Source organism: Odontesthes bonariensis, chromosome 24, assembly GCF_027942865.1.
Source record: "Odontesthes bonariensis isolate fOdoBon6 chromosome 24, fOdoBon6.hap1, whole genome shotgun sequence".
Taxonomy (NCBI): Eukaryota; Metazoa; Chordata; class Actinopteri; order Atheriniformes; family Atherinopsidae; genus Odontesthes; species Odontesthes bonariensis.
Genome location: NC_134529.1, coordinates 24005310 through 24077398, shown reverse-complemented (window position 1 = coordinate 24077398; position 72089 = coordinate 24005310). Strand labels below are relative to the sequence as shown.

Sequence of the window (72089 nt, the reverse complement as noted above, 5' to 3'; positions counted from 1 at the left end):
GCAGCATCAGACTATGAGTGAGGATGTCTACAAGGTCACTGTTAGTAAGCTAAGGGGAGAGTTCAATGTACCTGTAGCTGAACGGACAAGAGCTCAAAAAAATGCTTTAGTGAGGCTGTGGAGGAATAGAGATATATATTCGCTCAGCAAAGATGGTTACACATTATTGTGTGCCGGCAAACCAGTCACTAGAACATCTGAAGTTGGCAAAAGGGTTAAAAATGGTCTGGATGACACGAAGGGATCAGGTGCCAGGAAGTTAAATAAACGAACGAATGAGCAATATTCAGGCATCAGTGAACGAAAGATTCAAAAGGCCCTGGAACGATCCAAAAACTACCAACTTCATAAGGCTAGGTTTGCAAGCAAACCCATTCCTAGACCCATCAGGGCCAAAAAGGTACAGGATCGCCATCAGGTTGACCTCCTGGATATGGGGAAAATGAAAATTAGTCATGGTCGTTCTACATATCGATACATTCTGACGGTAATTGATGTGTTTAGCCGCTATGTATGGCTGAGACCACTAAAGGGCAAAGAGAATGCAGAGATTGCAAAACATCTTCATGATATTTACTTGGAACATGGCCCTCCCAAAGTTTTGCAACACGACCGAGGGGCAGAATTTAAAGGAGCAGTTCAAAGGCTGATGGAATCCATGCAAGTTAGAATAATAGAGAGTTCCCCATACCATCCCCAAAGCCAAGGCAAGATAGAGAGGTCACACAGAATACTAAGAAAAAGGATTATGTATGATCTGGTGAATTTTCAGAAAGGTGGGGTTAACTGGGTTAAGCATCTACCAGAATATTCAAGAGTGATGAATGAAGACCCTAAGGAAGTGTTAGGCTGGATGTCTCCATTTGATGTTTATTATGGGAGAAAAAGCAATAGAGTCGTGCATCCCTTAGCAGGGTCTCCATCCACTGTCAGAAAGGAATCTGCAAACAATCCACGACCAAATGTACCCTCCCTGAAACAGCGAGACAATTTTGAGGCTAAGCGGAGGATACTGAGAAAAAAGGCAAAGAGAGCCACTGAGCACTGTCATAATCAGATGATCAGAAATGCATCTAAACAAAATCCACCATCTATTTATTATGTTGGTGATGCTGTTTTGGTCAGGGTGAAAGATGGTGCCCATCGAGTTTCAAAAAGGTTTCGGGTATTGACTGGCACAGTTGTGAAACAAAATGTAAAGCTTTCAAAATACAAAGTTCAGTTTCAGATCCCTGGTGACCCAAAATGCAAGTGAAATGGTTCTTTGTGTCTGATGTGACAAGTACAACACCATTACAAGAAAGAAAACGCTCTAAATCTTTAAAGTCCGCAAAACCTTTACATCCATGTTTGCAGGGTGCGATTTGTCAAAAAACCAGAGGGGGGGATGTTTTTTATTTTTTATTTTTTTTTAATCATGAAACGTCACAAAATGAAGGTAACACAGCTAACAGCTCAATATTGGATGATATCAAATGAATAACACTTAGTGTTTTTGTTTTGTTTTTAAAATCATGAAACAGCTTAATAATATCCGACGATATCAAATAATGAAAAAGAACGCTTAACAAGAGAATGAACACAGAGAAAGTAGCCTAATTCATCTATCTCTCTAACTAAATATGAACACTGACACAAAAAGTTTGCATCGATTGCTTGTGATATTTCTCTCCCTTTGGACGGAAATCACTAAAATCCCTGAATCCTAAATAAACAGTTTGCTCTGATGGCGCAGTTCATGTGGCCTTCTCTGCTTTCCCGTCGGTGAGCTATCCGCCGCGTTTCGCCCTCCTTTAATCCACATTTCTGCGAATTTCTCAGCAGGAAAAGAACGCACATCTGGGCCATTGACAGCGAGGAAAAGAAGGCTGTTCAGTGTGGATACATTCATTCTATTGCGCGCATCAGTAAGGACAGGGGCGCCGCCAGGCGGGGAAAAGTGGTAACGATTCTAAGGGCCCAACCAGGGCCCAGGGGCCCTCGAAGGGCAGATGATAATATAATATTAATATTGTTGCCCATTCTTAGAATTTTCTAATAAATTACAAGGAAAAATTATCCTTGAAAATGACCTAATTAAATATGGTTGTCGATTTCCATAACTTTTTCTTTATTTCTTTATCATATTGTCATTTGTCCCTCCTCCTCTTGCCAAATGGTACGGTCCAGTTCTGCAACGCGCGATGCTTTGAACGAATGTGCACTGCTGCCCTGAACAAGAGTGGTAGGCTAACAAGTGGAATTCTTGGATTAATTCTAGCCTCCAAAAGAATGAGTTTAGAGAACTACAGTTAGCACCGAATTCAACCACCATCGCTCCATTGTGCAAATATTCAACAGCAGATGGGTGGCAAGTAGTTTGAAAACTGTGAAAGCAGTCTGAAATAACTAGCATCTGCAAGTTCACTGTTGCAACGACACAGGGAGAAAGAAATGTCTGAGGCTAGCCTAGAACTACACTGTAACCACCCTGGGATTTTAATGGAACTAGCTGGCATGAAAAACATACTCAGTCATTCTGCTTTAAGGTAAGATTCATTTAATTATTTGTATGCTGTGGGTAGCCAGATCATGTTCATGTTTGTGGTGCTTTTGTTGATGCTGGTTGATTTTGAAGATTGGTTATTTAGTTGCGCTGTGGACATGAATGGTTGGCCAATTCTTGTGTGTGTTATCAATGACGCAAGATTGTTTTTTGAGCCTGCAAAGCACATGACTTCCCCCAATGAGTTATGACTTTAGACGCAATGCGTCATGTGAGGTGTGTGGAGCCTGTGTGAGCAAGGTGGCGCACTCTCTGTTCTGTGCAGTCCCCTCCGAGTCCAGCGACTTTTAAAAGACTCACTTTTCCTAACTTTTGACTTTGATTTCCCACATCACGTTTAAAAGCCCTGTGCTCCGCCTCCCTCCCAGTCGCATAAAATAGGCTCTGTCTGCTTTATCTTTTCCACGCACTGCCCGCCCCCCTTTCATTCAAATTTAGGCCTAGTTTCTTTTCTAACTCTGTCATTTGCTGCTATCGACTGGTGACTTCTCAAAACGCGACTTCCCTCAGTTCAGACATCGCTTCACAATCTCTCTCTCACTCTCTCACTCTCTCACTCACTCACTCACTCACTCACTCGCACACGCACACATAGTTGAGCAAAAGTTGGAAATCCTTGTATTTAGTATTTTGCTGCTATCAGTACTTAATAGGCTTACTAACCAGTCTGGACATTTTTTTACTATTATTTCAAAACAAACATTTTAAAATGTGTGCAGGCAATACAACAACTGTCAAGTTTTCCATTAAAGAATTTGAACTGGATTTGTACTGATTTGGTACTGATGGTAGCCTATTGTTGGAAAATCAGGGTTCCTGCACTTATTTTTGGATTGTGTTGTCAGACAATGGTTCCTGCCCTTCTTGTTCTACACTTCAAGCACTGGGTACTTGGGTATTATAAAGTTTATAAATTAATTTAAAGTCACACAAAGTCACATGTTCAATGAATAGGCAACGGAAAGTCAGGTAGGCTAAGTGGGGGGGTAGGGGCCCAAAATTAAAATCTTTCATGGGGTCCAAACTTTCTGGCGGCGCCCCTGAATAAGGATGTGATTCATTGCGCTAAATCCACGTTCACACTCTGCTGTTGAGACGGGAAGCGTGGAGATGACAGAAAGCAAGTTGAGGAGATTTTCTCCTTGAACTCCGTTGAGCTTGTACTGTCGAAATTCTTTCAGCAGTAGAGCGGTGTCAGAGATCTCAGCTGCCAGGGTGTTTTGAATTTTGATAATTTTGTCTTCTCCAAACAGAATGCGCTCGCCTTCATCCTTCGGCCAGCTTGAGGGGCATAGCGCAGCACACGCAGCAAGCACACCGTTGTCGTCCATCCTGCGCTCCACGTTATCTGCCAGCGAGGTGAAGAAACGGTCTCGGAACGCAGTTGCCCTCTGCTGCTCTCGGTCGCTCAGCTGGCAGATGTCCACCCCCTTGAATGACTGCGTGTCGAGTTCCTGTCTCAGGCTTTTGGTGTTGGCGCCATCAACGAGCCTCATGGCGCGCAGGGCCCTCACTGCGATATCCACCTCTGCCGTGGCCTGGATTGCAGTGGCATCTCTCCTCTGCAGGAACAAAGACAGGGCTTTCAAAGTTTCCAGTGCATCTTTCACCAGCGCCAGTTCCATCAGAAAGATCCACCGAGTCATCTGGGAATGAATTCCTTGACACTTCGCCCTTTCTGTGGTGGATCTTGAGGTGTCCGCGGCCAGAGCAGAGAAGAGACGCACCAAAGCTGGATAACTTTCCCAGAGAGCTGTCACGGATGTGCATGATGAAGACAACCAGCGCACATCAAACACCCTGCCTATTCTGCGAGCATGCATTCCCAAATTGAAGGCGGCGTTCTCAAGCTCTCAGGTATGCTTGGGACTCTGAGAAAAAAATGCATACAGACAATCTGTAAACATTTGGAAATGACTTGCGTCTGTGGTGTGCTTCACTGCATTGTGTACTGCAAGTTCCAGTTTGTGGTTCATGCAATGGATTACTGTGAGGCCAGGGTTGATGTCATCACGCAGGAGAGTGGCAGCTCCTTTGTATCGACCCAGCATAGCAGCAGCCCGTCAGTCGCAAACCCAATCAGCCGGGAGCGCAGCATTTCCTTGCTGATGCCATCTCTCTCCAGGGTGTTCAGCAGCGTGTCTCGTATGGCAGAACCCGTGCATGACTCCATCTCGATTAATTGGTAGAAGAAGTTGCACACCTCTCCATCAAAAGGGATGCGGATGTAAACGATGAGACACGATTTTGAACGAGAGGTCGTTCTGGCAGATCATGTACGCAGTGCGCATACAGTACGCTGTGGCCCGTACCTTCTCCTCATTCTTCTTCCTCCACAGACTCGCGCTTACATTATTGGCCGTTTCAAATGCAGCATCCCGTCTCTTTTGGAGAATTTCGAGGCATTTGACGTGTGAATGGCATTTTCCATGCTTGTTAACTTTATCATTCAGCTTTTTAGCTGAGCTGATTTTAATGCCGTTCACAAATGCTGGATCAATGTGAAGACGCTCGTCTGTGTTGGGGCCTAAAGATTTCAATTCAGCGCAAGCTGCACATTTTACTGACCCATCAGTTGAAACGGTGAGCCACTCACGACCCTCTTGCCACTTCGCGAATCGCGCCAGGTCCAGGCAGCCACCAACCGCATGCTGCGAGATGTCAGATTCGCGATCAACATCGCCACCTTCTGTAGGCCTACGGGGCTCATCCTGGGCATTTCCCTCTTCATCAGGTGTGCTGCAGTTAAGTGCGGATGTTGGGGGGGTGGTCGATTGTTTTTTATTTGATGGTCCACCAAAAAAGGACGAAATACTGCTTTGGCGTTTAATTTTCGCAGGTTGTTTGATTTAGCAATGCATGCTAATTTCCGTATAGAACGCAAATTTGCCGCGGACCTTCGTGAACATCAAAGCTGCAGCCACGTCGGGCCATTTTGAAAGTGAGTAGCCTATGTAGACTATAGAAAACTGTCACAACTGCCTGTCATGTCAACATTTTTGTTTGTTTATTTTGTTGTTAGCAGGATCTTTTTTCCAGCAGAGATAAAAACCAGAGGGGGGGATAATCCCCCCCATCCCCCCGGCAAATCGCACCCTGCATGTTTGATACCGTACACACATGGAGACAGACCGGAGGAATTCATGTCATTGCAATTGAGGATACGGTTTGACCCAGCACCAGACGGAAATTGCCAGTTCTCAGCCATATCTGATCAGCTAGCCACACACAGAATATTCAGATCAGCAGAAACTTTAAGAGATGAAATAGTTCAAGATCTCAGAACTAATCCGATTTCTGCAAACGGAACACCTTTGTTAAATTTTGTTGATGGGAATGACTGGGATGGCTACTTGGATAGTATGTCACAATGTGGGACCTATGGCGACCATATAACTCTACAAAGGGCTGCTGAGATTTTCAATGTTCAGTTTCTCGTTGTCTCCTCACTAGGTGTTGATGCATCTTCCATTATATCTCAGTCTAATAGATATTGTGACAGTTGTCCTTTGTTAGTCCTTGGACACATTGCTGAGGGACCTGGAGAACATTACTTAAGTCTGGAAGGATCAGTCTCTTCATTTATTGAAAACATCTTAGAAGCAGAGAGAGAAAGGATAATTCAACATAAAAATGAATCAGACCAAGAGAGTGAAAATGAAGAACTCACACCAAACGACAACACAGACAATGAAACTCTTACTAATGGACCACACGATGATGCCACACTGAATGAACCTCACAATGATTCCCAACTAGATGAACCCCAAAATGATGTCCATCTAGATCAGGGGTGGGCAATTAATTCCTCAGGGGGCCGCATGAAAAATCTGAAATGTGTTGGAGGGCCGAACCAGCAATGACTCAAATTTAATATTGACTTATGTTTTCTCATTATATTTCTTTTTATAATAAAATATTTAAATCAGATTATTTTGGTAATAAATAAGAATATTTAAATATTTATAAACATGAACAAATTGTGGTTTAGGTTGAAGTGAGTTGAAGTGGCATGTGAGTGAGAATATTATCTCTGATTTGGCTCGACAGAAGCTGCAACTTCCTACTGAAGGCCTTGACTGCACTGTACATTTCATACACAAAAAGTCCCTTGCTTTGCAGTTTAACATTTAGTTCATCCATCTGAGCAGTCACATCAACAGTAAAAGCAAGATCTGCCAGCCAGTCTGCCTCTGAAAGCTGAGGGATGGCATGTCCCTTCCTCACACAGAACTCCTGAATCTCCTCGCTCAGGTCCCAGAAGCTTTTCAGCACTTTTCCCAGACTCAGCCACCTGACGGCTGTGTGGTAGCTTAGGTCACGGTGGTCAGTCTCAGTTTCTTCTAAAAGTGAAACAAACTGTCTATGATTCAGTGCCCTTGATCTGATAAAGTTAACAGTTTTAGTTACAACATCAACAACGTGATTCACTTGTAACACTGACTTGCATAACACTTCCTGATGTATAATACAATGAAAAAAAGTTCATTTCTGCCACTTTGTCCTGGATTCACTTTAACAGACCAACTTTTTTTCCTGTGAGATTTGGAAACCCATCTGTTTCACGCCCACCAGTTTGTCCCATTTCAGCCCCAAGCTTTCGAGACGTGCATTTACCTCAGCTAAGACATCACTCCCCGTTGTTGTCCCTTTCATTGACCGCATGTCTGCCAGCTCCTCCGTGATTCTGAAGTCTGCATTCATCCCGCGCATGAAGATGAGCAGCTGGGCAGTGCCCCGTATACCACAGCTCTCATCCAAAGCCAGGGAAAAGTACTCAAAGTCATTCACGCTGTCTTTCAGTTGTAGCACCAGGTTTTTCGCGATGTTCTCAATCCTCCTCGTTACGGTGCGGCGGGAGAGGGAGCCGTTCTCAAAAGCGTCTTTTTTCTCGGGACATATTAGCGCAGACGAGTCCACCAAACACTCCTTAATAAACTCTCCATCAGAGAAGGGTTTGCTCTTTCTAGCAATCTTGTGCGAAATAACAAAACTTGTCTTGACTGCAGCACCTCTGGATGGCAAACGTTTTGTAAAAAGTGTTTGTTGAGATTGCAGCTTGGCGAGCAACACAGACGCCTCAGCTGCGCGCTCTTTTTCTGAAAAGTTATTGTATTTCTCCCCGTGTTTAGTCACGTAGTGACGGTGGATATTATACTCCTTTAACACAGCCACTGACACACCACAAACTAAACACACAGCTTTACCTTTTACCTCTGTAAACAAATATTTCGCTGTCCATGCCTTGTTGAAAACGCGGCATTCTGAATCAACTTTTCTTTTTTTACCGTGAGACGACATTTTGTGTGGATCAGGGATTCGGATGCTAGCCACCTGTCACTTGTCACTGTCACTTATGCGTGCATTCATAAACAATGCGTCAGGCCCTTTCAAAATAAAAGACAGCTGCATCGCATGCACACCAAAATCCGTTTTTATTTTTGACTGGAGGGGGCGAGGGGGCAGGGGGGCGCGGGCCGGACAGGGACGGGCAAAGGGCCGTATCTGGCCCGCGGGCCGTAAAATGCCCAGGTCTGATCTAGATGATCAGTCCAACGATGATGCTCAACGAGACCAAGATGATGTCCAGTTGTGTGGACCTCCACATAATGATGCAGAAAACAGAATGCATGGTACACCCATCTTGCCTACAGAATTGCTGTCATTTATCATCCAGTTGACCCTTAATGCAGACTCCTCAATGCTCTGGGCATTTAATAGAGTTTCTAAAGTTTTTTGAGATCTTGCAGATCTGTTCCATCCGCAAATCTACATCAGAGAAACTTTAGCTGACACCCTAAACTTGGATTATGATCATGGCAATTCCATAAGCATAATGAGGCTCTATAAATCCGCTGGACGCAGTAGTGGTCTTGCTATTAGACTGAGGGAGCTATTCAGCCAAAATAGCAGGTGGATGATGGCCTGGCTTCTGATAAAGCACATTGGCCATGGTCATTTTAAAATCAAGGACATTTTTTGGAAACCTTAGGGCTATATTTTGTTTTGCATTGTAGGTAGATTTTCTTGAGTCTCCCTAGTTCAAATGTAGATTTTTAGATGGGTTAGTTGTGTGGTTATATGTGTGCCATGGCCTGTAATAGGTCTAGAACATTGTTAAATTTTACGTTTCCACTTTATTATCCACTACAGTTCCATTGTGTGTGTTAGGCTCTATGCTGTGGCTGGATTGTTTTTCATTTAGTTGATTGAGATATTAGGCCTATTATCAAAGATTGCCATAATATTTGCTGTTCATTACACATTGTTCATCCATGATGTCTGTACCACTACAGGATGGTATAGTATTGGGCTTTAGAGAATAAATAATTTGAAATAATTAATTGTTCGACATCAGTCATTTGTTCTGCAACTATTTTTTGTCTCTTACTCTGGGTTTGCATGATATAGGCTATCCTACATTTTTGTGTCAGAATAATATTTAGTATAATTTTGTGACACTGCCAGTGCTACATTAATGCAGGTACTATTACTGTAGGTGTTATTGGAAATATGCATTATGAAGGAAGGTTAAGGTTACATGGAACATGACCTTTATTGAATAGGCTAGACTACATGGTGCTGTTGTGCACAGCCCATGTTTAATTATTTGGTGTTGTATGTCTTTTCTTTACTGCTACTTGAGCATAGACAGAGATTTAGTTGACAAATTTCTAAATTGGTTAACTATCAGAAGCACTTACCTCCAAACTTGATCTCATGACTAATCTAACTGCAAATATGAATTGAAAATAACCCCTTGTACGTTTAAATGAGCACAACCAAAGTTAAAAGGTGGATTGTTACAATGTAAGCTGAGCAATAGTTGACATACTGTCCTCTTAATTATTATTTTTGAGTAAAATACACATTATCATGCTGTTTTTAATCAATGAAAATGTCAATTTCGGTTGGTTCTTACATAATGCACCAATTGTTACATTTTGCTAAAAAAAAATCGCAACACCGGCATTATGTAGTAACAACCGCAATATGTAATAACTTATTACATAATACGGCAAAATGTATTACATATTGCGTTCAAGAAGTTTATTACATAATGCGGCAGATTATTACAAAATGCGGCAGTTATTACATAATGGCGTGCAAATTTATTACATTATTACATAATGCGGTGTTACAGGGAGAAGTGCACTTGGCAGCAGCTTAAGATTTGTTCTTAAATCGTGCGTACGAGTGATTTAAGAGAATTTGCGTATTCACCAATCTTTTCGTATTTTACGTTTTCTTTCAGGTAGGAACAGAATTTACGAGTGATCCAGACCTGTCCTAGGAGTTTCGGAAAATAGTCCGCTGTTATTCAAATCAAGTTTGTTTGACTAATGGATTGTATATTTAATTACTTTGAAGCAAATATAAATATTGTTACATGCCAGGCATGTATGTGTGAGTGTGTGTGTTGTGTCTGTGTCTCTCCCCCCTCCCCTGTGTCTTTTAGGTGCTTACAGCAGAAATGCTGTTCACCTGTGCAAGCAGGCTCGGCTGCTCATTGGCTCTCTACCTCCCCAGCTGGCCTATGGTGACAAGGGAGAGGCCTTAAAATGGAGGACATCCCAGACCTTTGGCCCCTTTTTGGTTTTTGCTTGTGCTTGTTGCTGTCCTCGTCTGGCTAAGTAGTGTCTCTGACTCTTAATTTGGACTGTGTGTGGTGGGAGGTTTTGGGTCTAGGTAAGTTGGGGTACCCTTTACATTTGTTCATGCACGTAGGTGAAAATTGTTATCTCACTAGGTTTATTGGTTGTGCCACTCCTGTAATGTTTTGAAATGTTCTTTTGCTAGAGAAGCCAGTTAGCCATTTTGTTTGCACTTTATTTTCTTCAGAGGTAGTTTAGGTAGGCCTCCTTTTGTTATATTAATTTCATTTGTTTTGGCACAATCTCTTTATCCCATCCTCCCCCACTTCAGTGTGTCTTTTTGTTTTAATAAACCACATTGTTCACTTTCACTAAGACTTGTTTGATTTCATTGGTTGTCGTGTTATTGTCTGCTGACTGGGTCACCAAGTGGACGTAACAAGTGGGGGCTCGTCCGGGATACTTTTTCCCTGAGCTATGACAATCGAAATTGATGAGTTTATGTGGTTGTTACATCAAGAGTAAGCATGAGCTTTAATTTGCAGAACTTTATTGATGATCCCAGTTTTGAGAAACTTGACTCATGTCGAAAAGAGGATTGGTTGTGTGTTGCAGCACACTTTGACATTACTGTACAGAAGTATGCTGTTAAAAAGGATATCAGAAATAAGGTCCTAGAAAAGCTAATTGAGTTACAGATCCTTACAGATCCTGTTGACTCTGTTCAGTCGGGGGCTGAGGTTCCTCCAGAGAGGGTTTCTGCAGCAGGACCAAGTGTTTCTCCTGTTTTAGATCATGAAAGGGAACCGCAGGTAGCACAGGCCACACCCCTGGGGGCTAAGGCCGTTCATGAGGCTCCTCCTGCAACATTGCCTCGTTATGAGCCTTTCTCCCCAGAGAGTCATGGGCTTAGTGGTGATGCCAAGTTGAAGGTTCGTTTAGCACGCCTTCAGCTAGAGGCACAGGAAAAGGAGAGCAGGCGTAGAGCCGATTATGACCTTAAATTACAAGTTCGCAGGTTAGAGATAGAGGCTGAGAAGGAAGTCAAGTTGCGACAGCTTGATGTAGAGGCCATGAGAATCTCCTCTGCGCAGAGGATGGCACGTACATCTGAGAATCTGGCACCTTCACAAACAGTTTTCCACAAACCTTTTGATGTCAGTAAAAATATTGCCCTGGTGCCAACGTTTCGAGAGACAGAGGTTGATTCGTATTTCTGCGCATTTGAAAGAATTGCAACTGCACTAGAATGGCCGAAGGACATGTGGCCTATCCTCCTTCAATGCAAGTTGGTCGGTAAAGCACAGGAGGTTGTGTCTTCTCTTTCTTTAGAAAACAGCTTGAAATATGATGTGCTGAAGGAGTCAATTTTGCATGCCTATGAGCTGGTGCCAGAGGCTTACAGGCAAAAATTTAGAAATCATAAAAAGTCAAGTGGTCAAACCTTTGTGGAATTTGCACGAGAAAAGTGGATTCTTTTTGACAAATGGTGCAGTGCTAATGATGTCAACAACAGTTTTGAATCCCTTTGCGAGCTGATGTTGTTAGAAGACTTTAAGAATGCTTTGACTGAAAAGATGGTGATTTTCTTAAATGAACAAAAAGTGACTACTCTGTCTAAAGCATCCGTTTTGGCCGATGAGTTTGTTCTAACACATAAAAATGTGTTTATGTCATCTTACCGCCCTGACAGAGCCTCAATGTCTCGCCCCATGAGACCTGATTCTGGCTACACACCTTTTGAAAAGGCTAAGGCACCACAGTCCCCCCCACGTAATACTCGTGAATGCTTCTACTGTCATAGGAAGGGTCATGTTATTGCTGATTGTCTTTCTCTAAAGCGTAAACAACAGTTTCCCTCTAGCTCCTCCCAACCAAAAAGCATAGGTCTGATTAAGACCGTTTCCCTTCCAGGCACTGAAGTGTCACAAGACGATGCTGAAGATGATGAACCTGATCCCTGTTTTCTACCCTTTATTTCAGAAGGCTTCGTTTCACTAACTGGGGATCCAACAGATCAACACTTGGTAACCGTTCTTAGAGATTCAGGAGGCGCCCAGTCCATAATTCTCGAGGGCATCTTACCTTTAACATCCGAATCGTCGTGTCACTCAAGTGCAGTTGTTCGAGGTGTTGAGATGGGTTTCGTACTTGCTCCCCTCCACAAAGTTCATCTTAAGTCTCCCCTGATCAGTGGATTATTTAAAGTGGCTGTTCTTCCTGCCTTACCCATTAAAGGTGTTGATTTCATTCTTGGCAATGACCTAGCTGGAGACAAGGTTTTGCCGGCCCCCGAGGTACTAGACAGACCAGATCTGAACCTCGAGTCTGACAACACAACCCAGAAATCTGATATTTTTCCTGCTTGTGTGGTTACCAGAGCCCAGTCAAAAAAATATGATGTTGACTTGTCTGACTCTTTTATGGTTGTTGAGCAGGATCCTGATGCTGTGATACCTGAGTCCGAAAATAAGGTAAAGCTCAAACCTGCTGAGGCAACATCATCCTCTTCCAGTTTGGAACTTACGGACTTACCAGCCACCCGAGAGGAATTCATTGCAGCACAGCAAGGTGATAGCACACTTTCAACATGTTGTTCTTCTGTTCTCAGCCATGAGGAGGCCAAGATGAAGAAAGTGGCCTATGTGTATAATGATGGCCTGTTGATGCGTCGCTGGGTTGGTGATGCTTCAGAGGAAGAGGCAAACTGGAGTGCTACATACCAGGTCGTTGTGCCAATAGCCTATCGTTTGCAGGTGCTGTCCTTAGCTCATGACCATCCGTGGTCAGGACACATGGGGGTGACCAAAACCTACAACAGAGTCCTTAAACATTTCTTTTGGCCAGGACTCAAATCTGATGTTGTTCATCATTGTCGTACTTGTCATGTGTGCCAAGTTACGGGGAAACCAAACCAAGTTATTCCTCCTGCACCTCTTTGTCCCATTCCTGTAATTGGACAGCCATTTGAGAAAGGCATTGTTGATTGTGTGGGACCATTACCAAAGACTAAGTCTGGAAATCAGTTCCTTCTAACCGTAATGTGTGCTTCCACCAGGTTCCCAGAAGCCATCCCACTCCGGAAAATAACGGCTCCAGTTGTTACGAAGGCTTTGGTAAAGTTTTTCACAGTGTTTGGTCTGCCAAGGGTAGTCCAATCAGATCAGGGCACCAATTTCAAATCCAAGGTGTTTGCCCAGGCACTGAAAACTTTAGGAATTAACCATGTAACGTCTAGTCCATACCATCCTGAAAGTCAAGGAGCACTTGAAAGATTTCACCAGACCATGAAATCCATATTGCGCAAGCACTGTCATGAGTCTGAGAAGGATTGGGATGATGGCGTCCCATTTGTTTTGTTTGCCGCCCGTGAGGCTGTACAGGAGTCACTAGGTTTCAGTCCCGCTGAGCTAGTGTTTGGACATGAGGTCCGGGGTCCTTTAAAGGTCCTTAAGGAGCATCTGGTTACACCAGAAAAAGGAGTCACACATATTACAGAAAATGTTACCAAGCTCAAGGATCGCCTCCAGCTAGCCTGCTCTTTGACTAGAGAAGCCCTGACCTCTGCTCAAGTCAAGATGAAGAAACATTATGATCAGAGAGCGACTGCACACTCATTTCAACCAGGTGACAAAGTTCTGATTCTCTTGCCTGTTTCTGGTTCTACCCTCTCAACTAAATTTTCTGGTCCTTATGTTGTAGAGAAAAAACTCAGTGACACGAACTATGTCATCAAAACACCTGACCGCAGGCGGCGGTCCAGAATGTGTCATGTCAACATGATGAAACAGTACTGCTCCAGAGAGAATCAGAATGGGTCATCCACAGCTCAAGATGTGCAGACTGCCGTCTCACCTATGGCTTCCGTCTCGAAGGTGAGCTCTCATGAGGATGACGATGATGATGAGTTGGTGATGCATAGTGCTACACCACAGGGGGCGAGGCTCAGTAATACTGAGGTATTGTCTGATTTGTCCCACTACTTGTCTCATCTCTCTGACGACCAGTATTGTGATGTTGAGAAACTTCTCTGTGATTTCCCAAATCTGTTTAATGACATTCCCTCACAAACATCCGTCATCGCTCATGATATAGTTCTGACAAACCCAGCACCGATTAAACAGCATGCATACCGAGTTAATCCCACTAAGAGGGAAATCATGAAGAAAGAGGTCAACTATCTCCTACAAAATGGATTTGCAGTATCAAGTTCTAGTCCATGGAGTTCCCCTTGTCTTCTTGATACAAAGTCTGATGGAAGTCAGAGATTCTGTACGGACTTCCGCAAGGTAAATGCTGTAACAGTTCCGGATGCACATCCATTACCTCTTATTGATGACTGCATTGATGAAATCGGTCCAGCAAACTTTGTCAGTAAACTTGACATGTTAAAGGGATACTGGCAGGTTCCTTTAACTGCAAGTGCTTCTGAAATTTCAGCTTTTGTAACCCCTGACAGCTTCCTCCAGTACACTGTGATGCCCTTTGGTCTGTGCAATGCACCCGCTACTTTTCAGCGGCTAGTGAGTAAGGTACTGGGAGGTGTTTTGAACTGCATGGCATACTTGGATGAAATTGTTGTGTATTCAGATGACTGGCTTAGTCACATGACTACGTTGAGAGAAGTTTTCACCCGTCTGTCCAGTGCCTCTCTTACCCTCAACCTCGCCAAATGTGAATTTGGAAAAGGCACTGTGCTTTATCTTGGTCAGCAGGTTGGTCGAGGACAGGTGCGTCCCGTGGATGCAAAGATCTCTGCCATTGCTGCGTTTCCCGTACCTACCACCAGGAGAGAGTTGCGCCGTTTCCTTGGGATGGCCGGCTACTATCGACGTTTCTGTAAAAACTTCTCCTCAGTAGCTGCTCCGCTGACTGCCTTAACCAGTCCCTCAAAACCATTTAGTTGGTCCAGTGAGTGTCAACAGTCTATTGAGAGTCTCAAAAGTCTACTGTGTTGCACCCCTGTTTTGTCCGCACCAGATTTCTCACTGCCCTTCAAGCTTGAAGTTGATGCCAGTGGAGTTGGTGCTGGTGCTGTTCTTCTACAAGAGGACCACCAGGGCATCGTTCATCCTGTGAGTTACTTCTCACGAAAGTTCAATAAACACCAACTTAAGTATTCAACCATAGAAAAGGAAACTCTTGCACTGCTATTCGCTCTGCAACATTTTGAGGTTTATCTCGGATCCAGTGTGAAGCCTATTCAGGTGTTTACAGACCATAATCCTCTTGTGTTTCTCTCCAGGATGCAAAATCAAAACCAACGTCTCATGCGTTGGTCCCTGATCGTTCAGAGCTACAAGCTTGAAATTTATCATAAAAAGGGTTCTGAGAATGTTCTAGCCGATGCTTTATCGCGTGTTTTTAGTAGCATTGAGTGATGTAGTTCCAAACCTTACATGTTCGGACTTATATGGGTAGGGGTGTTACATGCCAGGCATGTATGTGTGAGTGTGTGTGTTGTGTCTGTGTCTCTCCCCCCTCCCCTGTGTCTTTTAGGTGCTTACAGCAGAAATGCTTTTCACCTGTGCAAGCAGGCTCGGCTGCTCATTGGCTCTCTACCTCCCCAGCTGGCCTATGGTGACAAGGGAGAGGCCTTAAAATGGAGGACATCCCAGACCTTTGGCCCCTTTTTGGTTTTTGCTTGTGCTTGTTGCTGTCCTCGTCTGGCTAAGTAGTGTCTCTGACTCTTAATTTGGACTGTGTGTGACATTTGTTCATGCACGTAGGTGAAAATTGTTATCTCACTAGGTTTATTGGTTGTGCCACTCCTGTAATGTTTTGAAATGTTCTTTTGCTAAAGAAGCCTGTTAGCCATTTTGTTTGCACTTTATTTTCTTCAGAGGTAGTTTAGGTAGGCCTCCTTTTGTTATATTAATTTCATTTGTTTTGGCACAATCTCTTTATCCCATCCTCCCCCACTTCAGTGTGTCTTTTTGTTTTAATAAACCACATTGTTCACTTTCACTAAGACTTGTTTGATTTCATTGGTTGTCGTGTTATTGTCTGCTGACTGGGTCACCAAGTGGACGTAACAATATATATATATATATACACATTATACACCATAATGATGCTGACATTATTCTTATTGATTGAAATTATGCACTAATTGAAGGTTAATTTGACTCTGTATATAACAAGGTCAATGGAAGTGTAACCAGCGGCTGACTTGCTACTTTTAGATGCCATAGCGCGTCGGGCTCTTGGAAGAGACCGTGTAGATATCCTCGTGCAGACAGACGAATGCCATCATCGCGATTTAGATTGCCAAGGACTATGCTGCTGCAAATATGCAGCTTGCTACAGCCACAACTCCAGAGAGAAACATGCCGATCAAACCCAATTCCACCACAAGTCCAGGTCCTCACCACCCTTGGATTTTTGGTCACGGAAACCTTTCAGAGGGAGATTGGAGACAGATCGGGTGTGTCCTAGACCCTTGGTCATCAAAACTCTCATCACTTTCAGACTTTCATGCCTTGGCTGGACTGCCAAACATAACCGTAGCAATAGTCTGCACACATATACGCATCAAAGCACCCATGCCGTTATGGAGCGCACCAGTGAGTTGAAGGCCAGGTGGGTGTGTCTCGATACAATGGGGGTCAAACTGCTCTATAGCCCAGAGAAGGCATGCCAGATTAGCGCAATATTGCCATGAATGGGGGTCTCTTACTACCTGAACCAGCCCAGGCAGACTAGAAGGTGTAGTGCTAGAAGACCCCCCTCATGGACCACCCCATCAAAGTGCCATCATGATGAGGCAACAACTGATTGCACGGCTTTAGTTTCAGTCATCGAGCGCCTGGTCATGGCCAAGACGTTTTTTTGTTTTTTTTTAAAGCCATTTTCATATCAAACCATTTTTTCTTTATTTGGGTGACATTATGGACTACAGGTGACACGGAATTGACAGCATTCGTAATTGCTTCCCATTTCTTCGCTCTAGCAGGTCCCGTAATTCCACTGCTGACACCGCTAAAAATGACAGATTTTCCTTTCTGGATCTCTGAAAGCAGAACTTCAATCTCAGAGCCCGTAAAGTTGTTCTTTTTGCGCCTTGGTGCCATTTTCATGACTCAACACTCAACACTTCTTGGCACAAGAGAGAGGAAGCGCAAACCTATATGGTATTATTTAGGGTGTGGAATATGCAAATTTATTGTGCACGTGCACTTAAATATGCACGGGTGGCATTCATCATTTACGCAGGTCGTTTACACACTTTTTCCGAAGTTCTCCGAGTGTTTGTTGAATCTGACGTGGCGTGTTCGTACAAGACCTTCATACGAAAAAAATAAGAGAAATTTAGAATGAAAATACGAAAATGTTCTTCCATGAGGCCCATTGTTCAAACAGATTAGACCTCAGCATGGAGGTACCTCATTTTGATCATGTTTTACACTGTAAAGTAAATATTAAGTGGCTATTTGACTGTGCAGTTGTCTTATCCCCAACATAATGCTGTTTTCACACAGATAAATGTCTTCTCATCAATATCATGTTCTGTTAAAAAATTAAGCCTAGTCAAACTAACACAGACTTCTACTCAACCAACAGAAAGAAGGCAGATGCCCGTAAAACTGGTGGTGGCCCAGCACCGCCAATGAGGAAGAGGAGCTGGCCCTAAATCGGAATACTGGAAGGCCAGTGGCTGAGGGAATCCCTGGAGGGAGCTCATCCTCTGAGTCCATCCCCCAAGACACAAGTGCCTTTAAAAAATGTAATAGGCCTATAGATATCTTTTTTAAGCCTTTTCATGCAAATATTTTTTTGTCTTTTGTCCCAACAGATTCTGATGGTGCTATCATGCCACAACGGACCTTGTAACTGTAAGTAGCCAATACTCCAAAGATTTTACCAAATGGTAGCTTAAGTATACCGAAACATACCACTAATCTGGGATGAAGAAGATGACTACGGTTGGTAATGTTGCACATGTAAGGACGGATTAGGTTGTGTATGTAAGTGATGGGACTGTGCCGCTGTTGTGGAGAAAAATCGGACGCACCGTGGTCAGCCTCTTATGGGGAATTTATTGAACAGACCGTCACAGAGACATGTGCATTTCAGAATGCCCGGAAATTCCCTTTGACCTCAGTTTGTGACAATCTTTTATACTCTCCTGACTCATTCAATGCGTACATGGCCCAAACCCAATCTCTTTTCGGTGCCTGGCTTCCGCCACTATCTAGACAGAGCTCATCCTAACCTCAAACAATATTCATGAACCGGACAACAAGGCACACTGTGTAATTAGGACAAGTGTTATGGCTCTGCTCTCCCACATAATCCCCTTGAAATCACTTATCAGTGATTTAAGAAAGAAATAATCTAATAATCTAATCTAAAAAAGAAAATCATCACACATAATTAAAACTAAATTATTCTAATAATTCTAAATCAACTGGAATATATTGAATAAATGAAATTACTGCAAAAAAAGGAATATATATGTACCAAATCACCTTAAATGATACTGAATTCAACAATCATTTAAATCTTTAACATTACCATCCAAATTGTCCACTGTTCGCAGTGCATAGGAGCGAAAAACCCACTGGCTGCTACTTTTGTAACTCATGTTCTTATTCTTGGGAAAACTCTCCTACGGCCCCACCCCACTTGGCCACCGACCACTGAATTACTCTTTCAGTACCAAAGGTCGCACTCCGAACAGTTGACTGACACAACTGGCAATGGACATATGAGTGATTAGTTCTGATTGATAATAAACATAGAATGAATACACAACTATCATCAAATGAATAAATCACAGTTTTGTACCATGCACAATACAGAAAATTATGAATAATCAAACAATAATAGTAATAAAATGCAATGTAATGCAGCTCTTTCAGTCCCGTCCCACCACCCGTACTCTGGAGTCGTCTGCTTCTGGCCGAACATCCGTCCGGCTGGGTCTGGAACTGCCAAGCTAACTTTGGAAGGAGAGGTTGCCAGCACTTCACATACATGAAAGAGGTCTTTACCACCTCCTCTCCCTGTCAGGCTATATTTGGTTCTACCCCTAAGGAAAAAATCTTGTGAACTGTCCGTTGGTCACCTTCGTTTGCCGACCAGTTCTTCCATGCGTTGGTCCTCAGACCCGGTCTTGCAAGGTCAGCTGCATCCTGGCTTCTTCCACTCTTTGTCTGAACATCACTTGCAGCAACCACCTTCTCATAATGGGTATAATGCAACACACCAATAGGGAGACCATTATCAATATCAGCAATACAGCTATTCCCGGCTTAACTGCCATCGCTCCCCATGTTTCCAAAATCCCATCCAGACCAGTCCACCACCATTCACTCCCACCAGCATTACTCTTCAGCTCCTCTTTCAGTTCTCTGATTTTATTCATGGCAGTTGTAAACGTCCCATCAGATGCAGTGTTTCCGGGTATAAATGTACAACATTTTTCCCCAATCATATGGCAAACACCACCTTTCTCTGCTAATATCCAATCTAAAGCTTGTCTGTTCTGCCAAGCCATCCTACTTGTCTCATGTAGTTGTTCTCCAAAGGCTGCAAGCCCTTCACTCGTGTAGTTAAGAATTCTCTGTTGGTTGTAGTATATATAGTTAATCCACTCCACATTTTTGTTAATTGTGGTCCACGGCAAAATAGACTCAAATCCAGCTGCAATCTCACTGAGTGCTTTGAACTCAAAAGGAATCCCTCTCGGCTGCCCTATTGCATCCAAGTAAACGTGCTTATCCATGATGTAGTTACCACTAGATCGTTTAACTCTCCCTTTTTCCACATCCAATCCTAGCATCTCGTTTACTTTGTCATACACTAACACAACCGATGTCTTCATCCTCACAAGGGCATAAAGACCTATCCACCTGTTGGGCAACACGTTTAACAAAACATCATCTCCACACATCCAGTAACTATCGGCTATTGGGTGTGTCTGATCCCCAAAAAGGTACAGAGTCGGAATTGTCATGTTTATATTTTCACAATTTTGATCCAAAGGAACCGGATTTTCAATCCACATAGGTGTCCTGATAAATATTGGTTTCATATTTGCATGTGGAAACCAAGATAAAACCCATGTGACATTGCATTTAACAGTAGTGTTACCTATGTGAGTTCCACTGTCATTAGTAAATCCACCACTTGTAAAGCATTCAAACTCACCATCGTAGTCTACTTTATAATCAGTCGGAGGCTCATCCTGTGTTGTACTAAGATTAAATTCATTACAGGAAGACTCCAATTTGTGGCCCTTTTTTGAAAAGATTCTGTAATTTATTTGCCCCAAACATCAATCTGCACTTAACACATTGACTCCCAAGTCACGTAAAACTACGTTTTTACTGCCCATGCGTTGGCTCCCACATGGTAAAAATATGTTTTTACGTTTTTTTTATGGATTCTGAATCTATACATTCTAATGCACATTCTGTGTGATTTTTGTCATTATGTGATGAACAGAACTGACATAGATGGCAGTCAAAAACTGGTGTCATCATCTGGACATTTTGATCATTACCCCAATGGCTTTGCGTCAACTCAAGAACAATTTTGATAACGCTGCATTGATTGTTGTGCATTTCCGCATTTTGTCCAATCGCACGTGTCGGTTTCCAGAGGGTGACGGTAAAGTAACATAAACAAACAACAAGAAGGAGAAGAAGAAGAACAGTCACTGGAATTGAACTCTCCTCTCTACATTAATTTCATAGACTACGAGAAGGCCTTTGATAGCATAGATAGAGACACCTTGTGGAAGTTGCTGCAGCACTACGGGATACCAGAGAAGTTTGTATCTCTAATCCGGAACACATATAAGGACATGAAATGCAGAATAGCCCATGCAGGACAGCTAACAGAGAGCTTTAATGTGAAGACAGGAGTACGTCAGGGATGTTTACTGTCGCCATTTCTTTTCATACTGGTTATTGACTGGATTATGAGGACTACTACTAGAGGAGGGAGAAATGGGATCCAGTGGACACTTTGGACACAGCTGGAGGATTTAGATTTTGCCGACGACCTGGCACTCCTCTCACACAACCACAAACAAATGCAAGATAAAACAGCCCATCTGCACAGAATATCAATCAGTACAGAACTCAAGATCAGCAAAAAGAAGACTGAACTCGTGAAGATTAACATTACAAACAGCACACCAGTCACAATTGGAGGGGAAGAGGTGAAGGAGACAGAGTCCTTTGTGTACTTGGGAAGTGTGGTTGACCGGCAGGGGGGCACGGATAGGGATGTAACAGCCAGGATAGGGAAAGCAAGAGCAGCCTTCATCATGCTTAGGAACGTCTGGGCCTCCAGAGTGATTCGCATAGCCACCAAACTCCGGATCTTCAACTCCAATGTCAAGTCAGTATTGCTCTACGGATCCGAGACATGGAGAACCACAAAAGCAACACAACACAGGATACAAACATTTATAAACACTTGTCTGAGAAGGATCTTTAAGATTAAGTGGTCAGACAAGATCAGCAACCTGGAGCTGTGGGATAGAGCAGGACAAAACCCGGTGGGAAGCCAGATCCTCAAGAGAAAATGGTCTTGGATAGGGCACACCCTTAGGAAGACACCATCCAGCATCACAAACCAGGCTCTAACCTGGAATCCACAGGGTAAACGAAGGAGAGGAAGGCCAAAAAACAGCTGGAGAAGAGACACGGAGGAGGAGATGAGGAGCATAGGCAACAGCTGGCAAGACCTAAGGAAGAAGGCCCAGAGACGAGTGCAGTGGAGGACAATCATCGGTGGCCTATGCTCAGGCATGAGTAATGGGCCTAAGTAAGTAAGTAAGTAAGTAAAGTGCGACAGGCTGAAAGAGCGCACGTTTCACAAAAGCCCCGATATCTCAGTTTGTTGTTGATTTTGGTGGATACCCGCCTTGGTTTAGCTAAGGATAGCTCGCTAATGGCGGCGCCTAGAGACACGCAGTTTTGACCCACAAAGAGTTTAAAGTCTCAGCTTTCAAACGAGCCATAACATGTTTCAGTGGCCCTATCACATAATATGCTGTGACTGTACAAAAAACGTCAAAAAAATGGTTTAGAACGCTGGGATTCTACGACATAATTCTGTAAAAACCGCCAGTATTCAATGTGTTAATACCACACATAGGAAGCTTAAACAATAACCATTTATCCTTTTGAGGTGTAAACCTACCTTCTCTGCATTCCCGGTGCTGGACCACCGCACAGTCCCTGAAGGTGTGTGGGTCTGGAACAACAACAGGCAATGCTCCTGGAGCGTCTGCACATGAGACACTCTGTCGCTGTCAGTTCTCTTGTAGTGTACCATGTGTTGTATCTTTAATCATTATTGTTCACATTCAGATTTAGTTTAGATATTGTATGGATAGTATTTAAAGAACGGTTGTTTCTAGACCTGATTGATTAGTTCTTGTATGTGGTGTTGCATGTTTGGACTACAAGGGGGCGTTTCTTTGTTTGTATGTCAGTTGAGAACAGCTGAAGGTTCGAATTTAGAACGAGAAATAGGAGTGAGGAAAAATCAACGTATATTTAGAGTTGACTGTTTGTCGTTATTTTATTTGTCCTGTAATAGTCTTTTATTTGGATCAGTAAAAAACCCTAAAAAGACACCGAGAAGTACTGCTTCGTTTGTACGAGAAGCTGCAGCTAAGTTCCCACACCATGCCCATCTATACCACATATTCTGTGCTGCCTTCCCCCACAAACCATCTTCCACAGTTACACTGTTCTTCTGTCTATACATGTGCATGTGCGCTCCATATGTTCTTGGATTAACACGATTATTCAGTCCTGTAGTGCTAATGGTATCAAGTCCCTCGAGACTTTCACGAGAAATCTTTCTATCCTTACAACCTTTGTGAACAACTTCTTTCTGACCCAGGGACAACATGGTCTTACCAGATTGCCCCTTTGTAGTGGCGTCCAGAAGCGGTGATTCGGTCGTCTCCTCCTCCGGACCCATGATCCACACCTCCTCACCATCCTTTATTCCCATGTACTTAAATTCAAGCTTAACAGATGCCTGACTCCAAAGAGTTCTAAGCAGATATAAAATGATATAAACACATATATTAAAACATGCCCCTATAGAACTGGAATTAATTTTTCAGAGTTTTCTTGAAATACTTATTGATTCCACCTTCAAACTTTTTCTGTTCGCAAGTCAATCAATCATCAGCATTCGTCTACTCCTTGACTAGTGAAAGTAATTTTCACATAACTGATAGCTAGAGTGTGCCTTAATCCGTGGGTAATCCCCCCTTCAATGCATTAAAGGTTGGCCGTTGGCATCAAGACATCACCATGAGCGAAAGATTTACGTACTCTGACGACACCCTGCCCACTCCGAAAGCGTATCCACAATTCCAGCTTAAGTTCATTGACCTATACCTGCCAGGGCTGAGCGACTAGTCCTTCCCAATTTCAACAATATACAACCTAGCACGACTGGCTTTCTTCACACCCACCTGCTTCACAAACACATCACACAAGCTGCTGTTCGCCAATTTTATCTTAATTCAAACACTCAGCACTTCTATGCTCAACAGTTTTCTTTAAATAATTTCAGCAGCCCCCCTGCGCAGAGGAAACAATAAGAGACTCACGAGGCAGGTCCGGCACCCTCTCCTGTGTTCTTTTAATTTGGGGAAAAACTCAGAAGAGCCGTCACACTGTCCACCAACCAGCAGACATCTGCAGCTTTGATGGTTAGGAAAAGATCTCCTACCTGCCGGCGTTCACGACTGATCTCAGTTGCCGGGGCACAGAGGACTCGCTCCGCGGGGCTCCAGACGCCAAATTCACGAAGTTGGGGTCACCATTATGTTGTGGAGAAAAATGAGTCGGACACGCCGTGGTCAGCCTCTTATGGGGAATTTATTGAACAGACCGTCACAGAGACATGTGCATTTCAGAATGCACGGAAATTCCCTTTGACCTCAGTTTGTGACAATCTTTTATACTCTCCTGACTCATTCAATGCGTACGTGGCCCAAACCCAATCTCTTTTCGGCGCCTGGCTTCCGCCACTATCTAGACCGAGCTCATCCTAACCTCAAACAATATTCATGAACCGGACAACAAGGCACACTGTGTAATTAGGACAAGTGTCATGGCTCTGCTCTCCCACACTGCTCAAAAAGACAATTGTCTGGAAATGCTAAAACATCTATGCACAGTCTGATAACCATCTCCCGATGAACATTTAATTCTCTGCGCAGTAATGCTGCACCTTCATCCACGGGATCGTTGTCAAAAGGATGCCATGTTCCTGAAAAAAGTCGGCTCCTACTGTGCCTAATGGACTTCTAGAACTAGAAGAACTAAGGTACGCCAAAACTCGCCTGCTGACTGAATGAATGAATGAGGAAATCAAATGGCGTGTGCGGCTGAAAGAGGGCACTCGAGGTTCATTGAGAAAAACCTGGTCCTGACCAGGTTAGGTTAATAGAGTCTGTTACCACGGTTACTGACTGATAGCTTAAGTTACCTCTATCTCTGAAACAGGCTAGAGTTACCCCTCTTTCTCTGTTTTGAGTTACCTCCCTTTGTGAAACAGGAAACTCAGAGTTTCCCTCATTTCAGGTTGAATAAACTAAACCTGCTTTGTGAAACGGATCTCTGGTCCCTGAAGACATCTCACCTGGTGAAGAAAATCCAACAAAGGCTCTTCTTCCTCATGAAGTGACGGGCTACACTCTCCTCTCAGCTGCTTCCTTCCGGAAAACGGTATAAAAACATAAAAACGCACCACTAGACTAAGGGACAGCTTCTTTCCCAGAGCTGTCCTTTAGCTGCCAAATCCCAGTCTTAAAGGCATGATGAGTTAGTGAGTGTGTACTAGTGGACTGCGTGGGATTTGGCGCTGTACTGCCCTTTATTACACTTTTATTACATATTAATTTCCCTGTTAACATCTCCCTGCTACTACACAATTGTACACATCATCTTATTATTTGTACATATTTATAGTGTGTGTATTGCTGGTATTTTTAATATGTGTCTTTAGATATATTTTATGCATACTGTGCCTTGTGATGCCAAGACCTACCAACTATGTGTATGCATAATGTGATTAAAGAATTTTTGATTGTTTTTGGTACCATTTATCAATTTTATTTTTATTTTTGAATGTATTTCCGATTATGACAGCTTCAGTCCTCCATGAGTACTAACCAAACCAGGCGATAGCAAAGCATGACAGGTCAGTTCAATAACCCAAAGAACAAAGTGCAAACCTAAACATCACAAATTCCACAGACCAAGACATATCTGCATACTCCAGCTTCCTCCCACAGTCCAAAAACATGCTTGTAAAGTTAACAGGTGATTCTAAATTGACTGTTGACAGCTCAAAGTCTACTCGGATCATTGCATCATCTTTTCTATGCAAATACCCGACATATGGTTGTTTGCCAACCTAACGTAAAGCTGTGAAATAAGAAAAGTAAAAATACTAAAAGGCAATGAATAGTCTGTTTCCATTTGACACAGGATGCTAAGCAATTTCCAAAACTGAATGCATGACTACTGCAAACCTAACTTCATCCTATGCACCTGTCTCTGCCAGCCCTTAATAGGTGACGTGTCTTGAGTTGGAACATTTAAATAAGGAGGTAAAGCAGGAGAAAATGCAAAAAGCAGAGTTTGCAGGTGATTCTCTTTGCATTTGCTTGGTTTCATGATAATTTTGTTCTTGTTTTGTCTTTGATCAAACTAACTTTCCCTTATGTGCTTTATTATTACAGTGACCACTGATTTAAGTGAGTGAACACCCTGGTGTGTGTTATGTATAAAAGTAAAACTATTCATTATTCTAGCATTTTGATGACATTATAAAAAGCTGTACAATTTGATTTTCATATAGTTAAGGTGACGCTAATTTCACTTGCCCAATACTTTAAATTTAGATTATAGCACAAGTAGAGTAATGGAATAAATACACTTTTCACTAGTGATCAAGTCTAATCTGCATTGATTGTGCGTAAGTGAATAGATTTTGGTGAACCCATCTTTTAAGAGGTTATGTGTATGTTTTTTAAATTTTTTTATTGTTTCAGTAAAAGCTCTGGCAAGTAAGCAGCTTTGTGTGTAATCATGAGGTAATGTCAGGTAATCTTACACAACACACGTACGACAGTTTCATGAGACATGCAGCTGTGCTGTGACCTGAAGGAGAATGTTTGATTTGGTAGACAAATATTCACGCAAAACTCAAAGGCTTTGTACGCATGCTGACCAATTTGGCTGGCATGGAGACTGCCATCAATGCAAATGACGTTTCAGCACAAAGCCAGGACACAAGTTTTGCCTACACCCATGCCCTCCCAAAACATAAACGCACCACCCTCAACAAACATACTCTCACCAGCCAAAACAGTGTCTTTGAGACAGATGCACTCACTTACTTTGACTCTAATGTTGATGAGCTCCTGAGAGGTATGGGGCACAATTAGTTCTCTGTTAATTAGGTGCAACAAATCTGATAAGTAAACCCCTTTTTTAATTGTGCAGTGCAACTGCAACAGCTAAGGTAAGAACATTTTATTCAAATCGTTTTGTTTTTTTCATATATTTATTTGAAAAAAAATATACCTATTAAATTAGGTATGAAGAGAGATGAGATCCCCTTAATGTTGCAGAAAGTTAAATGTATGACTCTGGTGTGAATGATATCTCAGCAGAATATAAGTGAAAAACTTGACATGTTAAACATTGTAATGATCACACATGATGATTTTCAGTTACAAAGTCATGTATCCTCATGTATGAGTCTAAACTTTTAAATCTGAGTGCTCTTTTTGATGTTTCAGTGGCAACCATCAGCTTGTTGAAGTTCAAATTAAAACTCAACCAGTGAGGTTAAGAATTGTACAAATTATTCGTAAGATAAAGAAAACGTCAACCTCTGTTTTGTTTGCAGGATTTCCATCCATCCAAAAAACAAAAACATTGTTTTGTGACGCCATCAAGGTGGACTACGCAATTCATGAGTAATCGACTGGCAGTGAGGGATCAGGGTAAGCATACAATTGATTTAACATTACTTTACTGAGAAAGTTGTACCTTGAGTTTTCTTTCTTTGCTAAAATGACAGCTGAATGCAAAATGATTATCTTCATTTTTAATTGGAGATATTTTTGTTCAATGAAGTGAGTAAATAAGGTTTATACAACAAAAATTGAGCTGGTAGCTCATTAGAGCACCAGCTCAATTTTTGAGGCCTGCATATAAATTCTGCTGTTGGTCAGATTTGATATGCCCACAGTGTAACAGTGGCTGAAAAGAAATGGTGTTCTAACCCAACAAGAAAATGATGTGGACATGAATATTAATGTATGTGATACAGGGTATATGCTGCCATTTATGCAGGAAGGAAAAGAAGCAGTGAAACACCAACTTGTTTGTGTTCCTAGCTCAGATGCAAAAAAATGCAAACAGATTGGCTTGAATAAATACAAACCTCCAATTCAATGGAAGGAAAAACAGATAGCTGCTGATAAGTGTTTCATGAAAGCTGGTGCATAAAAAGTGGTCCATTCTGTGACTCTTCTGACAGAGTTAAATGACAGTAGATACTAAAAAATGTAATAACAAATGTCTGATTAAAAAAAAAACAAATAAATACATTGCAAGAATATTTACAGTGACATCCTGTAATATTTTAGCTATATTCAATTATAATGGGTTTTTTTTAGGCTCTGTTAGCCTAAATCCCTAGGGTAGGGTTTGTTAGTCATAAATGTGGCATTTATACATATTGCAACGAAAGAGACTGACTTATAAGAAATATGAGTATTTTCTTATATAAGTGACAATCCACTTTTTGAAAATGTAAACTGTCCTGACTGACACAAACTCTAAACATAAAGTGTTTTTTATTTAATGTGTTCTGGCCCAAAACTGCAGATATCTATGACTCAGCAAAGAGTGATATATTGTCCTTCGATGTCATGGTTTTACATCTTATTATCTGCTCAAGAGGCTCATTTCAAAAGGATGTGGGCAACTGTTTTTTGTTGTTGTTGTTATTATTGTTATTTTTTTCATTGAAAAATACCCAGAGGTCATTTCTGTCCACAACTCTTTTGGTCTCAGGAAAGAGGGAAGATTATTTGTTTTTAGATTGGCCATGAAGTGAGTGTTTAGTGAAAAGTGCTATTGGGAAGGGAACATGCATAAAAGCCATTATGTTTTTTTAATTTGAAAGCACATACATGTATTACTAGAAGTGTATGGTCCACTCTCTGTTTCACAAAGAGAGGTAACTTAAGTTCTCGGTCAGTTACCGTAGTAACAGAGTCTATGAACCTAACCTGGTCGGGACCAGGTTTTACTCAATAAACATCGAGTTTCTCTCTGTCTCCGCCCTCTTTCAGCCACACACGCCATTTGATTTCCTCATTCATTCATTCAGTCAGCAGGCGAGTTTTGGCGTAGCCTAGTTCTTCTAGTTCTAGAAGTCCATTAGGCACAGTAGGAGGCGAGTTTTTTCACGAACATGTCCTTTTGACAACGATCCCGTGGATGAAGGTGCAGCATTATTGCACAGATGATTAAATATTTGCCAGGAGATGTTTTAGCATTTCCAGACAATTATCTTTTTGAGCGGCACCATCAGAATTTTGTTGGAACAAAAGAAAAAAATTAATAAAAATGAAATTTGTATGAATAGGCTTAAAAAAGATATAGGCCTATTATATTTTATAAAGGCACTTGTGTCTTGGGGGTGGATTCCCTCAGCCACTGGCCACTGGCCAGCTCCTCTGCCTCCGTAAAAGGTGGCAGTGCTTGGCCACCAACCGTTTTATGGGCATCTGCCTTCTTTCTGTTGGCTGAGTAGAAGTCTGTGTTCGTTTAAATAGGCTTAACTATTTAACAGAACATGATATAGATGAGAAGACATTTATGTGTGTGAAAATAGCATTGTGTTATAGCAACTGCACAGTGAAATAGCCACTTAATATTTACTTTACAATATAAATCATGATCAAAATGAGGTACCTCCATGCTGAGGTCTCACCTGTTTGAACAATGTTTTTATATTTAATCTTAAACTGCTGCCAAGTGCGCTTCTCCCCCGTGGGATTGCACCTAAATGAAATCATTTCTAATTCGAGGTTGGTGAAAAACGTAGCCCGCCTGTTCCCCGTTGCCATGGTGACTCGTCGAATCGGGGCTCCATTGGTGCTGGCTTTTTAAAGTTGTGGTGCATGCGCTAAACTCAAGGTGAAACTACTCAGAGTTTACTAAACTCACTGAAATCAGTGTTTTCTATCTAAGAGTATATCAACTCAGAGTTCAGGATTAGACTCAGTTTGTTGAACCTTCTTTGTGAAACGGACCCCAGGTGGTCAACTTTATTATTTTGAATCATTCTCCAACACCCTGGTATGTCAAAATTCATGAGAATCTAACAACTAACTTCGAGAACATCAGGCAAACAAAACATGTATCAACCATTAACATATGTGATGTATACTGTAGCTTTGAGACTGACTTTGAGTTGTTCAAACCATAACAAGCTGAGGGTTGCTGTAATCTGTCTTTTATTCAATGTCCTAAAGTACTGCAGAAATATGTAATGATATAAGATGGTAATCGTATTTTCAGGTAACTTTCTTAATTAGTGATAATCTTGTGCATTTCTTTCTCCAGAATAACAATGTGGACAAGGGTATTTATTTGTCTGCTCGGAGCTGTGTTCATGTATGAGGTAGATATCCTCCCTTTTTCAATGTGTTATATTTTCGTAGGACTAAATTTAACAGAGTCTTGTTTAAAGTTATAATATAGTTTAATGCACAGCGTGTAACATATATAAACAGCCATATTCACTTACTTAAACTGAAAATGACAAATGAGAAAAAAACATATATATCACAATTTTTGGACAAAAAAAATAATTCTTGTATGTGCCTGTTTTTTGTCCTCGCAGGTCATTACATCAGGTGAGATACTTCTCTTCAATGATATTGAGGAGACTTAAAGTTTCAAAAAAGAGAGAAAAAAAAATCACAATAGAGTAACTGACAGCCTAATCTCACCATTATTTAAAATGTTCCATTTTTGTATGACTTATTATCCATTTAAAATTAATTGTCTCTTATTTTGTTTATTGCTGTTGAAGATATCTACATTTCTGAGCTGATGGTGGAAAGTAATGTCACGCTGGAAGCTCAGGATATCCTGTCAAGTTGGAATACGTCTTTCAACCTCCAAGTGGCCGGCACTGCACAATCTCACACAGTGACGCTTTTAGACAGAGAACTGGTCGCAGGTATATTTTTTTATCATTAAGGCAATAGAAAACCTCTGTGGTTAGCCACTCACAGCACCTGGTTGGGCCAAGAGAAGATTAATGCATCGACTTTTAACCCAAACTTAGTCCAATTGAATGGGCTAGATTTTTAGCCACTAATGTCCTTTAGTTTTTAACATTATTCAGGCAGTTATCACATTTTCTTTCACATAACCTTTAAGTGATATTTAGGTTTTATTTTTAAAAAGTGTGGTTGATATTGAGGAGCCTACCTTTTTTTCTTTTAGTATTATTATTATTAGAATGATTTTTGTCTTTACAACTGTTTTGCTCTGAACAGCTCAGCTCTTGCAGAACACAAAACAAGAAAGATCAAAAAGTGTGTGTGTAGTGGCGAGCAGTGTGGGTCAAGTTAATGGGAAATAGTAATTAGTTACTGATTACTTCTCCAATCCAGTTACTTTACTGATTATTTATTTTCAAAAGTAATTAGTAACTTTAATAATTACTTTACTTAGAAATAGAAATAGAAAAATACTTTATTCATCCCCCAATGGGGGAAATTTAAATAAGTAGCTCAAAAAAATGATAAATATTTACAATGATTATATATTACCAATAACAATGATAATAACAATACTAATAAAAATACTACTACTACTACTACTAATAATAATAATAATAATAATAATAATAATAATAATAATAATAAATGACTGAATCAATCAATCAATCAATTTGAGAAGAACTCTGTTAAAAAAACCTTACGACTGTTGGAACAAAGGATCTCCTGAACCACTCAGTCCTGCAGCTGCTCCGCTGTCCTGCCAGGATGCTGTGGAGACGATGTTTAATTGTTCTCCAAAACAGAATACAATTTCCTCCTCATCCGTTTCTCCACCACAACACTGAGAGGGTCTAGCCATTTGCCTACAACAGAACCAGCCTTTTTCACCAGTTTGTCCAGACCCCTACAGTTTTGTCTGTCGTGCTACTCCTCCAGCAAACAACAGCATAGAATAGTGCACTTTCAATGATAGTGTGATAAAACATGCATATCTGTCTCAAGAAGAACAGACGGCTCTGGCCTCCCCTGTACACTGCTTCTATGTTGGCAGACCACTCCAGTTTATTATCCAGCACCACCCCAGGTATTTGCAGGTCTGAAAAGTCTCTATCTCCCCTCCATCAATGCAGACTGACTGGCATGGAGTTTTAGATGTCCTGAAGTCCACCACCAGCTCTTTGGTCTTGGTAGTGTTCAGGAGCAAACTGTTATTTTTGGTCCAGCCATAGAAGGACTCCTCAAGGTCCCTGTACTCCTTCTCCTGTCCACCGCGCAGACATGCCACAACAGCCATATCATCAGAATACTTCTGGATGTGGCAGGACTGAGTTGTACCTGAACTGCGATGTGTACAGGGTGAAAAGAAAAGGAGCCAAAACAGTACCCTGCGGAGCCCCAGTACTGCATTCCAGTGTTCTAGAAACACATCTCCCCATCCTGAGATACTGTGGACTGTCTATAATCCACGATTTTAGGGAGGGGGCCACACCCATATACCTATAGGTTTGTCTTTCAGTATGGGAGACCATATGGTGTTGAAAGCACTGGAGAAGTCAAAGAATATAATTCTCACATATGAACCAGGCACGTCCAGATAAGCATACACCCGATGCGACATGTACAGAATCACGTCTTCCATTCCTATGTGTTTCTGGTAGGCAAACTGGAGGGGGTCACCCAGCTCCACCGGTTGCCCTAATTTGGGCACTGGTATGAGACAAGAAGTTTTCCGCAGCACCGGGACTTTTTTCATCTGAATGCTCATATTGAAGAGCCTCTGAAGAGGGACTGCTAGTTGACCAGCACAGTCCCTCAGAAGCCTTGGACAGACTCCATCTGGTCCTGAAGCCCTCCCTGACTTAAGTCTCCTGCAGCTGTGCTCAGGATGCCTGGAGGTAGAAGCTGCCGCAAAGGTGGATGTGCAGTTGGGTTCAGTAGGCCTGGCGGTGGAAGCTGCAGTAGAGGAGGAGGTACAGCTGGACAGAAGAAGCCTGTTGATGACAGTTGCTGCAGAGGTGGAGGTGCAGTCAGGCGGAGGAGGAGGCTTGGCGATGTGGGTTGCCATTGAGGTGGAAGTACAGCTGGGCAGTGGATGCAGTATAGAGGAAGCAGCTGTAGTGGTGGGGTGGAGGAAGCAGCAGCAGAGGTGAAAAAAGCTGCACTATCAAACCTGTTGTAATATTGGTTGGAAGTATTGGCTCTGTCCACATCACCTTCCACAGACTGAGAGTTCTTCAGTCTGTATCCAGTGATGGTCCTCATGCCCCTCCACACCTCCTTGGTGTTATTGTTCTCCAGCTGTCTTTTTACCTTTGTCTTGTACTCCACCTTAGCTCGACGTAATGTTTTTTTAAGCTCCTGCTGTACACTCCTCCGCCTTTCTCCATCCCCATTCTGGAACGCCCTCTTATTCTGGTTTAGGAGGTCTTTGATGTCACTCATTATTTGGATAGCACCTTACAGTCCTCACTGGAATCACAGTGTCCCTACAGAAGTTAATGTAGTCTGTGATGGTGCTGACCCTGCTGTCCATGTCAATGTCCATTTCTTCTTCCTCCAGCAGTACAGCCCAGTCTGTGACATCAAAGCAGTCTCTCAATGCATCACTCACCTCTGGTGACCACTTCCTGAAAGATCTGGTAGTAACAGGAATTCTTTGTACACAAGCTCTTTATGTGGGTTGTAGATAGACCATGCTGTGATCAGATCTACCCAGTGGTGGAAGAGACACTGCCCTGTAAGCCTCCTTCACGTTAGTATAGAACGGATCTAACGGACCTTTCTCCACATGTTTGACAGTCCACATACTGTACAAAGCCAGTCAGGCAGGAGGATAGAGAGATTGAAAGGTTGAAATCCCCTGTGATTGCAATGAATGCCTCAGGATGCTGGGTCTGTATCCTAGCAACGGCGTCATGGATGACGTCACACGTTGTAGGTGCTGCACTCGGTGGAATGTAAACAACAATGAGGACTGTGTATGGGAACTCTCTGGGCGCATAGAACGCACAAAAACCAACTGACAGCAGTTCAATGTCTGGACAACAAACCCTCTCCTTAACGGTCATATTGCGGGGGCTGACCCATCTCTGATTAAAAAACGGGATAACACCCCTGCCTTTCTGCTTACAGCCGCTCGTACTCAGATCTCGATCCGCTGGTTTGTGAGTCTGGTGTGTTGTCGTTCAGCCAGGACTCAGACAGACGGATCAAACTGCACTCCTTATACAGCCGTTGGTTCCACACAAGCACCTCTAGCTCATCACACTTGTTTGGTAGTGAATTAGCATTTCCCATATCAGGGCAGGGCAGAAAAGGCTTGTACCTCCACCTCATGTTGTGCCTCTTTGCCTTTAGTTTCTCTCCAGCTCTGCATCCACGGTACAGCTTTATAGCTCGGTCGGAATTGAATGTTTAATTCCGCGTCAAATCCTTGACAGTGCCAACAGTTCTTCTCTTGTGTACACTGCTCTATTAGTAGTGCACGTTGTCAAAAAATAAAAATAAAACAAAATATAGATAAAAGCAGATCACTAAAAATGTTCAGATAAAAACTAAAAGTTACATATAATCATATAAACGACTAAAAAAATTGAGAGCTACACAGACTTGCTGCCGATAAGGCCGCAACTAGCATAGCAACCGAACGTTGCTTAGTTACTTTTTAAAAACATGATGCACAACCTGAGTACGCTATAAAGCAATAGACCTTTCAGCCTAATTCTATTTTTTCTGCATATTCCATCATATAGAATTGAATCAAATGAAACAGTCTCTTTTTCAAAATACCTCTCAAGTCTATTTTCACCTGTTTAGCAGGAGAGGGGCCGTCTGACTTTTGCCCGGTGGAATTGGATGTGGTAGCCACAGCGGTCATGTCAGTGGGGGGATCCAGGGGTTTCTCAATGAGTTTCATATTCTTGTGCTGGCTTGCTCAGATTTGAGGTGGAATTTTTTGCTGTAGATAAAAATTTTCTTCCCACGCAGACTGTACAGCGGACACTAATGTGTTTTTTTTTTTTTTACAGAGTCAAACTCAAAGTACAATCGGTACTTCCAAGCATTAAACGCTTCATGGTCCTGTTGTCTCCCACACGCACTGACGTCACACTTGTCAAATGTGATTGTCATGAGACACTTTCACAAACAAAATCACAATTTAGTAACGCAGTAATGCAACCTGCTTGTGGGAAATTAACAGTAATTTAATTACTATTTTTGCAATTGTAATCCCTTACTTTACTCGTTACTTGAAAAAAGTAATTGGATTACAGTAACGCGTTACTTCTAACTGCCCATTACTGGTGGTGAGCCTAAAGGGCGAATTATACTTCTGCAACTGCGCACATCAATTGTCGCTTGGGTCTGGTCGCGAACCAGTTTTGCTGTTATGCATCTGCGCCCTCGGTCTGGAATTTCTAGGGACGCACAGCAGTTTCCCCCCCAAAAGTATTCGAGAACTCGCGAGAATTTCGGTGGGCGGTGACGAGAACTTCGGCGGCGCCAGCGGAAGTGTTTATCTTTCAAAACAACAATGGCGTGTATGCAAGATATGGATCTGGAGTTGCTCGACATCGAAGAAGAACAGCTTCTTTTATTGGAGTTGGCGAAAATGCAAAGGAGGAAGCGTAGGTGGTCACACAGACAACCGGAAAGGCATACCAAGGACCAATCACAGCCGCTTTTGTCTGCGCACTTCCATTGGTGGTCTGCGTGCGTCTGTCACGTAGTCAGGATTTTTTTGAGGTGCACGAGTACGCGCGCAGAGCCTCTGCGTGGGGGAGTGGTCAAGATTTTGACGCTCGCAGAGGCTATGCGTCCGAGCGTCAGAGGCTTTGCGTCTGAAGCATAAATTAGGCTTTAGTTACAGGAGATGGAAACCACACAGAAACTAAACTCAATGAATGTTTTTTCAACTCAGGTTAATTCTTTTCTCTTTAGAGTGCCTGATTGTTGGTGAGGACTATAGCTGCAACTGCTCTACAGGGTATCATTGGAGCAATGAAGTTTGCTACACTTATAATTGCTGTCGTGAAACTACGTGCACAAAAAACGTGTCTTTCATCTTACCTATCTGTGTCGAAAAAGACGAAGGTAACAGTCCTGATAGTAAATTAGTGGCGTATTGGAATTTGAGTGACTACAATCTCATGTTTTTGTGCATTCTTCATTTTTAATGTGTTCGATTTTGTCGTTGATATCAGAAAAGAAACTAATGCTAATATTTTCAACCAACACAGTTGTCATCAATGGATCAGTAGAGGTTACTTCCTGGACTCAAACTCATACTAACGAGGTATATCTCTCTCTTTTTTCAAAATGTAATATTATTCTCACTAAAAATGTCACTGTCACACACAAGTCAATTATAAATATTCCTGTGTTTTTTTTCCGTTTTTTTTTCAAAGCTTAAACAAGGATTTGAACTCCTTAATGCCCTGAAGGACCTGAATATAACTACGAGGTATTGTACACAAAACTATTAATTTATTTGTTTGGTATTATGTTGACTAAGAGGGGGGAAATGATGTATTTTATTTGAGTAACATATTTAACCATTTGTGATTTAAAAAGGTAGAGGGAAGCTGATAGTTATGGAAGCCCATTTCCGCCATGATAGAAAAAATAAAATACCAACAGGAAGTCATAATTTTGACTTTCAAAGTCATAATTATGAGATAGAAAGTCATAATTATGATTTTAATCTCGAAATTATGACTTTGAATCTCATAATTATGACTTTCTATCTCATAATTATGACTTTGAAAGTCGAAATTATAACTTTGAATCTCATAATAATGACTTTGAAACTCGAAATTATAACTTTGAATCTCATAATTATGACATTGAAAGTCGAAATTATGATTTTAATCTCGAAATTATGATTTTGAATCTCATGATTATGACTTTGAAAGTCGAAATTATAACTTTGAATCTCATAATAATGACTTTGAAACTCGAAATTATAACTTTGAATCTCATAATTATGACATTGAAAGTCGAAATTATAACTTTGAATCTCATAATTATGACGTTGAAAGTCGAAATTATGACTTTGAATCTCATAATTATGACTTTGAAAGTCGAAATTATGACTTTGAAACTCATAATTATGACTTTGAAAGTTGAAATTATAACTTTGAATCTCATAATTATGACTTTGAAAGTCGAAATTATGACTTTGAATCTCATAATTATGACTTTGAAAGTCGAAATTATAATTTTTAATCTCATAAGAATGACTTTGAAAGTCGAAATTATAACTTTGAATCTCACAATTATGATTTTAATCTCGAAATTATGACTTTGAATCTCATAATTATGACTTTCTATCTCATAATTATGACTTTGAAAGTCGAAATTATGACTTTGAATCTCATAATTATGACTTTGAAACTCATAATAATGACTTTGAATCTCATAATTATGACTTTGAAAGTTGAAATTATGACTTTGAATCCCATAATAATGACTGAAAGTCGAAATTATGACTTCCTGTTTTTCTTTCATGGCGGGAATGGGCTTCCATAGATAGTATCTCACCCTACATATCCAAAATAATTCAAGATCCACAGACAGGTGCTGTGTAAAAGATGAAGCTCCATGTGGAACAAATGATGAATGAATGTAAAGATCCAATGTTACAAATTTCACTTAAGATTAAGATTGCAAAAATAAACTAAAGATTGTCTGAAGCAAACAAGTCAAGATAATAATCCTGGATTTTAAGAACTGTTGTACTGTTGAACTTGCAGTGTTTTATGCTCCCTTTTTAGTTTAAGTCAAAACCATTTAGCAACAATGTGAGAATCATTTAATCAAAATTATGGGTTAATGTAGCTTTCAAACCAAATCAAGCCTGGATAAACTGATTATGTTTGAATATGAATATGTTTGTGTTGAGATAGAATATCATGTCCATTTCATGGATTTGCAGAGACACAATGAGATGGGCAGAATATCAAGGGTTACTTGGAGTAGTAATCCAGTTATTTCCAAATTACATAGAGAAAACAAAAAGATTAGAAGTTAGAAGTCACAGGGTTACTCCTACTCTGCACTGGAAAAAAAAACACTTGAATGGATTACTTTATTTAATAAAAAAGCAAATGACTAAATGTAATTTTGAAGTTGATGGAATTTGCAAAAGTAGAAAGTATAGCTCAAAACTCTTTAAGTATATTGGGGAAATTTTTGACAATCAGGATTCCCAAGCTGGTGACCTCACTGTTGTGGGTGTTGTTAATATGGCAGCATCGAAAACGTAAAACATGTCTGCAATGAAATGGTGTATTTTAATACATAACCCATCGTCCTAACCAAAATCAAGTAATTTCAGTACCTAAACTATGGAGTAGGACACCATGTTTAAATAACCCTCGATTGCAGGAATGAGATTAAGAGCAGTCTCTAATGTTAATCTTTCTGAATTGCTGATAAATGCCACCACTATGAAACATCTTTGCAATATCTAAGGACTACGGAGCATGTGTGAAAATGGGTAGTATGACTGTACATAGCTTATTTCTGTCCCATTAACCAAAGACCCTGACGGTTATTAATTAATAGCAAGAATTCAATTTGGCATATTTGAATCAAACACAACAAGAAATTTTTAATAAATAAATCTTAAACAGTTGAATGACACTGAGAAATTCATTCCCATTTTGATACGACTCACACATGAAAAAATATTAAATAAATACTTTTGCTTGCTATTTAAAATGGTTATGGACACTTCAGAATGGACTTTATTGATACTCTACAGGCTTCATTAAAAAATTTTTTTTTAGGTTAAGCCATGTCAAGTGTAATATTTAAAATAGAATTTAGAAATATAAACCCACAGAATGAATGTTTATCTCATTTGTATCTCATCAATATAATAAATTATTAATTGAAAGCCATGATAGTATGCACATTTATCATATATTCATAATGTAACATTTCTCTCATTATTCAACTTGCATTATCTGGAAGATTTTTTTTTTTAATAATAAGACAATTGTATAATGTATAATAAATATGAAAAAATGTTGAATTTTATTTGTGTAATGAAGGGGTTTTGAAGAAGCAGTGAGTGGTGTTGACAGTCTGGCGAAGCTAGAAGCTTCTCAAAATGGGGACAAAAGAAGAGCAAATTTTTGCACTCTAAAACATGCTTATAGCTATTAGAGCAAATGTAGCATTATGCATTTTTACACCACTTTACTTTGGCTTTACTCGGGCATTTTACATATAGAACATCTATATTGTGCAGATGGGGCACCCAACGATTAATCATTGCTTGCACAGTGGCTGTGCACTACCGGTGCAAAACATTCTGCATTTGAGATATAAATACTTGCCAGTTAGCTTCCACCTTTTATCATTGTTTATCATGTTATTATTTGCACCTCTTCTCCACATAACTCAATGAGAAGGTTACTACTATCCCTGAAATCCCTAAAATTCTTTATTTGGGACACTGAATCTTTGTCAATTAACACAAACCACTATAATTATGTTGATACGCTTGAACAGATTGTGTTACAAAGAAGGATTCAAATGACCACTCAATTGATTGCTCTACCACTGAAGCCGTGGTTCCATTTAGAGGGCCCAGCCGGGAGTTGAACGTGGAACCCTCTGGCTGTGAAGTGATGGTGCTAACCACCACACCACTGTGCAGCCCGTGATCACTAACCCTTTCATTGAAATCATTTTTGCTGACTTGCTCCCTCTCCATGGAGAGCATGGCCAGTGCATTCAGACATTCCTGGCCCATTGCATTGAGCGGGAACGTTCAGTGTAGAGAAACACCTCTCAGCTTTAGCTGTTATCATGCTCGTGATAATAAGAATGTTCAAGAGAGCTACAGTCTCTGAAAATGTCTCCTGGAGGTTGTACCTCTGCAGAACCTGGTACAGCGCAAGTGCACCGCAGCAGTCCTTGATAGATCAGAGATAATTCCCTCACATGCCCTCACAGTGGTCTTCATCCTGCAGCATCCTCAGGTAGCCAGATGCCTCTCTCACTGTAGTGCTATTAAATGAACGCAACGTTCTGATGGATTCAAAACACTGCATGAGGTCATCTAGATTCTCGTAAACAGTGTTGACGACCCTGGTATTGAAATTCCACCTTGTGGATAAAGCTCTTGGCAGCCTTCGTGCAACTATCTGGTCGAGTATGCTGGTGCGTTTAGCGGACCGGGTAAAAAAAACTGGCAATACCACCTAGGTCAGAAGAAAAAACTCTTACTGCCGGGATGTGAGAAATGGCCTGCTGCATAATCAAATTAACCTGGTGTGCATAGCAATGCACATAATGGGCATTTTTTTAAATGCTCACGCACCTTTTGCTGCACACCAGCCCGCTCTACTGTCTAACCACACTGGCTCCATCATAAGCTTGTGCGTTTCTCTCTGTCACTGTTGGAAAAAAGACCGTTTTCAATCTGTTCAAAAGCATACTACCAACGCTCCTGCACTTCATGATTTGAGTCAATGTACCTCAACACAAGCACCAGCTGCGTCTGTGTTGACACATCGGTGGTCTCATCCGCTTGGATAGCGACAAAATCAATGGACTTGACCTCCTCTGTGATATGATGACTGCTAGCATGCTTTCCAGGAGCTCATTTTGCACCGTTTTAGACGTGCCCTTAAAAACAGTAGCAATTTTTAGGTGCTCCTCAAACACCTCATCCAGCGATGCCACCAAGTCGACTGCCTCATTAAGTTATCTGCTCATACCAGCTCCACGAAAATCCTCGGTTATATGATTTCCCTCCCTTAGTAGAAATTTGCTTTGTATTTAAAGACATGCTATGCAACTTTTTCATGGTCATAAAATTGCTTGGCAATCATCAGTTTGCTTGGCTGACCCGTTCCGATGAAAACGGTGACATTTCCATCTCCATCTGGTGGCCCTAGCCCGAAACAGCGCTTGCAACTTTGCCTGTGGCGCCGCGTGCTTTGTTTAGCTCTGGAAGTCTCGTGACACACGAGAGCCGAGAACTACTGCTTCACGGCAGGTCGTAAAGGGCTCTGAGCCGAGCCAGGTATGATATAGTACAAGACAAACATGCACATATGGTTTACAATTCATTCTTTGCTTTTATACTGCTTTGATAATTACTTTTACTACATACCTTTGAAGACATCGCGAACCTCCGTCGTCTTCTCCAACTCTCTGCCAGTGTCTTGAAAAATAAACCGTAAATTGCCTCTGGTGGGTTTACGACAGTCTGGCTAGACTGTCGCCTATTTTCTACGGAGCTCCCCCTACAGCTTTGGGGTGTGTATTGCATGGTAAACAAACCCCATATTACTGAGCCCTGCTTTAAATTTGGTCTGGGAGGTCCTGATTGTTTGGTTGACAATTTATCCTCATTGCTACGCCGACTGAAGGGGATTTCTTTCAATGAAACAATGCCTGCTGACCTTGAAAAGGACTAGCGCATGATGGCTACGCTAGCAATCTTCACATTACGTGTGACAAAAGCACGTTGGGGCGAGCCCTCCCGGAACTCATAGAAATGGTATTGTAACACCAGAAATAAAAAAAAATTGATATTACATTAGAGTCAATGGGAGCAGTTAGGGCGATTTTCATGCTTTTATGCTGATTGGACAGTGACATACAGAGCAGCTGAAACTTTCTACAACTGTCACAACCACTATAACACTGTGGAAAAATATGCCGGAAAAAAATTCCTTTTTTTTTTTTCGCCTTTGGTAGTGCATCGCCCATATGGACAAACCAGCCCTGGTTTTACTGTAGCATAATTTTTTTTGTTCATTGGCAGCACTTTTCCAAACCAAGAAACATTATATTGTTCTACAGAAGAAAGAGTGATTCTCAAATGTTGTCGTAAAAAAAATGATATAGCACAAACATATACTATCCATATTACAAATTTTTCTGACATATTTCAACTAGACATTTTTCATCAACCATTAACATTGTCCTTGATCCTCTCAAAATTCTCTCCAGAACTTCAACATCAGGAAATACCATTGCTGATTTTGGGGCACGAGTCAGTGTCAAATTAAACACCTCTAAACTTCAGGAGATTATGGATGGACTTAAAAGTTCTCTGGGGACTAATTTAATTTTTGTTGATACTCAAGGTTAGTAAAATTGCTTTTGTTTCTACTTAAATTTAATTTAATTTCACAATTACTGTAATAATGTAATTGTAACACTTACTTTTAGTAGACTTTTGTGTGCTTTCAGACTCTATACTTATTATCTCCATACTTATATTAACAAAAATGTTGCATCTGAAGTCTTCTCATAGGTTTGGGTAAAGATTTTGGGTTTTGAACACAAATTATCTCTGGAAATTTAATTTGGTAAATCTTAATTCTTTTATCTTAAGAAAAAATATTACACCTCAAACATACACTTAAACATGGTCCATGTTTGAAGCAGAGATGTAAAATTACACATTAAGTATAAGAAAGGAACAGAATGCAAATTACACAAGTATTTTAAGTCAGCCAGTGATGCTGATGTCAAAGGTGAGGATCCACTTGGTATGATCAATTTCCTATGAGATTATCATGTTTGGTAGTCATCACAGCAACTGAGGTAGAGAACACTGATGTATGTTGCTCAGCACTAAAGTGTCGAATGGATAGGAAAGAATGGAGACTTAAACATCGTTAATTATTCTGTATATTTATATTGTCCTAGGAATGGTCACCATAAACGCTTCTTCCGGTACAGTGGGTTACATGTCTAAGCATGATCTACGTTGCACATTTGAGGAGGCCACAGACAGAGCTGGCTGGAACCTCAGCAGAAAATTTGAGCGCTTTGAGCTCAACAATGGCAAATTGGTCACACTTGACTTCAACTGTCACACAGAGAAATACAAATCTTGTGTTGCAGTTACACTTGTGAATGTGACAGGCATCTGGTCAGGTAAGAGTAAAAGTTTCACCTTGATAATATTTGCTCGAAGATGAACAGAGAATGAAACTCTTTTCTGACACCACACTCAAGTTAAAGTCCATAGATTAGATATGAGGGCAGTAGTCTATTTTCCTGGCTATTGGTAAATCCAGTGCATCCTTGAATATTCTATATCCAGGTAAGGAATCCAGTTTTATGTCATCCACTTGACTCTAAATATTCAACCTATCAAAACCCACTAAAACACAACAGGTCAATACTACCTGGCTGACAAATTCCATGCATACACACTCTGCATATTCATATGGATATGTCTGTTCAAAGGAACGTGAATTATTAGTTGTGATAATGATAGTGTAATGTGAGTTTAGTGTAAATTACTCCAATTAAGGGTATCAGTGGCTGACAAACCGAACACAATTAAAACTGCTAACTAATTTCTTAATCGACAGTCTGGCCTTTAGCCAGCACCAATTCTGGACACATTACAGAAAAAGGATCTGTCATTAATTAGAATCGCTTTAATGGAAGTCGCTAAAATAATGTGTCCAACCAGCATCTGAAGCACATTATATCAGTGCTATTCTTTGCAAAATAAGCTTGAAGCTATTTTGTAGCTTGCTTTGGTTTGTCTGAATACACATATAGTAATAACGGTAGATTTTTCAAGAACCTGTTTCACAAAACTGTAGATGCTGATAGCTCACCTCCATGTACTGAGTAGTTGGATGAGTGCAGATAATTCATTTGTGTTTGTTTGTTTGAGACACAGAGATAGAGTTTGTATCATGTAATTTATCAACACATTCCCAACAGGCACCTACGAGTGCGGATTTACTATTGGGTCAGTCAGGCACACAGCCAGGACTTCGATGCATGTTGCTCCCCTGCCAGATTCCATCTCCATATCAATCAACCCTCTTACTGCGGACTGTACAGTGAACGACCCTCCTACTATACTTGTCACTGCCATCATTCCAATTCCAGAGCGCTATAATTACTCGTGGACATACCATGAGAAAAATAAATTTGAAGAAAGTACAGGTAAAACAAAGAAAACAAACCTACAACTGCAAAGTGCAAAACCACTCTAATTCACCCTTTTCCTGCAAAATGCATGTATAAACTGCACATCTACTAACAATCCTGATGTTAACATCGTTTTTTTATTTTCATTAGAAAACTCTTTCAACTACAGAGCTACCATTGATTGCAATCAAAAAGACAAACCGCATCATGTTAGTATCACTTTTAAAAACAATAAAGATCAAGAGAAAACAGCAAGCGTGGAAATCCCAGTGCTCTACGGTATTTGATATTTTCCAATTGATCTATCTTCTAATTTCAACTTGTAGTAGAATGATATTCTCCTTTTGGAATGTTTACAGGGAGTTTTCATGAAGATAATGGCTCTTTTTATTTCTCTTTTTTTCAAGCTGGTGAAGCATTTTGCAAAGAAGATACTTCTAATGGAGAGTCTTGGCCAAAAGCTCCAGTTGAATCAACAGTGATTAATCGATCATGTCCAGATGGGAGAGTTGGTTATAAGTCACGAACTTGTAGCAAAAACGGTATGTGGATGGATGTGTACCCTAACTGCGTCTCCGAGGAGCTACAAAAAGTTTCACAGGCAGCTGATGTGAGTTTGCCATTACGTTTTACTCATCTCGAAAGCTACAATAATAGCTGTGAAGTACACACAATAGAATTTATGACTCTTTGCTCTGAAGTTGGTATACCTTGACATCAGCCTTTGTGTAATCTAGAATATTTAAAAACTTAACAACATATTTAATTGCACTGGAAAAGCCTAATTATGCCTGTCTGCATGCTTGACAATTCATTACAAAGCTTTCAAGTAACAATTTAGAATTTAGAAAATGTTGTTCTTTGGCTCCCCCCAAATCCAAGCTATGCAATTGCAGACATCCCAAGTCTCCCGGAAGTTCCGGGAGTCTCCCTGATATTGATAGTTAATCACGGATGCCCGCGAGTCGGATAAAATATCCCGGATTTTAGACTATGCGAGGGAGTGTTTTTTTTTTTTTTTTTTTCAATGCGAGTAAGAGCGTGCAGGCAATACAATAACTTGTGCACCCTGCGCGTTTCGACTGCTCAGGCACGAGAGAGAGAGGGGTGTGGGGAGAGGTTGCTTGTGAAACCTGTGCGTATCTGTCCAAAGCGATGCTCTGTTCAACGAGCGTTCAAGGCGACTGCTTGTCAGAGGGCGCGCTGATTGGTTTAGTCAGCAAAATAAGCCAATAAGGTTCAGTGTGGGAGGGCTTCGATTTACTCTCTGACAGTCACCTAAGTTACCACTCAAAACTGTGCATCCTGCCAAATGGCAGAGGGTGAAAAACGATGTTCGATAAGCATCTCCCTGAAATGAGTTTTTGGAACTTGGGATGTCTGCAATTGTGCAGCCATGCACATGCACAATACACTTTCTTTGTACTCTTGAAGATGGTGTCAAAAGCCCATAAAAATGCCAAGTGACTGTAAAGCTGGAAACCAAAGTAGTGAACCCCTGTACCTCAGCCCTTAGGCACTCTAGTGCAGTTTCAGTCCAGGGATTATACTTAAAAGTCAGTGTACTTGAAAAGGTGTCAAAGCACATGGTTTTAAATTTCAAAGACTTAACATAGGCGATTAGTGATAGCATGACAAAGTAATACACTGATCTAGTAAAGGCCAAAAAGTTGGGGAGGAATGAGAAATTGAGGAAAAAAGACAAAAAGAAAAACAAAGTGATTCTTAAATTTACTTTGACTTTATTTAATTTAATAAAAATAATCATGTTTTGTCCAGCTTATGTTGCTCTGAAATGTCAGTGTAGGCTTACTTTTCACAGAAGTGTAAATTACAAGAACACTAATTTCAACCTTATACCATCATTAACCCTGGTTTTGGACTTCATCTTTGGTTGGAGCAACTGGCTTCCATTTTTTTTCTATCATTTCTCACTCTTCTCTGCACTTGCAAAAATTGTCCTCTCTGATTTTCTCTAATCATTGTCAGATTGTTGCAAGATGACCATGTCAAAATTCCTCCAGCCAAAAGAATGCCAGAAGGGATGGTGAAATCCTGCTTTCAAATCTAAAAAAATACAATCTTTGTTAAAGATGGAATATTATCGCCATAGACACTGCCTCTGGACATGATCGAAACTAGGCTTTCTTTTTGCACTGTAAAGTTTTAATTGGCATTAGGAAATGTAACGCCACATCGTACATTACTGCTTGATAAAGTTTTCTCATAGTAATCCCTTTCAAATGGGGCTATGTCAGGTATTGATGAATGACGGTTCTTGATGCAGTGCTGTCTGAGGGATTGGAGATCAAAGGTTATGGTGGCTAACACGTGCAAACGCGTTGCAAATGGCAAAACAAATCCTAAAACGCGGCAAGAGAAAAATGCGGCAATCAAAAACGACTGGAGCGACGCAAACGGCAAAACGACTGCAAGAGAGAAACGCGCTGGAAACTTCAAAACACATGCAAGAGAGAAATGCGCTGCAAACTTCAAAACACATTCAAGAGAGAAACGCTGCAAATTCACTCAAAACACAACGGAAGTTTGCCAGGCCACTAGGGGGTCTCGATCTTGGGGATAGGGAATCGACTATGGGAGGTTTGGAAAGTCAAAAAGTGCATTGTGCCTTTCTAGGGGGTCTCGACCCGCGTTTCTCTCTTGCATGTGTTTTGAAGTTTGCGTCACGTGTGCTCCGGTCATTTTTGTGATTGCTGCATTTTTCTCTTGCAGCGTTTTACTGTTGGATTTGTTTTGCCGTTTGCAACACGTTTGCACATGTCAGCCACCGTTAAAGGTGTCCAGCTTTGATCTGCGCATTCACCCTTTAAGCACTATAACTCCGCAGGATTCCTTTAAACTTTTAATATAGTGAAATGTAGAGGAGGAAATATACCAATTACTTCCAATCTTTCTTTGAAGCACATTGATTTAAAGCATTTACATAATTTTCTTACACATTTTTTTAACTAACCGGATATCCCTTGCCAATCTTTGCTCCTCAAAGATTTAGCATTCATGGATGCTGCTTTTGAAGTGAATCATGATTACAATTACCTGTTAACATCACTTGTTTGACATTACATCTCATTTATTCAATTATTTGTGTTAATACTGATCCTAAAATGGCAACAATATACAAACTGCTTGAAGCTTTGCTGTCCCACCTTTTTTGGAATGGGTTTCAGGCCTAAAATGCAGAAACAGATATAAAGTAGCACATTTTAAGATGATTCAAACCATCAAATTAAAAAATAATGAAAAACTAAAAAATATGTTGATAATGGAAATGGTAGAAAATGTAGGGTCAATGAACAGACAAGACAGGTATGATTCAATGTGGTAGGAAATAAGCTTAATGAGTTTTCATTGTTGTTGCCTGCGCTAGGAGGTCACAGTATTATTTTAAAACCTGTCTTCCAGGTTAGAGTATTCAGGAAGAATGACTCTAACAAAAGAATAATATCTTTTATGAAGTTCCAATTTATGTTTTTTCTGTAAGTGCTTAGCAGACATGATATTATTATTCAGAGTAAAATGGGCTCCTTGAGTTAGATAGAGCCATGTGTTTTGTTCAACCAGTCAGACAAACATAACTTATGTGTGAAAATGTCTTAGACATAGAATAGAACTTGAAGATTGTATATGTTGAATGACTATTAAGCATGTTATAGTAAAATGTCTGTCCAGTTGACTCTACTCAATATCTCATAACTTGTCATCATTTTGCATTACATTTTTACACTAATTCGTTTTGCTTTTTTTTTTTATTGTTGTTGCTTTTTAGAACTTCCTGAATGGACTTGGAGCTACCGACAAAGTAGCTAAGAATATATTTGGAGGAATTAAGAACGGCTCTAAATCAAATTCGGACTTTGATGTCGATATAGCCGATACGATTGCTTCCATTAACGTTGTAGATACAATGGCCATGGCATCAAAAAACATTGCATTGCAAGAGGAGGTCTTTCCTGTGAGTTTGTGTACTTTTACTGTTATACATGTAGAATTTTGAGTTTAAAGATATGTGTTGGATCTTTCAAAAAATTCTCAAGATAACATCCTACTTTTTTTGGAATTTTAACAATCTTCCATCCTCAATTTTGGTGAATAGGCATGCTTATTTGTCATGAAAATGGTTCAGTCGTTATTATGTAACTCAGCATACAGGTTTGATCGTGTGGTCTGAACAATTTACGATCCCAAGATGTCATATAATTATGTCATCAAAGCAGGACATGTTGCTGAGATACAGTGAAAAACAACCTTACTGTCTGACAACAAGGCTTCCTAACCAAGCTGAACTGTTTTTCTGTATTTGATAACTCGGCCACATGCTGTACCATTTACTTGCAACAGCCCCAAAGTTGATATCCCCCTCCTCGCCCTCTCTGCAGTTGTGCTGCATCTGTAATGTCATGAAAGATATTGTATTTTTTTCAGCTGTTGAACCTTTTAAATCTCTGGTTAAAACCATCTGACTGGTTGATTTCTGGCCTTATGCAGGCAGATTCGGTGATATATGATTTACAATGTAGTCTTCACAGGGTGTTTTATTTAAAAATAGAAAAAAAAATCCCTTTTTCTAAAACTTGCAACAATGTGTTTCTGGTGAAAACAAGCATTACTCCAATTGGCCACAAAAACATTTAAAAAGGAGGTTGAAAGCATTATAACTTAGTTAGAACTAGGGATGTGCATGACTAATTGATTAGTCGAATAGTCAGAATGGTGCACATAGTCGACTACTTTTTAAAAGATTTTTCTTTGGGGCAGGAGGAAACAACTACGCAGAAACACAAAGTTAATGCTTTTACAGTGCTGTTTCTGCCAGAAACACCCATCCATAATTAGAACGTATCCTGAAGAGTTGTCCAAATGTGAAGTTTTGCTGTTAAAGGGTGTAGTTTGTAGTAACAGCTGACCAATAAAATCACCATATCAGAAATTTAACTACAGAAAATTCTCTTTTCAGTTGTTTTCAGGGAAAGCAATTTTAGCCACCTCTCTTTTTCTATTAAAAATATTCTAAAATACGCTAGAATTTTTTACCACGTTATTTCTTTTTAAACTCTGTTTCAGGAATTTGTTGAAGCAGCGAGCAACATGTTGAACTCAAACTGGACCGGGGTAAACAACACTGTTCGTTACAAAATGTCATCAAAATACCTTAATTCTGTGGAGGATCTGGTGAAGAACATCAATGTCAACACAAGCAGTGGATTCAACAGTACAAACGTAGACCTCAGATTCTGCTCTAGCGATAACTGTAATGAATCTGTATTTGACATTGACGTGAATCTGAACATGACTAATGGAACAATGAAAGTCATGGCTGTGAAAAATCTGATGAATAAGTTAAGAAACAACTTCCCTAAAACACACCACACCAGCCTCTTGCTATCAGCCACACTGGTAAACAACAATGATTCAGACATCAGTATTAAGATGTCCTTCCCCAGTGAGAGTCCTAGCTCTACGAAACATTTCTGTGTCTTCTGGGACACTAAGAAGAATGACTGGTCAGATGAAGGATGTGTTGTTAACACCACTGATGGCAACCACACAGTCTGTGAATGCAACCACCTAACTTCATTCTCTGTCCTTATGAGCAAGAGTGATATATCTTCTGATTCCCTGGACATGATTACCAAAGTGGGCCTTGGTGTGTCTGTTTGCTCCTTGCTGATCTTCCTTTTCATTGAGTTTCTTGTATGGTCGGCTGTGATAAAGACTAACTTGTCACATTTCCGTCACACAGCTGTTGTGAACATTGCCGTGTTTCGCTTGCTCGCTGATTGCAGTTTCTTGGCTTCTTTCTCTCCTGATAAACTTTCTGACACCTTGTGCCTAGCTTTTACTGTATGTAAACATCTGTTTTACTTGGCCATGTTCACCTGGATGTTGTGCCTGAGTATCATGCTCGTCCACCAGCTAATCTTTGTTTTTAGCCCGTTAAGGAAAAGAGTGTTCATGTTCCTCTCCAGCATTTTAGGCTATGTTTGCCCAATCCTACTTGTGGGATCCAGTTATGTGTATTACAAATACACCAAGAAGGACTACTATAATAAGAAAACCTGCTGGCTAAATTATGAAAGACTCTTGGTGGGCTCCATTCACGCTTTTCTTCTCCCTGTGGGAACCATTGTTTTGGCTAATCTTTTTTCCATGATGGTGGTCATCCTTACTCTTGTTAAGACCTCAGTACCTGACAGCAGCAAGGCAGATGAAAAGGAGACAGCCAAAAGCATCCTTAAGGTGGTGATATTTCTAACCCCTGTCTTTGGAGTAACATGGACCACTGGCTTCTTTCTTCTCGTGTTGGATGAATCCAACTCTATGCACACTGCCATTACCTACATTTTCACCATCCTAAACTCATTCCAGGTAATTCGAAAGCAAATCTCACACCAGCTGATGTTAGAGATGCACAGCTCCAGCAGGCTCTTTTCCATTATCATTTCCAATCACATAACACGACCTCTAATACAAATCCCAATGCAAATACGATATTATACCTTTCAGATATAGCCCTCTCTATTAATCTCATATCAGCTGCATGTGTTAGCTAATAGCAAGCAAAATACATCTAAGAGATCAAAGTGCACATTGAAAAGAGAACCTTGATTTCTTGTGCTTTTTGCAACCTAGACTCATTTGAAATTAAACACATAAGCTATTTAATTTGCATTTAGTTAGTTTGTGAACAGTTAGTGCTACTTTTATCAAAAAGAGTACATTTAAATGTCGATATACCGTACTATGGCTGGTACTTTAACAGTTCATTAAAATCAATACTTGCCTATCAGATTGATCCTTAGCTAGCATATCCAATGTCAAGAGCTCTCTGCTAAAATCCAAATTTATATAGGTCACTGTCAGTGTACAAAATTTACTTCAGGTGAGTCAACATAATCCACATACCTTATGTCTAACTTCCTTGCATGGATAAAGGAGAGGCTTATTTATATATTCAGTTGTCGGTCCATAAACACACCTTTATTTTATTTTTATGCTACTTAATCAGAATCAGAAAAAACTTTATTTATCCTCTAAGGATAAATATTTATATAATATTTATATCTATTTATACATCGGATTGCATACAGTCATGGCACCAAATCTTATAAATACACACAAAGCTTATTAAGATTGACTATGAATGAAACTGATAAGGGAAATTTGATATAATGTGGTATACATTATGACTTTAAAAAAAGTATGTGCATAAAAATACAGATCAGATAAAATCTTGTTACGTTTCAATTTTTGTCTTGCAGGGGCTTTTCATTTTGTTAACTGGATGTTTTGCAGAGCAGAAGGTAGGTCTGTGATTTTGGGTGGGAAGATATGATTGCAACCAGAATCACTGATTTTTGAAAAATTAGAAAGAACATAGCTTAAAATAGGCAAAGAAACATTGTGCTAGGGCCTGCAAATTTTGCTAATAACATTTCTTTTTCACGTACCCATCGCTTGTATAAAATATCTGTGTCTGCTATGTACTTATCAGGTCAGGGAGGAACTGTTTAAGATAATAAAGGTAAGTATTTTCAATATGAAACTATTAAACAATTAAACAATAAAATGATGGATACATGCGTAACGATTCTTTGTGTTTACCTTCAGGCAAAATCAGGCCGAAATAATAACAGTATCAAGAAACTGACTTCAAGTGCTACTGCTACGACATACACTAAAGACAAATGATGAGAAAGGTCAGTCTTGTATGTAACAGATAATCTTTGCTCTTGATATGCTCTTTGTTAAATCTAAAATGACAGAAAAAAACGATGGGCCTCATGCAAGAACATTTTCGTATTTTTATTCTAAATTTCTCTCACTTTTTTCGGACGAAGGTCTCATACGAACACGCCACATCAGATTCAACAAACGCACTTAACTTCGGAAAAAGTGTGTAAACGACCTGCGTAAATGATGAATCCCACTCGTGCGTATCTACTATCCACATGCACGAGGATAGTAGATTTGCATACTCCATGCCCAAGATTATACCATATAAGGCTGTGCTTCCTCTCTCCTGTGCCACGAAGTGTTGACTCATGATAATGGCACCAAGGCGCAAAAAGAACAACTTTACGGGCTCTGAGATTGAAGTTCTGCTTTCAGAGATCCAGAAAGGAAAATCTGTCATTTTTAGCAGTGTCAGCAGTGGAATTACGGGACCTGCTAAAGCGAAGAAATGGGAAGCAATTAGGAGTGCTGTTAATTTCGTGTCACCTGGAGTTGTCACCGAAATAATAAAAAAAAAGGAAATGGTTTAATATGAAAATAGCTTTTAAAAAAAAATGTCTCGCCATGGGCAGGCGCTCGATGACTGCAACTAAAGGCGTGCAATCAGTTGTTGCCTCATCATGATGGCTCTTTGATGGGGTGGTCCATGAGGGGGGTCTGCTGCCACCACACCTTCTGGTCTGCCTGGGCTGGTTCAGGTGGAGACCCTCGTTCATGGCAATATTGTGCAAATCTGGCAAATCTCTGGGCTATAGAGCAGTTTCCACCCCCCCCCCCCTGCTGTATGGAGACACACCCACCTGGCCTTCAGCTCAGTGAGCTCCACAACAGCACGGGTGCTTTGATGCATATATGTGTCTCGTGCTCCAATTATGATTGGCAGTCCAGCCACGGCATGAAAGTCCCTCTTAATTTGCACATGTTGGACAGCGGTGTATGGGAATTTGATGTACCATGGGTGATAAACTGATGAGAGCTTTGATGACCAAGGGGAGCGCACGACTCACAGAGGACTGGGACACACCCGATCTGTCTCCAATCTCGCTCTGAAAGGTTCCAGTGGCCAAAAATCCAAGGGTGGTGAGGACCTGGACGTGTGGTAGAATTGGGTTAGATCGGCGTGTTTCTGTCTGGAGTTGTGGCTCTAGCAAGTTGCATATTTGCAGCAGCACAGTCCTTGGCAGTCTTAATCGCGATGTCAGCCATTCGTCTGTCTCTACGTGGATATCTACACTGTCTCTTCCAAGAGCCTGACGCGCTAAGGCATCCAAAAGTAGCAAGTCAGCCGCTGGTTCGTGTTATATAGAGTCAGATTAACCTTCAATTAGTGCATAATTTAAGTCAAACAGAATAATGTCAGCATAATTATGGTGTATAATGTATATATTTATGTTTGCTTCAAAGTAATTAAATATACAATCCATTAGTCAAGCAAACTTGATTCGAATAACAGCGGACTATTTTACGAATCTCCTACGACAGGTCTGGATCACTCGTAAATTCTGTTTGTACCTGAAGGAAAACGGAAACTACGAAAAGATTGGTGAATGTGCAAATTCTCTTAAATCACTCGTACGCAAGATTTAAGAACTAATCTGTGCGTACGAATGGTTGTTGCATGAGGCCCATTGACTATTTCATTATAGGCATATGGAGGCTTCTTGTTTGCAGCACCAGCATCTTACTGCATACTACTGCAGTATGCATATAAGCATTGTCTTGTTGAAATATACAAGGTCTTCCCTGAATTTCTTTTTTTTTATCTTAATGGGATCATAAGTTGCTCTAAAACCTGCATACCTTTCACCATTGTATGGTGTCTTTCCAGATGTGAAAATTTAAGTTGCTGGTTCCATAGGCACTATTGCACCCTCATACCATAAGAGACAGACTTTTCAACTGAACACTAATAACAAGCCAGATGGTCCCTCTGCTTTAGTCAGGATGCAATGATTTCCAAAAAAAAATTTAAATTACGATTCAACTGACTGATTCAACTGAAGTAGAAGTTTTCTACTTTGCTCAGTCAATTTTAAATGAACATTGGCCCAGAGAAAATGGTAGCCTTTCTGGATTGTGTTCACATGCGTTTTTTGTAGATTACTGAACCTCTGCAGTTCTTTACATCAGAGATTGCTTCTAGGTGCTCTTTTTATACCCCGTCACATTATTAACCTTTTTTCAATTGACCCAATTAGTTGACCCATGGACATGTTGCCCATCTGGTTCTTGAAGAACCACTTTCCAGCCTTTTTGCCATGTCCCAATTTTTTTTTTAGATCTGTTCGTGCTAGGACTGGAATTGTGAAGAATTTAGCAATTCTGGTTCCATTATTGTTATCGCTTATTGATTCGGTTCCTTATCGGTTCTCTTCAAATCAAATCAAAATCAAATTTATTTGTATAGCACATTTCATGTACAAACAGTTCAAAGTGCTTTACATAAAATAAAAGCATTGCGATTCTCTTATCGATTCTCATTCTGTTAGAATATAGTATAAATTGCTTTCTACTTTTACATGTACAAATGACATGTACTTTGTATTAAAGTGCACACTTTAATTTCAAGTATGCACCAACATTTGATCTATTTTCGCCTCTGTCATTTTACTTTTCCCTGCCTCAATGAAAGAGGTAGCTGCAGGTATGCGTGAGCCTGCCTCTGATCCTGCCTCTGAGGCTGCTTCACTCTTGCAGTCCTCGTCAACTAAATGTTAATATCAGATGGAAATTATTCATGCAGTGTGACACTAACATTATTACAATCAACAGGACCTTGAAGTTTTACATTACAGGACTCTCAAGTTTTGAATGCAGGCAAGAGTGATCTCATTGGACGGGTCGCAGGAATGGGGGTCTTTCATTAATAATATTATTATTAGTGCTGTTGTTATTAACTGCTCTGCTCAGACTCATGGGAGACGTGCTTGTTTCCTTCCCTTTTCCATAGTGATAGCGGCGCACCAGAGAAATTTATATTTAAAAAAAAATTCCGCATGAGAAATACAATGTGTGGCGGGAGTGCGTGACAAAAGACTGAAAAGCGTGACTGTCACGCTTGATGTGTGAGACTTGAGAGCCATGCGTTACCTGGTACTTTTGAGTCGGAAAACGCTGTGCCGCAAGCTTCCCCGCGAGAGTTGCCGCCATCGGTTAGCAGCATGTCAAAGACTTTACCTTCGTGCAAAGTAATTGCATGCTGTGTGGTCAAATGTTTCAGCATGTTGGAGGTATTTACCCCCTTTGATGTGATCAAAGCTCTGCACGTGTTGGAACTGGCCCTAGTATTGTCCTTTTTGGTGAAATATATCCAAACTTTGAAGCGCCTCTGCCTCGACACCATGTAGGAAACATTCTGTGCCAAAATACGAAGCGTGTACATGACGTCATCGTGCAAATACGTAAGATGTTAGCAGAACCTATAAACGGGATTGTTAGGCGGATTAACGATTCCATGGAATCGAACTACTGGGAGCCAATTCACTTTGAGAACCGGTTCTCGATTGCCATCCTTAGTTCCTGCCATCAAATTCAAGATGAGCCAATATCTTTCATGACATAGTAAAACATCTCACTTTCAAAATGTGAAATTTTTAATGTGGTTTGTTGTCAATACAATTTTTTTTTTAGATTTACTAATCATTGCAGTCTGTTTTTATTTACGTTGTACCCAGCATCCCAATGTTTTTGGAATTGGTGTTGGTGTAAGTTTGTAGTTCATGTACACAACACCACATGTTTCATTGAATAAATGGATTGAGTTAAGATATGTTAAATGATTAATTCAAAGTGTATGTAAACCCGTTTAAATAATAAAAGACAATAACAAACAACAAGAACAAATTTCTGGATGATTATATTTCATTCAATATTGATAAAATCTGTTATTTCAACCTAATTTACATTCTGTTCTTTGGGTCAGCATCATCTTACAGTGTTGATTCACCTCATTCACAATGGTTAGATCTCAATTGAATTAATTTGAGCCATATAATTGTGTTGGAAATATCGATTTCTTTTTTTTCAATTAAATTTTATTTAGTGATTGTGTTAGTCCAGTTTCTTGATCTTTTAAACTTAATCTTTTCTATTTTTCAGACTGCAGAGACAGAAATGGTCGTAACCAACAGGAGAACACTTTTTAGCGTTTGCATTGTGTTAGATTGTAATTCTTAGATAATAAAATGTGTAAGTTGATTGGAAAGAAAACAAGGCTTAAATATTAACTAAAGCTTCTTTAACAGAATGATGATGATGATTAACAGTGAGCAAGCAAGTATTGCATATAAATGACAATTATTTGGTAGGGGTCAAGCAGATGTGTTTATCTTATTAATTTAATTTGAATTATGAGTGAAATTTGAGTTGTGATCAAATGTTGTATAGCTTTAAGGAGAAGCTTTAAATATAGTTAGAATACTAGCTTAGTTGGATCTTTCACATTCAGTACCACATTCACATTTAAGACCTGTCTGAGTTCTTATACTGAGCTACTGAATTCTGATCTATACAGGACTGTATATAGAACAGAAAGAATCTTGTTAAGTCTGGATTTATTTAGCCATTTTGTTTGGAGACATTTTTAAGCTGTACACTGTTTGTTTAACCCTGTACTGTATGTCATTCAAACACGTAGTGAAATAAAGATATGTTGAGAAAATTTCAAATCAAATCCTACGTTTTTTATGACAGAATCATATACATGAATCATATACAACTGTATACAATATATTTTTAAATCACACCAGTGAACAAAACTTTTATGCAGAACAACAGGGTTCATTTGAGTTTTGGTCCCAGTTTTTCACTTGTTGCTGACTAATACAATGCTTTAAATGTACTGCCTCTACTACTAGATTGTCATATTTTAGAAATAAATCCATTGTTTTCATGAATTTGAGGAATGGACCTAGATTTGACAAGTTCATTCAAAATATCCTACCGATGTCTTTCATGAATTTTCCAACACAGTACTGGCACAGTTTTTTATGTGAATACACAAGACAAATACATCCTTTAAAGGTGATAGAGAAAGGTTGAATGGGGCATTAATCCTTGTTCTGTGATGTGATATGTAGCCCAAAAAAATTGGTTGGGTCTGTAATGGCTCAGAACCTCCCTAAAAGGCTCTCTGAAACAGCTATGTTACAATGCTGGGTTTAGAATGCGTCGTTTGCCCTTATTGGCGTCGTTTCAGAGCTTATCTGGCAACCTCATTATGAAATGCAGGTAGGTGTTGGCGCTATTCGGTTGCCGTTGCTTGATTGGCTGGTTAGCTCATTCCCTTTAGATGAACAAGCCAGAGCTAACGAGCAATTCTTACAACAGGAATATGGCACAACACACATTTATAAATAAAATGTGATACTTACAAGCTGTACTGATTGCTGGGGTTGATTTTGTTCAGAATCAGAATCAGAATTCGTTTTATTGCCATTGTTAGTGAACAGTGTTCACTAACTAGGAATTTGCTGCGGCGTAAGGTGCAAACATATAACATAGGATATAATAATAAAAAATAAAGAATAAAAATATATGAATATAAAATGTATATACAGAGCAACAACAGTGCAGCTTCATTAGTGCAATTTTAATGATGATAAAGTGACTGGGGCAGGTTATGAGGTGATTATGAAGTGTTCATAAGTCCAACTGCAAGGGGGAAAAAACTGTTTTTGTGACGGGAGGTTCTGGTCCGAATGGACCGAAGCCTCCTGCCCGAGGGGAGTGGTGCAAATAGTCCATGTGCACGGTGAGAAGGGTCAGCTGTGATTCGACCTGCTCGCCCCATAGTCCTGGAGACGTGCAGGTCATGGATAGATGGGAGGCTGCAGCCGATCACCTTCTCAGCGGAGCGCACAACTCGCTGCAGTCTGTCTGTCCCTGTCGGAACTGACCCTCTACTGAGCATTAAATTCCGACTGAAGCCTGCTCGGAATCGTGCAAGGTTTGTGAAACTGTCCTCCGTGAAATGCGCAGAGCAAAGGAAAAGTCGGCGGTTGTATGTACTGGGGATGCTGTTAAAAATAAATAAAAGCCATTGATCGCGAACATTGCTTTCCGGGATCGTAGTCCGCTTTCACAGCCTTGGAAGGCACACCAGTTCCTGTTTCTCGCCGAAGGGGCATGTCTGAAAGGGGGTGGCTGTGGATTTGTGATTGTGGCAAAAGTGACGTCACATTTGCTCAAAAACGGATTGGCACTTTTTCTGGGGGCAATTCAAAAAAGGGGGAGTACTTGAAACAGAGGTTCTGACACTTGTTGGCACTTCGTGTGTACTCCCCACAGCGGGGAGACTCAGAACTAACACCAAAAACGTGAAAAAGATGATTTTGATTCTCTATCCCCTGTAAAATGCATTTTCCTGCACTCTCCTTATGACAGTGAAAATTACTAGTGAGACCTACAGTTCCTGTTGCACCACCAATCAGAGCTCCCAGGATGCCTCTGTCAATGTTCATTGTCTCAATCTTCTGACCAGTGTAGTAGGTGGCCTGGCTTGTTGCACACTGGAAATAAAAGAATTTATGCAGATTTGAATGCTGTTTTCAATATTGTGCTGTAGTTTCCACATGACTGTAGATGCAAGATTTCAGCAAACAAAAACAGCAAAAAACAAAACTTCAACAAGTTTTGTTTTTCACCCGTCTGGTGAGAGTAACACCAGGTAGTAAACTACCTTGTGTTTTTGTTTTCTTTAAAATCCTCTTTTTCATTTGTGGCTTTGCATGTACAGGTTTAAGGGTGTAGTATGACATATTGGGAAAATGTAATTTCCAAAAAGTACGAATTACGTAGTATTTCCTACTGAAACATGGCGTACCCTCAAACCCAAATGCCTTCCTAAGCACAAAAATATCCTGATGTATGGATCTGTGTATACGCATGAGTCCAAGAACATTTCCTTTGTACATCCCAATTAACGTGGAATTGAGCGCACGTCGGAGTACCCGACTCTTCTCTGATTTAGAACTTAAATATGCAAATTATATGTAATTGAGCCCTGCACCTGCGATTCCCCTCTCTTCATGATCAGAAAATAAAGAAAAAAGAATGAGTGAGATAGGAAAAAAGAGGAACTTAACAGAAAGCGAGATGGAAGTGCTACTTTCTTGAAGTGGAAGTGCGCAAAAATGTGCTCTTTGGCACGCTGTCCTCCGGCATAAAGCCTGATTTATACTCGGAAACCAGGTCGTCTGCGTGTGTGTCGCAGTTAACGCAGACACTACGCAGACACTACGCAGACACTACGCAGACACTCTGGTGCACCTCCTCAAAATTGTAACTCACCGCAGACATCGCCGCAGGGAGGAGAGAAAGGAGGCCTCTGATTGGTCAACTCTACATCCGCTCTACACTATGCGTATTTCCGGTTTGCTAACCTTCTGACGCTAACCGTGCTAACCGTGACGATTCTTTCGCCTCTCTGCCAGCTCCAGTAGTAGCAATATTTCTTCTATTTCTAGATCGATCAGCTGCATCTCAATCAAAGTGCGCATTCGTCCAGTCGCCATTGTTGTTGAATGACCTCCGTAACCGTAACACCCACAATCCTAGCTTGTTCGTGATTGTCCCTCTTGCGTTGTGGCGTGGGATTAACATAGCGCAGACAGCGCTTCAAGGCATAAATAAAAAATAACTGCGTCGTGTCTGCGACAAGCTCACTGCGACACACTGCTGCGAAGTATACACGAGCCTTCAGAAGTAACTGTAAGAGGAGTGGGTGGGAGAGCGTGTGCAAGGCTGTCAATGCTGTGGGGTCTGAGAAACGCACACAAGCAGAGGTGAAGAAGAAGTGGTCTGACATTAAGGTGGATGTGAAGTGGAGACTGGCTGCCCACCGCCGAAGTGTGGCCAAAACAGGCGGGTCGACAGGAGAAGAGGAGCCCACCCTGTTTGAAGAGAGAGTCGGCGCATCTATGGGTGACACTACTTTCTCAGGGATAGTGGGAGCACATGTGGGTAACTCTGATTACCCCTAAGGTAAATACCTATGTATTTGTGTAACTCACAACAAACGTGTTCAAACAGTGACCTAGTGCAGAAGTGCATTGGAGAAAAAGGTGAGGCTGATTAAGACATTTCACACTTTATGGACAGGATTATCAACATTTGCACACAGAGACTATCAGGGGCTTGTTAGAAAGATCTTAATTTGTAGTTTAACCAGCAAAAAACAGCAAGAAACTAAGTTTAACCACCGACTAATAATGATGCTGTGAAGAACGGATAGAAATTGGGGGTGGACATGCTCAATGCACTTCACGGGCAATAAAATTAGGACAATTACACAAGTCAAGTTACGCACCAAGAAGCCACCAATCGCGCACAGTGCCAGCTTGTAGTCTGTTCCCAACAATGCTGTTACTCAGAATGTATGAATCATGCATTGAACCAGGCCACCTCGCCATAATGTTGCCTAATTGCATTTGCGCATCACATATGATCTGTACATTGCTCGGATGAAAATGTTTCCTGTTGACATATATAAATTCATCATGTAATGGCGCTTTTATAGCAATGTGTGTGCAGTTGATAGCTCTGATTACATTAGGAAAACCGTCTCTCACTGCAAATTGCGCTTTAATGTCGGCCTGTTCAACTGCATTATATGGGAATTTGATATACCTGGCTGAGATGCGGATAATTCCAGTCGACTGGCACAGTCCTAATTGGTTGGCCTCTGTGTTGCGCTCCAATGCTGGCCGCAGCTCTGCACAGTTCCAGGAAGATTGCCCTCGGAAACCTAAAGCGGCTGATGAGCCAGTCGCCATCATGTGCCATCCTCTCTGTCTCTGCGTGAAGTTGGCGTGAGGCACCGCACATTTCCACTGTCATTTCACTCTTGATACATCTGATTGTTGACGTGAAAAAGTGCGTAAACCCCTTTTTTGTTCGTCCATGGGGCCCCTAGTCCTAATCAGCTTTTCGATAGGTCAACACAATTTCAAACAACACATGGTATATTGTGTTACACTGTGTATTCATTTATGTATTGGTGTAACATAAACTGCCAAAAATCCAAAAGCAGTGTGTGAAAAACTAAGTATACACCATGATTCAATAGCTTGAAGAACCATCTTTAACAGCAATAACTTGAAGTCATCGTTTTCTGTATATTGGTACCAGTCTCTCAAATAATTCTTGAAGAATTTTGGTCCATTCTTCTTTAAATCGTTGCTTCAGTTCACTGAGAGCAGCTTTCTTAATGCCTTGCCACAACATTTCAATCGGGTTGAGGTCGGGAATTTGACTGGGCCAGCTGAACGCCTTAATCTTTTTCTCATTGCATGAACCTGTCACACTTAGAGAACGGAGGACAGGAAATGACGAAACAATACATGAAACGAGACAAAAACCCAACTTAACCTCACCGCGGTGTGACAGAGCCCCCCCTTCTAGGACCAAACTCTGGACGGTCCAGGGAGTTCAGGGTGGTCTTTATAAAAGTCAGAAATGAGGGAGGGGTCGGCTATATAGCTTTTTGGAACCCATTGTCTTTCTTCTGGGCCGTAACCCTCCCAGTCCACTAAGTACTGCTACCCTCCCTCAATAGCGTACAGCTAAAAGTTTCTTTACTCTGTACAAAACTCCCCCCCCCGTCGGCCGACTCCAGCAGCGGCGGGGGCTTGGTGGTCGGAACCATGGGGCTTTCTTTGGTGGGCTTGACTTGGCTGACGTGGAAGGTGGGGTGTACTCTGAGGGATCGGGGCAGGCGTAGACGGATGGCGGCTGGGTTGATGACTCTGGTGATGCTGTAAGGACCCACAAACCGCGGTGCCAGCTTCTTGCTGGGGACCTTGAGATGGAGGTCTCGGGCCGAGAGCCAGACCTTCTGCCCAGGCCGATAGTCGGGTGCAGGGCGACGCTTTCGGTCGGCGGCCTTCTTGACCTGGTCCCCCTGGCGGGTGAGAATCTGACGGGCAGCTGCCCAGATGCGCCGACAGCGGCGAACCAGAGCATGGGCGGAGGGAACGGAGGCTGGTAACCATAGACGCACTTGAAAGGGGAGAAACCGGTGGCGGAGGTGGGCAGAGAGTTGTGGGCAAACTCTACCCAGACCAGGTGGGTGCTCCACGTTGTCGGGTTCTGGGACACCAGGCACCGGAGGCCGGTTTCCAGCTGTTGGTTGAGGCGCTCGGTCTGGCCGTTGGCCTCCGGGTGGTAACCTGAGGTCAGGCTGGCTGAAGCACCGATCAGCCGACAGAACTCCCTCCAGAACCGCAAGACGAACTGGGACCCCCGGTCTGAAACAATGTCTTTGGGGAAACCGTGGATCCTGAAAACATGTCTCATCATAATACTGGCCGTTTCTTTGGCAGTAGGTAACTTAGGCAAGGCTATAAAATGCGTCATTTTAGAAAAACGGTCCACCACGGTCAGTACCGTGGTGTTACCTTCAGAGACCGGGAGCCCCGTGACAAAGTCCAGAGAGATGTTCGACCACGGTCTGGAGGGGATCGGTAGCGGGTGCAGCAGCCCCCTGCGTGCCCCGGAGGAAGTCTTATTACGGGCGCAGACCGAGCAAAGCTCGATGTACTCCCGGACCTCCGGCTCCATGGAAGGCCACCAGAACCGCTGGGAGATGGCGAACATTGTTCTCCGGACGCCCGGATGGCAGGTGAGCAGCGAGGTGTGGGCCCAATGAATCACCTGTGGACGCAGATTAGCCGGGACAAATAAACATTTCTCTGGGCAACCACTAGGTGGAGGGGTCTCACCGTTAGCTTCTTTCACCTCTTTTTCTATCTGCCAATTTACTGCTCCAACCACACAGTTCAGTGGAAGGATGGGCTCAGGTTCCTTGGCAACAGGCGCAGGGTCGTAAATGCGGGACAAGGCATCTGGCTTAATGTTCCGGGACCCTGGCCTGTAAGACAACGTGAAACGAAAACGGTTAAAAAACAGAGTTCACCTGGCCTGGCGAGAGTTAAGCCTTTTGGCTTTCCTAATATATTCTAAATTTTTATGGTCAGTCCAAACAATAAAAGGATGGACTGCCCCCTCCAACCAGTGTCTACACTCCTCCAAGGCGACCTTGACAGCCAGCAGCTCCCGGTTCCCCACGTCATAGTTCCTCTCCGCCGAGCTCAGCCGCCGGGAGAGGAAAGCGCACGGGTGCATCTTACCGTCAGATTCGGACCTTTGGGAGAGGACTCCCCCGATGCCCTCACTGGAAGCGTCCACCTCCACCACAAACTGGCGCTGCGGGTCAGGCAAGGTGAGGATGGGTGCGGTGGTGAAGAATTGTTTGAGGCGCCGAAACGCTTCTTCTTGCTTCGGCCCCCAGAGGAAACGAACCAGAGGTGAGGTGAGGGCATGAAGCGGGGCAGCGATGGCGCTGAAGCCTCTGATGAACCGCCTGTAGAAGTTAGCAAACCCCAGGAATTGTTGAACCTTCTTGCGGTTTTCTGGGGTCGGCCACTCGGCCACAGCACGGATCTTGGCGGGATCCATCTGGACTTTACCGGGAGAGAAAATTAAACCTAAAAAGGTGGTGGTATTAACATGGAATTCACTTTTCTCAGCTTTCACATATAAATGATTATCAAGCAGATGTTTCAAAACTTGGTTAACATGCATTTTGTGCATGACCAGATCTGGTGAATAAATCAGGATATCATCAAGATAAACATAAACAAAACGATCAAGAAAGTCTCTAAGAATGTAATTTATCATGGCCTGGAAAACAGCAGGGGCGTTGGTGAGACCGAAAGGCATGACGAGGTATTCGTAGTGGCCACTAGGGGTGTTAAAACCAGTCTTCCACTCATCTACCTCTCTTATACGGAAGAGGTGGTAAGCGTTGCGTAAATCCAGTTTTGTGAATATGGCAGCCTGTTGCAGTTGATCGAATACTGATGACATTAAAGGAAGTGGATAGCGATTTTTTATTGTAATGTCATTTAACGGGCTGTAGTCGATGCAGGGTCTTAGTGAGCCGTCTTTCTTGGCAACGAAGAAGAATCCTGCCCCAGCAGGAGATGAAGAGGGGCGGATGAGTCCCGCTTTCAGCGATGACTCAATGTAGTCCTTCATGGACTGTTGCTCTGGCCGTGATAGAGAGTAGAGGCGGCCCTTGGGAATAGTGGATCCTGGGATGAGGTCAATGGCGCAGTCGTGAGGCCGATGTTGGGGAAGAGACGTGGCTTTGTCCTTACTGAAGACTTCTTTGACATGGTGGTAGCAGGTGGGGATTGAGGTCAAGTCTGGGGGCCGGAACTCTGTGACAGGAACAGAAATATTTTTAACAGCAGAGCGAGCCGGTTTACCAGACTTGGTTTGCAGACACCTTCCCTCGCAGGCTCCTCCCCATCCCAGTATTTTGCCCGAAGGCCAGTCAATGTGTGGATTATGTCTAGTGAGCCATGGGTGACCCAAAACCAGAGCGTGAGCAGGAGAGTGGAACAGATAAAATTGAATGTTTTCCTGATGTTTATCTGTGGTCATGGTTACAGGTTCTGTGACGTGAGTGATGGAAAACAGAGATTTTCCATTCAAGGCGTTGGCATTAATGGGCTGTGTGAGTAGTTCAGTTTTAAGGCCCAGTTTTTTAGCTACATCCCAGTCCATGAGGCTTTCATCTGCCCCAGAGTCAATTAAAATATCAAGGTTGAGAGTGGTGTTTCTGTGTGTTACCTTGATGCTGCGTGGTTTTCTCTTTTTACCTGGGATGGTCGGATTGGGCATGCGGTGATGATGTGTCCGTTCTCCCCACAGTAAAAGCATCTCCCTTCTCTGAAGCGGCGTTGTCTTTCCGCCGGTGTGAGCTGAGCTCTGCCCAGCTGCATGGGTTCCTCTCCTCCGGCAGGAGGCGGAGTGTGAGGATGAGCGGGTGGAGATCTGTGTGTGGGTGACCGTGAGGAAGGACGAGAGGGTTGGAGAAAAACGGGCAATCGCGGGCGTTCTCCCCGATGAACCTTTAATTCCGCAGGCGGTTGTCCGTCCGAACAGCGAGGGAGATGAGCGAATCTAAATCCGCAGGGAGGTCCAACGGGAGAAGTAATTCTTGATAGGGACAGCCAGTCCCTTCAGGAAGACATCGTACAGCGCCCGATCGTTCCAGCCACTCTCCACTGCCAGGGTTCGGAAACGGATGGCGAAGTCACAAACCGTCTCCCGCTGCAGGTGCATCTTTGTCGAGGCGCCCCAGGACTTGTGTTACACCCCTGAAACAGGAGAAATAGAAGTACGACACGGACACGATGTAGCTTCAGTCAAGTCCAATATTGTAATGGATTAACCATGAACAGCATAATGACATTTATACACATCATTACAATCAACATGTCACATCCCCTTTTCATGACATAATGTCTCCCTAAAATACTGCACAATTGTGAAATGTTCTGACATGCTATTAAAACTATTTCTTAGTTATTATTAATTCAGAATAGCCTACAAAACATTTTAACCTCAATATCAGTGTTGCATTTAAACAAAGTATCCAACCTTTCCACATTAAACACTAATTTTCCTTAACTTGCAACAATATCACTTTTGCCTTATTAACCACATAAAATGAATACAAAGAGAAAATGACAGCGGCGTCACATAACAACCACGCTTTAACTTCAGTCCGCATGACACAGTTAGCATACAGGCTACACTGGAGCAACGCGACACGATTAGCCTGCTTAACCAGTCATTTACATTTACTCTCTGCATGTTGCCAACAGTAACAAACACACATATAAATCATTCGACACAATACAACCCTCGTTCTTACCTGAAACAGGAGAAATAGAAGTACGACACGGACACGATGTAGCTTCAGTCAAGTCCAAGGCCCAATCCCAATTCACCCCTTGGCCCTACCCCTCACCCCTTCCCCTCCGTTTTGCACGTTCACGTGAAGGGGTAGGGTTGTCCCAATACTCTTCCAAAGCCGTTCCCCTTAGCCCTACCCCTCCTTTGTAGCCCTTGAAACGGAGGGGTTCGGCCAGGCAGACTCCGTTTGAAGGGGTATGATATATTTCCCAGAGTACAACGCGACTAACGGGAGATCGCGAGTCTTTTTAAAAATTCACCACACAAATGTAAGTTCTTCTATTTTTTTGCCATAATTTAACTGTTTTAGGTTGTGATAACTGGTGTATTGTGTGAGTTTAACATGGTGGCAATGTGTAGTTGTTTTCTGCTATAAACGCACATGGGAAAAGTCGCTATTTTACATGGAGTAATTGGTCAATGCATGTGAAGGTGCTGCGAAAGAGTTGTCGTTTTTTAAATTGTAACACGAGTATTTACAAGCAATGTAGTTGGTTAACCATAGAGAAGTTCCTTTTGAGCGTCATTTCGCTACCTATTATCACAAGTATTCATATACGTGACTAATTCACAGGGACTCAAGCACAAACAAAGAGCCTGATCAGGTTTAGCGCCGAAAACGAAGATCTGTTTCTAAAGTCATCCCCAAAAAGAAGTAGGAAGTCAAATCCCATAATGGATTACCTGATACAGGAGAGCCTGAAGGAGCAGAAGCGCCACGAGCAGAAAACGGAGCGCTTTTTAGCTCGGTTTGAGCGCATGATAGACAAACTTTACGGTGAGTTGATGCGCCATGCACCTATTGTACACACAGCCACCACTACCGCATTCTGAAACACCTTTTTTTAATTTTTTTACAATGGATGAAAGTGCATGCTATAATGTCATATTGTGTCTTGTTCCCCCAGAACATCACTGAGCCCATCAGCACCTCCGATGCGCCAAGCACCTCCGCTGTTCCTGCTCCGGTCATCTCGTTCTTGATGATTGCACTGTTGCCCGTTTATATTCATACTGTTTATTGTCCATATTTGCACCACACACTTTACAGCAGAGACTTTAAGCGGTTATTTCTGAAAATAAGCTGCCTTACCAGTCTGTAATGTGAGCCTAATAAAATAAATTAAGGACAAAAGGTTTGTGAGCATGATTATCACATCAACATCATATGAACGACTGGAACGGATATTGGTATGAAGAGATTTATTATACAAGGGATAACAAAAAAATTGGGGTACATGTTGTGGTCCAATCGGCAATAATTTGTAGGATGACCCGTCTGCTGGAAAGAAAAACATGGAAAGATCAGGCTTTCATCCTCCCAAACCAACACATTGATAGCACACACAATGCAGTGCATTTATTTATGTCATCAAATCTGAACCAGGTACAAAGAAAACCGCTTCAAAAACGCATTGTTTATTCCAAACGGAACGAGGCGAGTAACAAAGGCTAAACGTTAGCTTATGCTTTCAGCTAGGTTAGCCAGGTTAGGATACTACTCCAATCAATAAATCAGCAAATCCAACGAGACAAGCAAATTGTTTCTATATTACACGATGTCACAAATGTACAGTTAGAAACACATCATATTCACACGCCGGCTCTGGAAGCTACCAGCCGCTCACTCACAAGCGTTATTTGCATTAATTTCTTATTCTACATACCGTAACAAGATCCAGCAATGCTCCCACATGTCGAAGACGCCTTCGCCTGATGGCACTCCGTCGATTCGACGCAGATATTTCTAAAAATATCCGAATAGCCCAGGACAGCGCGAACACCACAGCACCGGTCATGTTTGTTTACTTCTGGCTAAAGCTGTCACTTTTGGTTACGTAACAACTGACGGCGCGGACTTATTACGTTCGTGAATGTGAAGTGCTGTCCCAATTCGAAGGGGTGACATTCTTAGCCCTTCGCCTACCCCTACGTTTGAAGGGGCGAGGGGTAGGCGAAGGGGTAGAAAATAGAATTGGGCCCAATATTGTGATGGACGAACGTAAACCACACGTTCCGAACGCAGGTTGAACGAGGCATTAGTAATCATGAACAGATCCTCCGATCTCAAACTGGCACTATAATTTACGGCAAAGAAAGTGAAACTTATATAAACAAGCAAACACGGCATATTTTAAATTAAGTTGCATTTCCAAAACATTAAGTTAAATAAGACAGCATTTTAAACACTGATCGTCTTTTAATCCTCTTAATCTTTTTAACCTCTTTTACCCAAAAAGCAATGGATTACCAATCTGCTGATCATAATGCATTTTTAACTTAGCAGTTTGAACTTTTTCCCTTTTGACATTTTTAAATATCCATGAATTTAAATAAATCCTTTATATGTATTTAGATTGCCTTTTTATCATCCTTACACTTGCTGTAGCTGGCTGGCAAGCTGTCCCATTTGGCCGGAGTGTGTACTGTCACACTTAGAGAACGGAGGACGCAGATGCAGGAGATGTAATACCAAAGCTTTATTTGGGAGGGCAACTGATTCACTAAGTTCCTCTACAGAGAAACTAAACAGGCTATGGAATATTCTTCTAATAAGATACTTTTCCAAAATGGAAAAGTATATCTATATAATATTATCAAACTCAAAATCACTCCTCTAACGGAGGAAAAAACAAAGATCTATGAAACGTTATTATTAAATAAAGATCACTCCTGCTGCGGAGGAAAAACAAAACACCTCTCCTTAAAAACGGAGGAACTATACTATTAGACTATTACAAATCAAAATCACTCCAACCGGGAGGAAAAAACAAGAAGGCTATAAACAAAAACTATCTCTGTAACTCTTACAGGATTAATTTATCAAAAGTTAACAGGAAAACAAAAAACTCTCTTACGAGGATAATACCAACCGGTAGACTTGGGAAAACGTGGCAACAGATCAGGCTTGGTACAAGGCGAGAGTGAGGTACGTCAATCGGACAGATACACAACACACTGGCACAAGACAGGGGGAGACGCAGACTTTTAAGCACACCGGGGTAATGGGAAACAGGTGGAATCATTCACACGACAATCAGACTGGAGCACGAAAGGAAGGGCAAGTGATCTGAAACGAGAGGGAAGTTAATCTTTCAAAATAAAACAGGAAATGACGAAACAATACATGAAACAAGACAAAAACCCAACTTAACCTCACCGCGGTGTGACAGAACCAATTTCAGCTTGGCTATAACCACGAGACAGATTGCCTCATATTTACCTTAAGAATAAATTAACTCTGTGACTGCAACATGCCATGTACTGTGGCTGCCAAACAAGCCCAAATCATCAGCCCTCCATCGTGCTTGACAGTTTACATGAGGTGTTTATATAGTTGCTTTTTTTTTTTTTTTTAAATATGGCACCATGTATAATGGAGTTTATTTATCGATTTATTATTATTTTTTAACAATTTTTTTTATGCAGTCTTAGTTATGTTTCTGAGGTTATATTTACCTATCCTTAAGATCTGGTAAGAACCTGATTATCTTCTTCAATCCCCTTATATGTAGAACCTGGAATTGAAAGAACATATTCTTTCATTTTCATATAACTATATCAGAGGGACCAAGAACTGGACACTACCTAATTTCTCATAATGCAATGAAGCAAGGGCACACAAAAATTACATAAGATGTGTCCATATTTGCAAATACTTCTCTACATAATGACAACATGCATGATGTAAGCTTGTACATAATTAGGGCTTCTCAATTTAAAAATCACTAACAAAAATAAGTGCACAGTTTTGAAAATTGTCATATGATTAGTGATGTTATACATATGCAATCCAAAATAAGACCCCACAAACCTGCAAGAGACTTTCCCCCCACTCTCCACACACACACACACACACACACACACACACACACACACACACACACACACACACACACACACACACCTTCATTAAAACATGGGTTAGGATGGCAGGGGTTGGCAGCAAGTGCCTCTGTGTTTTGGAGCCTCTTGTCTCATCTTCGCCTTCTCATCTGTGATGTCATTACTTTGTACAGTTGGTTTGACAGGCACCTCTGTCTTGATAAAATGGGTCAAATCTAATGAAATGTCAAGTTGATATGCATGTTTTTAGAGAGCATGGTCTATCTACAACTAGTACCAGATCTTTCAGGAATTGGTCACCAGAGGCGAGTGATGTTCAACTGCTCTGATGTCACAGACTGGGCTGTACTGCTGGAGGAAGACGAAATGGACATTGACATGGACAGGAGGGTCAGCACTGAACCCAACTGCACATCCACCTCTGCGGCAGCTTCTACCGCCAGGCCTCCTGAGCCCAGCTACACATCCACCTCTGCGGCAGCTTCGACCTCCAGGCATCCTGAGCACAGCTGCAACTCCACATCTGTGGCTGCTACCATCTCCAGTTCTCCTGAACCCAGCTGCACCTTCACATCTGTGGCTGCTCCCACCGCCTGGCCTCCTCAGTCCAGCCACACCTCCACCTCTGCAATAACTCCCACCACTAGCCCTCCTCTGTCCAGCTGCACCCCCACCCCCATCACTATGATTGATAGCAACATCACTCCTGTCGCCATCCCTCCGCTACAACCTCTGTATCTAACTATAGAGGAGGTTGGAGCGGAGCTCAGGAGACTTAAGTCAGGGAGGGCTTCAGGCCCAGATGGAGTCTGTCCAAGGCTTCTGAGGGACTGTGCTGGTCAACTAGCAGTCCTTCTTCAGAGGCTCTTCAATATGAGCATTCAGATGGAAAAAGTCCCGGTACTGTGGAAAACTTCGTCTCATACCGGTGCCCAAATTAGGGCAACCGGTGGAGCTGAATGGCTACAGACCGGTGGCTTTGACATCTCATATTATGAAGACCTTGGAGAGATTCCTTGTTTGTCACATGATTGCGGGTTGCTGAGGCTCTTGACCCCCTCCAGTTTGCCTACCAGAAACACATAGCAGTAGAAGACGCGATTCTGTACATGTTGCATCGGGCATATGCTTATCTGGATGTGCCTGTGTAGCGTTACTTGATCAAATATAAGGATTTATCAGAAGTTCTTACTGTCTTAATAAACCTTAAACCTCGAATGTAGGGGCACCACCTTGAATAAGGAAAAAAAACACAGAATCTTATATTTCAATTAATAATCAGTCTCATATCTCGCTACTTTCGTGAATTCTCGTTTGGTTGTACAGACATTACGTAAAGAAAGCATATGATACAATCTGTGATTATACATATATGAACTATCTATTAAAATGATATGACCAAAGACATGAACCTTAAAACAAACAGGAGATGCGTTGAATATGGGTGATTATATCCAACACTTCGTGAATTGAAAATAAAATATGGGGAATGGAGAGATACCGGATTTACTCAAATAGTTTAGGTTGGCTTACTATTTGAAGCTAAAGATTGACATCTTGGATTCATTTATCATTCTTAATAGTGAAAGTCTCGAGACACCCCTTGCAACCGTCTGTAAGATGAAAACCTTACTTCAAAGTCCTGTTTAGTCAGCTCGGAACACAGCAGGTGGTAGCTACACGGGGTCCGAGTGGATTTCTCTCGGTACTTCTCTCAGGGCCTTCCTTGGTTGCGGATGACTTCAGTGGACTTTGCAGTTGCCTGAACGGTCACTTCTTTCCACCGGGAAACGGGAACTGGCTGGTATCGAGGACTTCACCGTACAGAATGACAAAATCGTCCAAGTGTCAGGAGTTGGCCGGTTGCTGACCACTCTGATGAGGTGAACTTACGTTCACAGAATGTTAACAAAAAGTTGCTTGGCGCTGGCCTTCTTGATAGGAAATCTATGTGATGGCTTGCAGCAGGGGAGGTTTAAAACGTGCGACGTAAAAACATGGATGACGATGGACGAACAAAAACAAAGAAAGCGTGTTTCTTTAAACTACTTCATTCTTCATTCATATCTTTTTCTCAGATTTTTCTTCTTCTTCCTCATCCTGCTTCTTCTGCATGTTCATTCTCTCTGCGTCATTCTATTGTCTTCCTGCTCTCTCCCTATTTCAAAGGGGAGAATCCCATGAGATAAGACTTAGACTGAATTGAACTCAACTCAACTCAACTCATTTTGCCCTGGAACTGGAAACTGATTTTGGATCGCGAGTTCCGTGGTTTGACTCGCGGAGGCGAGGCATGACGTAGGCTTATGCTACACTTTCAGCCAATGATATGCCTGAAACTGTGGTGACGTCTGCCTGGGTGTCTGTGTAAGGCGATCTTAATTCAACGTCTATAGAGAACTTTGGATAAAACAAAGAAACTATTTCTCCATTTCTTCCGTCTCATAAAACATTTTTCTCAATGATTCTGAAAATACCACAACTTGTTAAGATATGCAGATTAAAGATATAACATAGACTTATGTTATAAAGACATCAAACAACACATAACATGACATAGACGATGATTATGAGTCTCAAAATTCAGATAAATATCTGTAGAGTTGTGACATATGAATAGCGAACCAATGGAGTACAAAAAGATACAGAAGGGACATCATTTAACAGTTGCATTACTGCATATAACTTGTCCAGTTTACTGACTCCGTGTGGATTTAACTATTCAACATTACAGACCACTAGGGGGCAATGTGGTTCCATGTTGGTCACTTTTCAACAAGATTATTTCTTCAAGTCCCAATTGTGAAAATTGTCTCTAAATGCATCTCGTGATTTCGCTGAGAACCTGAAAGAACTTGTACAAAGTTATCAAACACATTTAATACAGTTTTAAGATTTGGCTGAAAGTGAATCTAGGTAAAAGTAATTTCAGTTCTATTTAGGCATCTGGTTCACTTATTTGGGGGAAATTAGGGTAAAATGTCAACTTCGATTTATTGGTCCAGATAAGATAGGGAATGGGTTTGTAGCGTTATTGGGCGTTATTAATTAATGTTTATCTCGATAATTATGGGGCACCACCTCTTGTGTTGTTTTAACTTATTTAAGTTACAGTCCAAAGAGGAAAACTGTTGATACAATAACATGGGTAGTCTCACTGATTCGTAAGTTCTGTTTGAAGTGATAATCGGCTTAATAAACTGTCCGTGATACGCTTGAATGGATTACATACAAACATTTATTCAACATTCCACAGGTATATAGGTGTATAAACAATTGATAAGAGACAGAATATGGGTATTTTGCAATAGTTATAAGGAAA

The 72089-nt window shown here is 41.4% G+C and overlaps 1 protein-coding gene across 2 annotated transcripts; it reads left to right on the top strand.

Moving 5' to 3' along the window:
• Positions 1-26522: 26522 nt before the first annotated feature.
• On the top strand, positions 26523-55811 carry adgrf3b (adhesion G protein-coupled receptor F3b). Of its 2 annotated transcripts, none has more exons than XM_075459264.1 (19): positions 26523-26664; positions 27055-27151; positions 29790-29847; positions 30070-30082; positions 30262-30411; positions 35402-35554; positions 35701-35756; positions 35869-35924; positions 41441-41577; positions 42146-42376; positions 43184-43411; positions 43547-43675; positions 43804-44006; positions 47184-47369; positions 48479-48634; positions 50677-50718; positions 50910-50939; positions 51026-51114; positions 55250-55811. In XM_075459264.1, exons 3-18 carry the CDS (start codon positions 29797-29799, stop codon positions 51104-51106), a joined length of 1902 nt encoding a protein of 633 aa, XP_075315379.1. In that variant the 5' UTR covers positions 26523-26664; positions 27055-27151; positions 29790-29796; the 3' UTR covers positions 51107-51114; positions 55250-55811. The 2 variants fall into 2 exon arrangements, with proteins under 2 accessions (XP_075315379.1, XP_075315378.1); XM_075459263.1 differs by having other exon boundaries at positions 48479-49783.
• Positions 55812-72089: the final 16278 nt, after the last annotated feature.

What these genes read in the sequence shown, in the direction of transcription:
- adgrf3b (XM_075459263.1), top strand. Translation starts at nt 29,797, where the DNA reads ATGTGGACAAGGGTATTTATTTGTCTGCTCGGAGCTGTGTTCATGTAT. An exon ending in AATTTTTGTTGATACTCAAG is followed by an intron (nt 41,578 to 42,145) that starts GTTAGTAAAATT and finishes ATATTGTCCTAG; the next exon opens with GAATGGTCACCATAAACGCT. An exon ending in AACTGTTTAAGATAATAAAG is followed by an intron (nt 50,940 to 51,025) that starts GTAAGTATTTTC and finishes GTTTACCTTCAG; the next exon opens with GCAAAATCAGGCCGAAATAA.